Consider the following 72,089-nt stretch of genomic DNA (forward strand, 5'->3'; position numbering starts at 1 on the left):
CCCAGATTAACACGGTTAAAAAAAAAAAATGAAAACGGTGCCAAAAACTCAATTTTTGGCACTTTTTCATTTCAATCCGTTTTTTTCGGTAACAAAACAAGGGTTAACAACCAAACAAAAGTTAATATTTATTACCCTGATACTGCAGTTTACAGAAATGCCATATTTGTGGTCGTAAACTGCTGTATCAGTAAAAGGGAGGCCGCAAAAGGAAAGGACCGACATGGTTTCTGGAAGGCCGATTTTGATGGCCTTTTTTATTGACACCATGTCCCTTTTGAAGCCCCCCTGATGCCCCCCTAGAGTAAAAACTCCCTAAAAGTGACCCCATCTAAGACACTACACCCCTCAAGGTATTCAAAACTGATTATACAAACTTTATTAACCCTTTAGGTGTTCCTCAACAGTTAATGGCAAATGGAGATGAAATTTCAGAATCTAAATTTTTGGTAACCTTGCCTCACAAAAATGTAATATAGAGCAACCAAAAATCATATGTACCCTAAAAATAGTCCCCCAAATAATGCCACCTTATCCCATAGTTTCCAAAATGGGGTCACTTTTAGGGAGTTTCTACTCCAGGGGTGCATCAGGGGGGTTGAAACAGGACACGGTGTAAATAAACCGGTCCATAAAAATCAGCCCTCCAAAAACCAAACGGCGCACCTTTCCCTCTACACCCCGCTGTGTGGCCGTACAGTAGTTTACGGCCACATATTGGGTGTTTCTGTAAACGGCAGAGTCAGGGCAATAAAGATACAGTCTTGTTTGGCTGTTAACCCTTGCTTTGTTAGTGGAAAAAATGGGTTAAAATGGAAAATTAGACAAAAAAATCTAATTCTCAAATTTCATCCCCATTTGTCAATAACTCTTGCGCAACACCTAAAGGGTTAACGACGTATATAAAATCAGTTTTGAATACCTTGAGGGGTTTACATTCTTAGATGGGGTCACTTTTAGGGAGTTTCTACTCCAGGGGTGCATCAGGGGGGTTGAAACAGGACACGGTGTAAATAAACCGGTCCATAAAAATCAGCCCTCCAAAAACCAAACGGCGCACCTTTCACTCTATGCCCCGCTGTGTGGCCGTACAGTAGTTTACGGCCACATATTGGGTGTTTCTGTAAACGGCAGAGTCAGGGCAATAAAGATACAGTCTTGTTTGGCTGTTAACCCTTGCTTTGTTAGTGGAAAAAATGGGTTAAAATGGAAAATTAGACAAAAAAATCTAATTCTCTAATTTCATCCCCATTTGTCAATAACTCTTGCGCAACACCTAAAGGGTTAACGACGTATATAAAATCAGTTTTGAATACCTTGAGGGGTGTACTTTCTTAGATGGGGTCACTTTTAGGGAGTTTCTACTCCAGGGGTGCATCAGGGGGCTTCAAATGGGACATGGTGTAAATAAACCAGTCCATAAAAATCAGCCTTCCAAAAACCATACGGCGCACCTTTCACTCTACGCCCCGCTGTGTGGCCGTACAGTAGTTTACGGCCACATATTGGGTGTTTCTGTAAACGGCAGAGTCAGGGCAATAAAGATACAGTCTTGTTTGGCTGTTAACCCTTGCTTTGTTAGTGGAAAAAATGGGTTAAAATGGAAAATTAGACAAAAAAATGAAATTCTCAAATTTCTTCCCCATTTGCCAATAACTCTTGTGCAACACCTAAAGGGTTAACGACGTATGTAAAATCAGTTTTGAATACCTTGAGGGGTGTAGTTTCTTAGATGGGGTCATTTTTGGGAGGTTTCTATTATCTAAGCCTCACAATATGACTTCAAACCTGAACTGGTCCATAAAAAGTGGGATTTTGAAGATTTCTGAAAAATTTCAAAATTTGCTTCTAAACTTCTAAGCCTTGTAACATCCCCAAAAAATAAAATATCATTCCCAAAATGCTACAAACATGAAGTAGACATATGGGGAATGTAAAGTCATTACAATTTTTGGGGGTATTACTATGTATTACAGAAGTAGAGAAACTGAAACTTTGAAATTTGCTAATTTTTGCAATTTTGGGGTAAATTAGGTATTATTTTGTGCAAAAAAAATAATTTTTTTGACTTCATTTTACCACTGTCATGAAGTACAATATGTGACGAAAAAACAATCTCAGAACGGCCTGGATAAGTCAAAGCGTTTTAAAGTTATGTGCACTTAAAGTGACACTGGTCAGATTTGCAAAAAATGGCCTGGTCCTTAAGGTGAAATAAGGCTGTGTCCCTATGGGGTTAAAGTGAATGGGGCCCGCCGCAAACTTGCATTTGGTTGTGTTCGCGCGATCGCGTTTATGAACCGTCCCGGACGATGTTCGTCCATCACTAGTGGCAGCAGTGGAAGGTCGGTAGCCAAACTTGCCCGAGGTAGACCACCCACTTCGCAGGAACCTACCTGCCCTGAAAGTAGTGGTGCACAGGTTCAAGGAATCAGCAGTGGTAGCAGTTAGTCAGTGCGTAGTGTTGGGGATAAAACCACCTACTCGGCGGTGTGGCAGTTTTTTGTTAAGCCGCCAGAGAAGGTGAACATGGCCATATGTAAAATCTATGGGCAGAAGGTGAAGCGTGGCCAGGGTGCCAATGTTGGCACCACGGCCCTGCGTCCGCATATGCAGCGTCACCATAAATTGGCCTGGGAGAACCGTGGTTCCGATGTGGTGGTCCAGCCTGCCGCAGCAACCATTGAATCACCCAGTGACAAACACCCGGCTTCAGGCAGTCAAGGCTCCACCACCTCAGCCGAAACGAGCTGTCTGTCCTTCCCATCATCTGCTGGTCCTGATGCTCCTGCTCCTCCTACTCCTCGTCAGTCATTCCGTCAGCAATTAATCACCGAAGTGATTGCCAAGAGACAACAGTATGCGTGCACTCATCCAACGGAGCAAAATATAAATGTGCTCCTGTCCAATTTGCTGCAGCTGCTGCAGTCCCTCCCTTTCAAAGTGGTGGACTCTGCACCCTTCAGAGTATTGATGGCTTGTGCCGAGCTGAGGTGGAGAGTCCCAAGCCATCATTTCTTTGACAAAAAAACAGTACCAGTCCTGCACACACATGTAGAACAGAAGGTGGGCGAGTTCGTGAGCCTGTCGGTGTCTGCAAAAGTGCATGGCAGTGCTGACGTGTGGAGCTGTCACTATGGTCAGGGACAATACATGTCCTTTACGGCCCACTGAGTGTATGTGGTTCCTGCACAGCCACACCAGCAACTTGGCCAGATGACGCTGCTTCCGCCTCCATATTCTCACGCCGTTGGTCCTGTTTCAATGTCCGCCTCTGCCTCCTCATCCTCCACCGTGTCCTCAGCCTCAACTGCAGGGACAATTCACAGTGCCCCTCCAGCATACCACATGTGCAGGGCACGGCGGTGTCACCCTGCTGTTCTGCACCTCGTTTGCCTGGGTGAACTGAGTCACACAGGAGAGGAACTGCTCCATGTCCTTCATCAAGAAATCGAATACTGGCTTTCTCCGCGACAACTCAAAATCGGAAACATGGTGACCGACAACGGGAAGAACATGGTGTTGGCGCTGCGTCAAGGAGGGCTGAGCCATGTGCCCTGCATGGCACACTTGTTTAATCTGGTTGTCAAGCGGTTCCTGAAGTCTTCCACCCATCTGCAAGACATCCTAAAAATGGACAGGAAACTTTGCATGCACTTAAGCCACTCGTACACAGCAAAGCACACCCTCCTTGAGCTGCAGCGGCAGAACGGCATCCCCCAACATAGGCTGATATGTGACGTATTTGCTGATTGTTGCAACCAGGTATCTAAGTATCCTTCAAATGGTTTAATAATCTAGAATGGCTTATATGTGCAATGTGAACCTCACTGGTATGCAAATAGCAGATTGTGATTTACTGATAGATGTCACAGCAGGAACCAGTAGATATCAATGTGAGGCAGGGGTGTCGTTAGGTCAAAACATTCGGGGCTGGAGCCCCGGATGTTTTGTCCAGTGCCCTGAATGCCCCGGCCCGCGGCGCCGCCTCCTAGCTAATTTATTCACTTCACTTGCCTCTGTCATCCACAGATCCCCTCCCCACCCAGCGCCGCCTCCTAGCTAATTTATTCACTTCACTTGCCTCTGTGTAATCTTGCACAGGCACACTGGCAGAGGCATCGCCGAGCGAAGTGTGCATGCGCCGTTATCCAGCGCACCTCGTTCGACGATGCCTCTGCGAATGCGCCTGAGATTACACAGAGGCAAGTGAAGTGAATAAATTAGCTAGGAGGTGGCGCTGGGCGGGGAGGGGATCTGTGGATGACACTTAGGGGGATCTGTGAATGACATTTATGGGGATCTGTGGTGAATTACACTTATGGGGGGATCTGTGGATGGCACTTATGGGGGATCTGTGGATGACATTTATGGGGGATCTGTGGATGACACTTATGGGGGATCTGTGGATGACACTTATGGGGGATCTGTGGATGACACTGTTATGGATGATCTGTGGGGTTTCCCAGACGGCTAGGCCCTTCACAGTAGTTATTAACCCCATTCAGCAGTCCCCCCTGCTGAAAGGGGTTAATAACTACTATGAAGGCCCCCCCCCCCCGGTGGTGATGAGGGCATGGCTTCATGGGGTGGGGGCGTGACCCGATCTCTTCAGACTCTAGCAACGCCCCTGATGTTAGGTCACTAGACTGCATAGGAAACAGAAGGAAAAAAGATGCCTCCTTGTAGTTTTGTGTTCCAGTATAAAAAGGAAGGAGCATGGGAGGCATGGTAGTAAAGCAACTGTAATGGTGACTGGTATCAATATTATGGACACCCTGAGGTATCTGATAAAGAGGCATCTAAGAATTTGAGACAGCATCCTTTAGTGTTCTAGTCAATACCTCATTGGTAGATCACCTAATGCAGGCCCCCCTTAAAAAAAAAAATATTAAAAAAATCTTATACTGAAAATCAGTGGTCACTCGTTGCCTCTTTGGTCTTAGGTGTAAGACTCAGTAACCTGAGTGTCTAGTCAATTTTTAACTAAATATCAACCTATTAGCATCAGCTCTAAGGCCTGTATAGTCCCATCAGAATTGGCTTAAGAAAACACATAAGACATGCATATATTCCATTCACATGTCATCTCTGTTTTGGATCCACTCCTGTTTTTTTTGGGCATTAGCAATACTGATCGATTACTGACCAAATGCTCACCGAGTGAAGGCGGATGCTGAACAGACAGTATCAGTTTTTTGGGGGTTATTGTTCTGATGGATCAGAGGAAGAGCAAAATAATTAGTGATGTCAACACAAACTTACTGCTGACACCCTCTCCACTGTGTCGGGGGCTCTACTTGTATAAGCGTTTAATAGAACATGTTCTGTAGACATCTATGTGGAATCAGCTGATGACGGTGTAATAGGAGTGCGCTTCTTCTTGACGCTAACATCGACCTGTAAGGCTGAGTTCATAGTTATTTGGTCAGTTTTGGCCTCGTGACTGCCCAATTAAGTGAAGTGTGCAGTGATTCTAAGGGCTGTTTCACACGAGCGGATGCCGTGCGTGGCATCCGCTCCGTGAAAGAGTGCCAAGACCCGATGCAGACTGCAGAGGCACGGAGCATTAACATGACTGATAATGCTCCGTGCCTCTCTGTGATCTCTTTACTACGAAATCACAGTGAGATAAAGTTGTCACTGTGATTTCATAGTAAAGAGATCACAGAGAGGCACGGAGCATTATCAGTCATGTTAATGCTCCGTGCCTCTGTAGTCTGCGTCGGGTCTTGGCACTCTTTCACGGAGCGGATGCCACGCACGGCATCCTCTCGTGTGAAACAGCCCTAAGAGCGACGCCTGTCATCTGCATGTCATACTGACTGTATTATTTCACTAACACAGAAGACTCCCTATGCGTATTATTGCTAGACACAGTGTTCTACACTACTATTAAGGCTCTCAGCAGCCAGGAAATAGCAGTTTTTAACGCGATTCGCTGCAAATAAATTCAGATCAAACCAAATTTTTGGGAAAAATTGGGCGAACCGGCCGAATCGAATTTTTGAGAAATTCGCTCATCTCTAATTATTTACATTATTATATTTATAATATCAAGGTTCATATACAAAATCTCAATAATATAGGTACAAATAGCAACAAAAAAACACGTTTTTTATTCCAAATGTGCTGTCATACTTTCCAATATCCCCATTTGTTTTCAAATTCACTTGTAACAATATACAATATGATTTTCCATTATTTTTCCCTTTTACCACTTATTTTTATGTTTGTTTATATTTTTTATTACTAATTACAGTATGTCTTTAGTTCTATTTTCTCTATATTTTCATTGTGTATTTCGATTCATATTTTCTCTTCTATAATCCCTCTTCATATTTTTCAGGATAATTTTGTGATTGATGATAATGAATATGATGCGGAGGCCTCCCAGGGAGGGGAGATTGAGGTGCTGGAATACAGCTGGACCTCGATCTTCTGTCCCCGAAGGGTAGTGCTAGGTTATCAAATATTCTGTATTACTGAACAGTCATAAAAGCATACACTATATAAAACTAACTTGAAATGCTAGAGAACTGTCAGGAAGAGAGTATAAAATGTTGAAACATGTTACTGTAACTTTGCTGGCTCTCCCCTGGCACCCCCATCAACTCTGTCTACTGTAACTATGTCCCCGAGTGCAAAGAAAAGTGGGCCTTCTGCCCAAAGAAAGCAACCAGATTACTTGTGCAGACTAGTAATGCAAGTAAATAGTGAAATAGCTAAACAGAACTACAGGAATTAATGCAAACAAACAGCAAAATCATTTCTTTTATTGGTGAGTTATGAGTTACATGCAGCAATTATATTTTTAGGAAATATACCTATCTGCCACTAGCATCTACTAAAGAAGTACATATACAGTATTTCCAGTACCTACAACTGTCATTTTATTGTTTACTGATACTGTACCGTCTAACAGAGAACAACAAGTACAACTAGTAATCACTGTATAGACATGGTCATTTTTTTTCTTATTAAAGCACCAGAAAGATATGGTCACTATTTTACTGCAGAACATTTGAATTATGCATTTTAACATCTTAGCAAAATGTTGGGTAAAGAGTAGATGCTTTACATCTTTAAGAGTTCTTCTGTGAGATCTTCATGGTAACTGTTTTCACTTCAGTGTACTCATGTATGCCATATTCACCCCTATGAAGAAATAATATTCACATTAGATAACATATAAAGGGGAAAATTTGGATGGGATAATCAAAGGTTATAGTTTAAAGATAACACTTTTCTATCAGGCAATATGTGCTACCATTGGTGAGGAAACCACTGGTGGTGGAGAAACCTGCTGTTCAAAGGGTGCCAATGTTGCCTTATATAGGTTTCATGAGAGCCACGAGCAAAGAATCAATGTCCTGTGTAAATGTCTGACACTACTAAAAGTAATATTATATATTATTAATGATGAGGACTAGTTTTATAGCGATCTTCATAGATTCTGGGAGTTGTAGTTTCAAAACAGCTGGAGTTCTGGAGGTTGCTGACTCCTGGTCTAAGGCTACCTCCACACTAGCGGTAGCCTTTTCCGGCAGGCTGTTCTGGCGGGGGAACAGCTTGCCGGATCTGTGCTACCGCTAGTCCACCGTGCTGCCGGAAGTTCGCTCTGGTCCCATTCACTATAATGTTGTAGTTTTTGTAGTTTGTAGCTGCAGAATGTTGTAGTTTTTGTCCGGCCGCCTCTCGGCTTGTTTGTTGTGCTGCAGCCGGCCCGCCCCCATTATAGTGAATGGTGCCGGAGCCGACTTCCGGTGGCACAGTGGACTAGCAGTAGCACAGATCCGGCAGGCTGTTCCACCACCAGAACAGCCTGTTGGACAAGGCTACCGCAAGTGTGAAAGTAGCCTAACAACATATAGCTTTCCTGCCAGGAAGATAGTTGCGAAGCTCTTTAGTAAAATCTCCATATTTCTGTAAAAATATAGAGAGGTTAACTCTTTCTTAGCCAAACCTGTCAAGCTCTTTACACATACCATTGGTGGCTAGTCTACACATAAATGTTTCCAGAATCAGGGCTCATATCCAAACTGTCACTTGTATTGTCATCTTTTTCTTTGCATATATTTAGCAATGAATATGGCATCATGGTCAAAGTGCTTATGGGTATATCATACAATATTTTTTTTTAATTATTATTTAATGTTAGCTTCTATAATTAATGAACTCTGTGGAACTTACATTTCACGTCCATTTCCTGACATCTTAAACCCTCCAAATGGACACTGAGGGGACAAGGCACTGTAGCAATTTATCCTGTAAAATAAAAACACAAATGTTTATATCATATTTCTGTAATTCCCTGTAATATAATATTTCTGTAATTCACAGCTCAACATTCACCAGCTGTTGAATTCATTATAGAAAGATTGCAGTGCTGTTATTTAAAGGGGTCTCTGAGAATGCATAATATGGCTTAAAGGGGTTGTTCACTTTTTGGGGCTCTTTAGGCAGATCCCTTCTCCTGACCAGACCTGAAAAGGGAAGAGTGCTTACTTGCTCCTTGCTGGCAGATCCTAGTTTCTTCGCTGCCCTGGTGTCTCACTTGGGTCCCATGCTGCTGTTAACATCCACTTTGACGCCATTGCAGGCAGTCATTGACCTGCCCCACCCTGTTTCACATCAGTTGGTCATGTGATGCAAGGGGGGCATGTCGCCGCTGTAGCCAGTCAATGGCTGCAGCAGTGTGAAAAGCAGATGTTGTCAGCAGAAGACCTGATTGAGAAAACGGTAGGGAGTAAACGAGCCGGGACCCAGCAGCATGGAGTAGGTAAATCTGTTTCTCTTTTGATGTCTGGCTAGGAGCAGGGAACTGCTCAAAGACCCCCAAAATGGTGAGTAACCCGTTTAAGGTTTCCTTGAGTTAAAAAAAAGTTGCAATAAGTTTCTGCCTGCCTTACTACATTCATTTTAGATCCTCTGAAATTCAGTTTACAACCTACTCCTTGTGTGTTCTCTTCTCCATATCTACAGCATGTCAGCTGATGTTCTTGGAAGCCCCCTCCACACTCTGATCTGCCATGTAAAACTACCTGCTGATACCTCTGATATTGAGAGAATGGAGGGAGAGAGCATAGAAAGCTATCAGAAGGAACAGTGCACTGACGGATTTATGTTAGATGAGTTGATACCAGCATTTTTTTGGGGGTCCGAGTAAACTATTTACGAGGGTTTTAGTAGGGACTTCTGTATTAAAGCCATCTCCAGATGACTTGAATTTCTAAAAGGGATTCTTAAAACCATTTAAAGCTGGTCTTGGAGAAAACAGCAGTAGGTGGTGTGAGTGTTCAAATTGACGGTATGTACTGTACGTGTTCAAATTAAGTGTACAGTATGTGTACTATTCACCGATCCCAATGGTGGGATCACTGTTTGAGGGTGCATTCGCATGACTGTATTTCCGGTGTGCATCCATTCCGCATTTTTAGTTGATTGCATGTGGACCCATTCACTTCTACAAGGCCGGAAAAATGTGGACACCACATGGATGCTGAGCAGCAAATTATACCATGTGTTCTATTCTTGGCCATTTTGAGGACAGGAAAAGCCATTTTTTCAATGGGGCTGCGAAAAAGTGCAGAATGCACACGGACTGCATCCATATTTTGCAGATCCATGATTTGCAGACCCCAAATTGGATATGGTCGTATAAGTGCACGCTAAAGGTCTATTCTGTAGTTAATATGGAAAGGCACAGTTCTTTCCACAGGTGGTTGATCTCATATCAATAATATTCCACAGAGTTAATTTCAACCCAGATGATACAGTATAATTCAGTTTTTTTATTTCATCCATTAAGCCACTCTATAAAAATATCTAGGAATACGCTAGCCATGGTTCAGATATCTGATGCTGCCAACTTTCAAAACCACCATTAATCATCTTCTTTTCTGAAGCTGTGCCACACGGCATTATATGTCAAGAAGAGAAAACATTATCTCATTGTCCATGTTTTAAAGAATATTTCCCTCTTCTACTTTAATGTAACACTCATTTATCAAAACCGATATTTTAATAACATTTCCTTTCTCAATTGTTATCCCACTTATTTGATAAAGGCTTGGAATAGACAAATCAAAGTATTTAGAAACAGGAAAGGGTAGACTGCTACATGATCCTTCCTAGAAGAAGCAGAGAAAAAGTCTACTTGTCGAAAGATCTAGCATTTCCATCTCCATGAGTTGATACTCAACTGAAGATAAACTGCTGATATAAATATTTCACTTTGCGAATATATTGAAAAATTACAATTTCAGACTCTAAGTATGACATAAATAGTATAGAAATGTCTGAGAACATCTATGGGAACATAATTCTACGTGAAAGTACTTTATTATACAATTGTATAAAACTGGTATTTGCCAATTGTTGCAACCAGGTATCTAAGTATCCTTCAAATGGTTTAATAATCTAGAATGGCTTATATGTGCAATGTGAACCTCACTGGTATCCAAATAGCAGATTGTGATTTACTGGTAGATGTCACAGCAGGAACCAGTAGATATCAATGTAAGGCAGGGGCGTCGTTAGGTCAAAACATTCGAGGCTGGAGCCCCGGATGTTTTGTCCAGTGCCCCGAATGCCCCCGGCCCGCGGCACTGCCTCCTAGCTAATTTATTCACTTCACTTGCCTCTGTCATCCACAGATCCCCTCCCCGCCCAGCGCCGCCTCCTAGCTAATTTATTCACTTCACTTGCCTCTGTGTAATCTTGCACAGGTGCACTGGCAGAGGCATCGTCGAGCGAAGTGCGAATGCGCCTTCTTCCAGCGCACCTCGTTCGACGATGCCTCTGCCTGTGCGCCTGAGATTACACAGAGGCAAGTGAAGTGAATAAATGAGCTAGGAGGTGGCGCTGGGTGGGGAGGGGATCTGTGGATGACACTTAGAGGGATCTGTGAATGACATTTATGGGGATCTATGGTGGATGACACTTATGGGGGATCTGTGGATGACACTTATGGGGGATCTGTGGATGACACTTATGGGGGATCTGTGGATGACACTTATGGGGGGTCTGTGGATGACACTGTTATTGATGATCTGTGGGGTTGCCCAGACGGCTAGGCCCTTCACTGTAGTTATTAACCCTATTCAGCAGTCCCCCATTCACTGAAGGGGGGGACTGCTGAAAGGGGTTAATAACTACTGTGAAGCCCCCCCCCCCCCCCCCCCCGTGGCTTCATGGGGTGGGGGTGTGGCTTCTTGTGGGCTCGTGCCCCGGATCTCTTCAGACTCTAGCAATGCTTTTGATGTGAGGTCACTAGACTGCGTAGGAAACAGAAGTAAAAAGATGCCTCCATGTAGTTTTGTGTTCCAGTATAAAAAGGAAGGAGCATGGGAGGCATGGTAGTAAAGCAACTGTAATGGTGACTGGTATCAATATTATGGACACCCTGAGGTATCTGATAAAGAGGCATCCAAAAATTTAAGACAACATACTTTAGTGTTCTAGTCAATATCTCATTGGTAGATCACCTAATGCAGGTCCCCCCTTAAAAAAAAAAAAAAATCTTATACTAAAAATGAGTGGCCTCTTTGGTCTTAGGTGTAAGACTCAGTAGCCTGAGTGTCTAGTCAATTTTAACTAAATATCCACCTATTAGCATCATGTTATGTTTGGGTCCAAAATTGTGTGCCTACTAATTTCTTGATAAATGTCTGTGATACAGAGCATCAGGTCCCCTGCATATGGGAGATAAAAATGTGAAACAATGTTCTGGCAGCTTAAAGTCAAAACTAGGGAGACATTATGAGTTTATTGCATACTGTATTATTAACTACAATATATAAGGCTATGTTCAGATCTGCCTCTGAGGCTCAATAAGGAAATCACATTGGAGTTTTTGCCAAATTTGACATGGACAGTATTGCAGCAGGCAGACAGCCACTGAAGTCCATGAGGAACTAGGGATATCTCTTGAATAATGGATCCAGCAGTTTTGAAGCTTTCATTATGAACATCAGTTTGACCTGCAGTATCTTGCGAGCTCTTAAATTTGCTTCAAGTGACAGTTAATAAAAATGCTCGCTTATAGGCATTCTTAACCCAGAGGACAGTCATTAATTCTCCATAATGGGATTCAATAGGTTTTTAAGGACTAAAAAAGAACTGATGAATGACATTGAGGCTGTTATAAGTTTTTTTTTTTTTTATAGTAGAAGGGTATGATTATCTGCTACCACTGTACTAGCTAGAGATTGCAGAAATAGCTAATGCTATCAATGTTTAAACTCACGGCTATCTGTTGGCAGCTTCAATCATCTCTTATGAGTCTGGGAAAATATGTGACCTTCTAACATCCCCACCTAGCAAACAATCCAGGTTCATTCAGGTTCCCAGTTCTTGACAGTAGCCAAATAAAACTAGGGCCAACAATTTTATAAACTCTTTTGACCTAACGATATACTGTATTTCTTAACTAGAAGCAATGTGTCATGGAACAGCTGTTCTGCCAGCATTTACAGCATTTCTTATGTAACACAGTAATTTAAGCCCTAGCAATAATCATGTTCTAATAATGTTATATGTACATAGCTTTTATTTGCATGCCATATTATTCTCCACCTAAATTTAAAAATCTTTCTGCACGTTCAGGACCACAGATGGTCTACATCCTGCAGCAGGACAAACCTTTATTGCAGTTCCTAAATATGTCACAGAGAGAATGCAAAGAGATGAAGAAATGTAAAAAAAAAAAAACATGTAAGAAGGTGATAATTTTTAGTTAGGGGAATAGCCCCAGGATAAACCAGCTCAGGAACAAGAAGTCTTATCTACTGAAAATCCTCTTGTTTATGAGTTTTGGGACCATAAGACAAATAAAGGGACACTGTTATCAATATGTTTTTCTTACATATTAACAGCCCATATGTAATTTTTTATTTTTTTTAAATAAAAATAAGAGGATGGTTTTCTGGGTATAATTCTCTTAATATATTCTGCTTCCTGTCCTCCTGACACTTGAACTTCCTGTTTTGCTTGAACCTTTAGCACGGAAAACAGTCTTACTTGACTTGATTTACTGTGGCCAGAGAGGGGATGGGGATGAATAACTCAATTAGAGCATCACACATATCACTGATAAGTATAGTACTCTGTGGACATCTTTAGGCTTATCAGGAGAACAATAGAACTGGCATACTGTTATCTCAATTCTACATTATACTATTATACTAGCAGATAACATATTCCTTTCTCAGAAACTGCAAATTAAAGAATGAATTACCTATCTGTATGTCTGATTTTTTGTTTGCTTAGTGCTGACTGCTACAGATGAACAATATTTTATTTTTATTATTTTTGATGGTACATATTTTTTTCTTTGACTATTGAGTTTATAAAATACCACTACATGACCCTTTAAGAAAAATCACTGCTATATTTATATCATAAACGGATGTACAGTTCAATAATAAGAAAAAAATCTGAATGTCCAACAATAACAGTACATGTCCAGCCTAATGTTAGCAAAGTGGATAACAGCATAAGAATCAGTATACCACATTCAGAGCTAAGGCCTAACAACTTAATATCCCTTCTGCCATGTTATCACACAAGAAAAGGTGCACACAGCCATTATTATTTTTTTGTGCACCCTGAGCCAGCTCCAGAGTTCCCATATTCCCATTTTTATTTTTTGTACACAGCCTTTCTATTGTGTTTATACCCATGCCATCTACAGTGTATGCCATTCAGGATCTTCTGCTATCGCTCTATGCGAAGGAATTGAATGCAAAGGATTAAAGACTAAATAAAAAATCTTAGTATTTAAACATCAAGGTCAGATCTGATTTTTGGCAGCATCCAACTTACCAAGCCTCGTGACTCATTGAAAATATTTGACCTGCTAATAAATCATCAAACAATTTAGGTTCATCCAGGTTCTCACTTCTTAATGGCAAATAAACTACAGATAAGAAACTTGGACACACCGCCACAATTTTTCTTTTAAAACTCTAAATTGTAGGCACTGCTCCATTTTACAGTCATCTAGTGTGTCTCTTTTAAAACTGTATTTAGATACAAATCATGCTACGATGAATAGTTACTTGGTATATACAGAGTATCTCCTTCTTAGATATCTGCCAGGACGTAAAGTAATTAATGATATTATTATATAAGCACAGACATAAGATAACTGTTATCTGTCCCAACCATGACAGGCGTGGGAAGCTTCTGCAGCTCCCAGGCGGTCATGGTAACCAATCAGAGCTCTACGATTTCACTGCGGGGGCTCCGGTTGGAGGGCAGAGGGAGCCTCATCCCTCTGCCTAACCTCATAGATGCCTCAATCACTTTTGAACTTGGCATCTGAGGGGTTAAATTACGGGGATCAGCATGATCGCTAATCCCCGTCATTGCAGCCAGTTGCCTGCTGTATTACACAGCCAGCACCCGCTGCGTATGAAGCGGGATCACAGCAGCATCCCGCTCCATACAATTCCCGATGCATAATTCCATACATGTATGGGGTTAAAAAAGACATATATTTATTAAGTTCAACCACTTAAATTACTTTAACTCTAAGCAGTCAACACATGGTATTCTGCCCAGAGGGGTGTATGCCCAGAAACGCAGAACTACAACACAACAGTGCTAAAAATTGAGCCACCATTGTAACCATTAAGCCACTGTGCATCATGTTCTTTGGCCTAAAGGCCCCTTTACATGGATTAAGTCAGCAGCGACTGTCGTTTCCTCTGTATGGGGACAAGCGATTACTGAGTGTTTGCTCATTCATCGAGTGATTGGTGGCACCTTCCTACAGGGCAATTATCAGGAGCAACTGCCCCAGTCATTGGCCCTTGTACACCTAGAAGCTGATGTTAGAGAATTCTTCTTCCTCATCTTTCGATTCCTCTCAGTACATAGGCTGGTTAAGGATGTAATAAGGCCCTGTGTGCAGACCTCTACATCACTTCGGCAGATCCACCGCCGCTTCTAAATGTAAGACAGCTTCCCCGCATTTGCCACACCCATTTTTTAGACCTGGCATGAGCGGGGAGAAGTTGCAAATTGAGGCGCAAAGGACCTTTAAGCCGCAATTTATGCCAGAAATATACCTTATTTAGGTGTATTTCTGTTTAAAAAATGACCCCCCTATGTCTTTAATAATTTTCTTGTAAGGCAAATATTATAGACTAGCAAAAGGACCCAGCTTCCCACGGATATATTTCATCTATTTCATTTAATGTTTGTGTGTGTCATTAAACGATATCGACAGTATCCCCCCATAACAGTGACCTTTACAGCATCCCGCCCCTTTAACAGTGAACTCCACAGTCCCCCACCCCTTAACACTGCCCCCCCCACTTTAAAATGGGACCTACACAGCAGCCCATCCCCTTAACGTTGACCTTTACAGCAGCCCACCCCTTTAACAGTGATATTCAAACCACCCCACTCCCTTAACAGTGACCCCCACAGTACACAACTCCCTTAACAGTGACCTCACAGTACCCTGCTGCCTTAACAGTGATCTCCACAGCAGTTGCCCCTTTAATAGTGGCCCCTACCCCCCTTAACAGTGACCTCCACAATGTCAACCCCTTTAACAGTGACATCCACAGCGGCCTGCCTCATTAACAGTAACATCCACAGTGAACGCCTCTTTAACAGTGACCTCCACAGTTTCCGCCCCTTTAACAGTGACCTCCACAACGCCCTGCCCCTTTAACGCTAGGGCTACACAATGACATGTTGAGCACACACCTAAAATACATCTATCCATCTTGATAGATGAGCAGAGCCGGTACAATGGAGGAATTTCCTGCAGGAAACGTTTCCACAGTAGGAAATCTATTGTTTTCCCATGGATTAACCTTAACCACCCTTTTTAAAACAAGTAGAAAAGTATTTCATAGTAAACCTTTCAAAAGACTAAATATTATCAAGTCTAAAAAATGTTCCAAAAGTTTTATAAAGCTGGGGTATTTTGTGAAAGCTCTCTTACACAGTTTTATTTATTTGCACAAAAAACTTTTTTTTTTATTCTGACTTTTTCCAGCACTAATGAGTATTAATACTATATGACTTGTATAAACAGACAATGCATCAGTGAAATCACGACAATTAAAAAGCAGTACAGTATTTCAATAGCAGTGTGAATAGTGCCTAATGGGTCATTCCTATGCTTTAAAAAAAAACTGAACCTAGAAATCAATGCTAAAAGTAAACAAGAAATATAATTTTCCTCACTGTTTGTCCATCTTTAGCAGTTCCTACATGATCCTGTCATTATTATGAACCCTATTAGGCCAGGCATATTGCCTGGTAGGGTTGATCATGCTGATTAAAACAGTCTTTTTGTGCCTGCGCCAGTGACTTCAGTCCAATCACAAGTGGAGATGCCGGAGGCTTCACACACAGTGGAGGAGCGCAGTTACTAGCAAGATGGAAAGGGAAGTATTCTCTCTCGCTCTCCTCTGCAAATGCTTCACTACCTCCATTGATTACGTACATACAGTACATTATCAAAATCATGCATTCCTAGGGGAATGTATTATTTTGATAAAACCCACTGACACAATGACTCCATTTAATGATGGACCACCAATGGTTATTAGAGAGTCACCAAGCAGGCACAGTAAGTCAGAGCTACTAGCCCTGTCAATCAAAGGGGAGGGGGGAGTGTAATAAGTACTAGGGGCATAGCTGTAGCGGTGCTAGAAGCACTACAGCTCGGCCCTTGGTGCTCTAACTGCCTGATTTACATAAAGATCTCAGGAATGCTGCAACCTACAAAGATAAATAAGGTATCATTTTAATCAGCATGCTTAACCCTATCAGGGAATATACCTGGCTTAATGCGGTTGATCATACTGACAGAGGCTCTTTAAACTCTGCAGAGAATATAAAGGTTAATCTACTGATCTGCTCTGTCTTAAGCTGGAGACCAGCTGAGAGACAAGGATTAGCTAATGGGTGAGGCTTAACAATATTATTATTCTACTGCAGACACAGCGCGAGGAGGCACCTGCTCCTGTCACTTCTCTCATAGTCTGTCATACAACTGTGAGGAGGAGAAGGGTGGTTATAGTTGACCCTCTGGGAATATCTTTCTAAATTTTTACAATGATATGAGACAAAATAGGAAAAGAAGGAGATGAAGGAAGGAAGGGTGGGGAAATGTATTTTTTTGTTCAAATTCTGTGTTTAGTGTACCTTTAACATTGGGGCACTCACTGCCATCTTTAGCCCATGCCTGTTGTGTAGCATTTGGCTGAGAAGATCCACCTACAAGGAATTTGCTGGAATAATGTGGATACACTTCCAAAATTGCTCTCTTATGCATATGCTAGTATATGTACATTACGGGGACATTTACTAATCTTTTGTGGAGTAAACAGGTCACAAATTTAGTTGCACGCTATTTGTGCAGTAAAATTTGCGACTTTTTCCTGCTCGTGCCACTTTTCTGAAGTGGCAAGAAAAGGGGGCTTGGCATAGGCAGGGAAGCAGGCGGGTCAACAGGCCTGGCTCATTTATCAATTTCCATGCTGGTTTTTGGCATGGAAAATGGCTTACATCTACACCAGCAAGAGTGCTGCTGTAGGGAACATTCTCAAGTCCCGTTGCTGGACGAAGAGCCAAACTTACGAAGAGGCCTGCGTCTCCACATAAATTTGGAGCTTCTTCTGGCAGCGCAGAGGGATTTGAGACCGGCGTGAAAAATGCTAGTCTTAACAAATGTTCCCCTAAGGATTTTAGTGTTCTACTTTTAGCAGACATTCATAATTCCACCTTGATCGCTTACATGTACACAGTTCCTGCTTACCAGACAGATCCTGCTTGAAGAGCAGCAGAAAACATCATTGCTTTGTCAAGGTCTTTGGTGAAAACTCCAGCAGCCAGTCCATATGTAGTGTTGTTTGCCCTCTTAATTACTTCATCGATAGTTTTGAACTTCATAATTTGCTGTACAGGCCCAAATATCTATAGACATAAAATATAGACATATTTTATATATCAGCAAGAAGCAAGAAAACCCATATAAAAACCTTTGGAGGATATCAGGGAAAGCATTCTAAATAAGCAAGCCATTTAAATAGGGATGTTGATATAGTGTATATCTTCATATGTTAGTTTCATGTCCCTGGCCACCACAGTTATTACAAATCCATATCTGTTGTTTCAATGTCCTTCACTGACAATTTGGCCATTTGGGGTGAAGATGCAACAGATGATAATTAGACTCCATTCATATGTGATTCCTCCCTATCCTTTCCCTGCACTTATAAATAATTTTTCAGTCTTTTTTTTTTCCACAATTAGTTTTTTCCAATTGTTGTCCCTAGCTCCTTCACACGTCTGTCCCTGGACTCTGAACGCTGGAAAATGGCTACCGTATTTATAGGGCTGTGACATCACAGGGCTGGCTGGCTGCTGATTGGCTGCATGCAGGCATGTCAATCTGGGTGATCCCGCCTTCCCAGAGTTCCTTGCCCCATGTCCTCAGTCCTCACACGTGTAGCCGCCATTTTAGGAAAATTGAGATTCGTTACCACGAAGCGCAAGGACATTCACATCCGTTGCTTCGTCAGCTTCGATTCGCTCATCTCTATTCATATTTATCCCTTTTTCTGGGACCTTTATACTTTTTTATATGCTAATTTAATTTAGCTTTTGATTATAACTGATTGCATCTTGAATTTATCTTATGATACTCACTAATCAGCAAATGCCATTACTTTGCTGCACATAAAATGTTGTACTATCTGGTGGCCATTGAAATTAAAAGGGGTTAAGCCATGACTGATACAGAACATCTCTTTCTAACAAATAGCCCTGTACCTCACATGAATCCAGAGATCTGCCCATTCTTTGCTCTAATTATTCTTCTAGATTAGGGTGTGTGTCCTTTCTACTGCAGCTTTCTCCCTATCACAGCTCAGGGTGTGCATCGTTTCAGGGGGTATGCTTTCGCCCTGTAATTTTCACATCCTCTAATGGTAGATATAGCCAGTGGATGTTGAAGGATGAAGCTGAGCATGTGCAACCACCTCGGTAGGTGAACACACACATTACTATACAGAATAAATACCAAAGGTGCCATTATAATGAAGTAAATGGAATATCAATAATAAAACAAAAAGAAATTTTAGAAGCAAAACAAAAAAAAAAGTGACACTGCCTTTGAATAAAGTAATGGATTGATGAGAAAGGATGACAACATTCACTTAATTAAGTGCTAAACATACTGTCACGGTCCCTCCCATGCCAGATCTGAAAAGATCTGAGAGACTGGCGGCACGTGGTGGTATCTGACAGTCTCTTTGTTTTCTCCTTGCAGTGTTGTTGTTTGGTAATGACCACACCTCTTGTCAGGTGCAGCTTGTGGTCATTACTGAAGCTCTATTTAGTTCTGACTCGCACTGCTTACCATGCAGTTGATATTTCCTGCTGGAGTTGGTTGAGCTGGTGTGTTGTTCCTTTGGATCACCTGCTCCTCCATTCTTCTTTAAGCTAAGTGCATTTTGTTGTTGGCTTGTGTTGGTTGTTTTGTGGGCCTCAGGGAAATCCTGGTTCCTTCATCTGGGAAGGAACCAGTAGTCTCATTCCCTGCCACTACTACTAGGGATTTCCAGGGTCTCCAGGGCTAAGGTTCTGGTGTATGAGTATTTCCACCTTCAGGGTCTACTCATATTGGCAGGAGTCAGGAAGAGGTCTAGGGATTCCTAGGAGGTCACCATCCCTCTCCCTTTCCTTTGCGGCCTAGACTCCGGTCTAGTTCCTTTTGTGTGTTATCTGGTGTTTTCCCCTCCCCATTACCTGTGACACATACCTCTTCTTTGGCAATGCGCATCTCATCTTTAACATTTGAGAAAACCGTAGGCTGGATGAAGAAGCCTTTATTGCCCCATGGGCCACCTCCACATTCCAGTTTTGCTCCTTCTTTCTTTCCACTTTCAATTAAATCAAGAATTCGGTCATATTGCTCCTTGTCAATCTGAAGTACAAAATTATGAAGATTGTATGTTATTTTTACAAACCTGTTCAATGTAACAAAATTGTAGAATCGGATCATGTAATTACTTATATACACAAGCATTTGAAAGTTGTTTTAAATAATTTAAAGTAATGGAACTGCCAAAAAATTCTATTAACATTGGAATTTGTGGTCATGACAATACCTATGGCGATGACAATAATTCCAGTTAAGCACAAGAGTTAACAGACCATGTAATTCTTTTTCACCACAATCTCAGGTTTCCTTTCTCCAGTTTTTTGTTAACTTGTTTATCCTGTAACTTGAGCCAACCTCTATAATGCAGAATCTAGACCCAAGATAATGAGATTGACTATAAAAGCTTTACGCTTGACTGCAATACAAGTGAAATGACTTCCTTGAAGAAATTGGTAGATGTTCAGCCTTTCTTCTGGCATTCATGCCTTGTGCAGTTAGATCCTCACAGGTTTTATCTGGATGTGTGTAATTTAACTGTATCTACACATTGCAATTATAGTGGATTCGGAAAGTCTTCGCATCCTCACTTTTTCCCATTTTGTTAAGTGCTAAAATAAAAAAGTCATGTTTTCCCACATTAATCTCCACTCCATTCCCCTTAACTCCTTAAGGACACAGCTATATTTCACTTTAAGGACCAGGCCATTTTTTGCAAATCTGACCATTGTCACTTTAAGTGGTGATAACTTTAAAACGCTTTGACTTATCCAGGCCATTCTGAGATAGTTTTTTCGTCACATATTGTACTTCATGACACTGGTAAAATGGAGTAAAAAAAAATCATTTTTATTTATAAAAAAAAAAAAAATTGGAAAAAATTAGCAAATTTCCAAGTTTCAATTTCTCTACTTCTATAATACATAGTAATACCTACTATATCATTTTGGGAATGACATTTTATTTTTGGGGGACATTACAAGGCTTAGAAGTTTAGAAGCAAATCTTGAAATTTTTCAGAAATTTTCAAAAACCCACTTTTTAGGGACGAGTTCAGGTCTGAAGTCACTTTGTGAGGCTTACATAATAGAAATCACCCAAAAATGACCCTATTCTAGAAACTACACCCCTCAAGGAATTCAAAACTGATTTTACAAACGTCGTTAACCCTTTAGGTGTTCCACAAGAACTAATGGAAAATAGAGATACCGTAAACCGCTGTACGGGCACACGGCAGGGCGCAGAAGGAAAGTAATGCCATACGGTTTTTGGAAGTCAGATTTTGCTGGACTGGTTTTTTGACACCATGTCCCATTTGAAGCCCCCTGATGCACCCCTAGAGTAGAAACTCCAAAAAAGTGACCCCATTTAAAAAAAATTGATAGGGTAGCAGTTTTGTTGGTACTAGTTTAGGGTACATATGATGGTTGCTCTATATTACACTTTTTGTGAGGCAAGGTAACAAGAAATAGCTGTTTTGGAACCGTTTTTATTTTTTGTTATTTACAACATTCATCTTATTTTTTGCGGGATGAGATGAAGGTTAGATTGGTACTATTTTGGTGGGCATACGCTTTTTTAATCGCTTGCTGTTGTACTTTTTGTGATGTAAGGTGACAAAAAAATTGTTTATTTACCACAGTTTTTATTTTTTACGGTGTTCATCTGAGGGGTTAGGTCATGTGATATGTTTATAGAGCCGGTTGATATGGACGCAGCGATACCTAATACCTTTTTTCCCCCCTAATTTTTCCCAATTTGTTTTTCTTTATTTGGGGAAAATTACGTTTTTGTTTATTTTTACTTGAAACTTTTATTTTTTGAGAGGGAAAACTTTATTTTTTCAACTTTTTTTTCACTTAATTTTTTGTCCCTCTTTGGGACTTCAACTTTTGGGGGTCTCATCCTTTACAATGCGTTCCAATACTTCTGTATTGGAATGCATTGGCTGTATGAGTAATACAGTGTGTATTACTCATACAGCTTTCGGCCTGTGAGATACTGATGATGAGAATACCCCTTTAATGGATTATATTTATTGTTTTTTGTAGCCAACAACATTTATCTTACAAAACAATGTCTGTAAAATGCCCAGCAATCAAGTTCATTTTATGACATAACTCTATATATCCCTATGCATCTGGGAACAAAAGTGAGGCATCTTTTCTGAGTTATCAATTCAAGGGGGATTTTAGGCTTTAGATCCTTTTCCACTGAAAATGATAGTCTCATTAGACACCTACTAGAAAGACTAGAAGGTGGGCCGTCGAAAAGGCATTTACAGTATATTGCACACTGTGCTGCTTGTTAAAATCCCATCAACAACAGACTCAAGGTTCTTCTGCATGAGATCTTTCAGCTAAGATAAAGGCTTATGTTTGTTTTGTAAAAAAGATGTACACATCAGAATTCAATTTGCTAGCAGTTCAAGCGGTATGTTTAATCATGTGTCTAGGCCAAGAACTGAAAACAACACCTTGGAGTCTTGCCAAGGACTAGACTAGTTATTTTCTTGCACATTTTGATCCCTAAAGCATAGAAAGCCTGGGAACCTGGCATAGTCACATAGCACCAATACATCAGCTCTTACTTCTATGTATAATTATAACACCCTTTGGTATCTTTACGCACAGCACTCTTTTATTAAGGTACACAAGTGTATAATTCTACTAGTCTTACTGGGAAACTAAATGTGGGATATTTGACAGCTGAAAAAAAGCTACTAGAAATAAGCCTGACATCCCCTAATAACAATAAGGCTAGGTTCACCTCTATGAGGCTATTTTCTCCGTTCTGGTATAGGAACAGAAAAAATAAATACATAAATAATGTGAGTCCTGGATCTGGTAGATGCCTTCTTCTGAATCTACAACTATGGAAGCGAATGTGGGTCTTCTGTACCACTGAACAGATTTGTCTTAGGGCTACTCCTAAGGACATTTTTTGACTCCCCTGGTCATCACCCTTTAACCCTTAAGGACACAAGACGTACATGTACGTCATATCTGGCCGGGACTTAAAAACCAGTGACGTACATGTACGTTAGGGATCGACTGATATTGATTTTTTAGGGCCGATACCGATAATTTGTGAACTTTCAGGCCGATAGCCAATAATTTATACCGATATTCTGGGAATTTTTATTTTTGAAAAAAAATAAAAAATAATTCCCACAAATCTGCTGAAAATTAATGTTTATTGTTAATGTGTAGTTTTTTTGTTGTAAATCTTTCTTTTTCATTTATACTTAATATTTTGGTGTTTTATTTTTGTAACTTTTTTTTTTTTTACTAACTTTTAGCCCCCTTAGGGACTAGAACCCTTGTCCTATTCACCCTGATAGAGATCTATCAGGGTGAATAGGAGCTCACACTGTCCCTGCTGCTCTGTGCTTTGTGCACACAGCAGCATGGAGCTTACCATGGCAGCCAGGGCTTCAATAGCGTCCTGGCTGCCATGGTAACCGATCGGAGCCCCAGCATTACACTGCTGGGGCTCCGATCGGAGGAGGAGGGGAGAGGGGATCCTGTGGAGGGGCGCACTGCGCCGCCAATGCTTAATACTGGGGGGGAGGGGGGGCGCACTGCGCCACCAATGTCTAATACTGGGGTTGGGGGGGGGGGGCGCACTGCGCCACCAATGAAGATTAAAGGGGTTGTCCAAGTTATATTTATTGATGACCTATCCCCAGGATAGGTCATCAATATCAGATCGGAGGGGGTCCGACACCCGGCACCCCCTCTGATCAGCTGTTTGAAGAAGAGACTCGCACGGTGTCAGCGCTGCCTCCTCTTCACTGTTTACCTTGTAGCCGTTGCATCTGCAGTGGTGAGCAGGTGTAATTACACCCAAGCCTTCCTATTGAAATGAATGGGAAGGGTTGGGTGTAATTACACCTGCTCACCACTGCAGATGCAACGGCTACAAGGTAAACAGTGAAGAGGAGGCAGCGCTGACACCGTGCGAGTCTCCTCTTCAAACAGCTGATCGGAGGGGGTGCCGGGTGTCGGACCCCCTCCGATCTGATATTGATGACCTATCCTGGGGATAGGTCATCAATAAATATAACTTGGACAACCCCATTCTCATTCATTCATATACAGGAGGCGGGAGCTGGCTGCAGAATCACATAGCCGGCTCCCGACCTCTATGAGCATTAGCTGCGATCCGCGGCACCTGAGGGGTTAACTATCGCAGATCGCAGCTACAGCTCATAGAGGTCGGGAGCCGGCTATGTCATTCTGCAGCTCCCGCCTCCTGTATATGAATAAATGAGAGATTAAGCTTCATTGGTGGTGCAGTGGCCATAGCTCCTCCCCTCCTCTTGTCCCCTGTCCTTTCATTGGCGGCAGCAGCAGCAGCAGCATAGGGGGAGGAGACACTGCTTCCTTCTCCCCTGTGCTGCTAAGGGGAACACGGAGAGCGCTGTCAGCAGCGCGATCTGTGTTCCCCATAAGCTATCGGAATATTGGCAAAATAAATGCCGATACCGATAGCGTTCAAAATCCTGAATATCGGCCGATAATATCGGTAAATCCGATAATCGGTCGATCCCTAATGTACGTCATGCCGATCGAGCGGGTGCAGGAGCTGCACCAGCCCGATTCGCGCAGGGGTTTGGCAGGGTGCGGGTGGCCATCGGGTCCCTGCGCTGCTGTGACGGGGACACAATGGCAGGGAAGGAAGCCCGATGCCTTCCTTAGGCATCGTGGCTTCCTTCCATGACAGCCTGTGAGATCCAGCCCTCTGAATACAAGGTTTGGATCATACTGGTTGGTATTACATTCATGATATACTCCCTTATGGTTTTGGCATTAGCTGTTTGGCACTAGGCACTTTATATGTATGTCATATGTGGCAGTTTGTTTTATTCCCACTAGTTGTTTGCATCTCCAATGAGGTTTACTATATACTATTTTTTTTCCTTGATTACACATCTTGATGCTTCTTACCATGTGGGTATTGCAATTATGCCATCACTATACTTTTGGAGCCTGTATTTTTAACATATAATGTACCAGTGTGATTCATTTCTTTCTTGTATATTTATGCAGCCATTTTAAAGTATTTATTTTATGTAGTGATCAATAAAATATACATTTTATATCAATTAGTGCTGTGCATAGTTTTGCTGTGTTGGAATTTTTGAAGATATGCATGGCACTTACTAACGTATGAGTGGAGCCATCGTTGTTTGTTGAGAAAACTAGCTATCTAGAACCCATTGCTCAGGCACACTCCCATAAGGGAAGCTGCCTTAAATACCGTGGGTTGACCAACAATAGGCTGGGAAAGATTGAGGGGCCTGTTAGTCCTTGAAGAGATGGAGAGAGCACACCCATCCTACAGGCAGTGAGAAGCAGAACAGGTGAAAAACAGGCCTCATCATGTGTGGAGAGAGAGGGCAGCTCTGCTTTGGTGGCTGGGACCACCAGGAACCAGCAAGAAGCCAGAGAAGCAGCAAGGAAGACAACAGGCGAGTGCTCCAGCAGGAATACCCATAAGGAGAAGTAATGCAGCAGGCACAAATTGCAGGTATAACATCCTAGTTTTAGCTTTTACAAACTGCATCAAAAACTTTATCAAAACCTGAACTTGTGCTGGCAGATTCAAGGTCAGTCAGATAAATTCCCTAGCTCAGACTAACTACAACATAACAAATATCAATGTCTATATGATTGTGAATCATCATATCTCAAGAACTAGCTTTTTATATAAATTCATCCTTCATGACCATTATGTAACTATTAAGTTAAGAAAACTAAAATATACCTGTGGCCCTTGCTCTGTTGCAGGTGAGAGGGTATCTCCTAGAACCCGTTTTTTAGCTCTCTCAACACTTTTGCGCACAAATTCATCATAGATTTGTTCTTCCACAAATAATCGAGATGCAGCTATACAACATTGCCCTTGGTGATAGAACAGAGCTTGGTGGGCTGTCTCTAATGCCAGGTCCACTGGAATAAAAAGTATATTGCACAGATTATTTGAGAAATAGAGGAAGCAATTCGTTTTTTCAAGTTTAGTATGCATGGCTATCAATGTCTATAAATCAGAAATCTCCTTTATTGTCCATCAATGAAGAAAAACAGACTTTGAACAGACTGTCACTTTGAACATGGTGTCTGAGCATATTATAGAGCAGGAGGAGCTGAGCAGATTGATATATACAGGTCCTTCTAAAAAAATTTGCATATTGTGATAAAGTTCATTATTTTCTGTAATATACTGATAAACATTAGACTTTCATATATTTTAGATTCATTACACACCACCTGAAGTAGTTCAAGCCTTTTATTGTTTTAATATTGATGATTTTGGCATACAGCTCATGAGCTGTATGCCAAAATCATCAATATTAAAACAATAAAAGGCTTGAACTACTTCAGTTGTGTGTAATGAATCTAAAATATATGAAAGTCTAAAGTTTATCAGTACATTACAGAAAATAATGAACTTTATCACAATATGCTAATTTTTTTAGAAGGACCTGTAGTTTAGTAGGGAAAAGATTCAGCAAAACTTTAATTTCATTTATTCAATTAAATTCCTGCTCATTCTGGTCTTTGACCAAGTTAAGGAGTGACTGACAGCCTTTCCTATGACTGTGGATACAAAGATAGCTGTCAATCACTGAAAGGACTGCCTCCTTGACTGCAAAGCCCAGAATGAACAGGAATTTAACGCCTTCAGGACCAGGTGATTTTCTATTTTTTATTTTTTTATTTTTACTTCCAGCCTTCCCAAAGGTGTAATTTTTTACTTTACAATTCATAATGCCATAGGGCTTGTCTTTTGAAGGACAAGTTGTACTTTCTAACAGCACCATTTATAGTTGCATACAATGTAGTGGGAAGCTGGAAAAAAATCTAAATGGTGTGGAATTATAAAAAAAGAAAACCACAATTCCACCACAGTTTTATGGGTTTTGTTTTTACAGCATTTCCTATGTGGTTACTTTCAGTACAATTTCAACGACACCACACATGTACAGTTTTTTTTGCATTTTAATACTGAGAAAAATAAAAACTTTAGAATGTTTTCAACTTTTTTTCATTTCACCATTTGCTGTATGTGATAAATATTTTTATATTTTAATAGTACAGGCGTTTTGGCATGCGGCAATGTCCGTGATGTTTAATTTTTTTTAATGTATTTTGTTTTAATTTTGGGTAAAAGGGGTGATTTTAATTTTTACTTTTTTTTTTAGAGATTTTTTTTTTAAGTTGTGAATAATAGCATAGGAGCAGTCTTAACCCTTTCAGGACCAAGCTATTTTTCACCTAAAGGACCAAGACAAATTTTGAAAATCTGATGTGTCACTTTATCTGGTAATAACTTTGGAATGTTTTTACTTATCCAAGCCATTCTGAGACTGTTTTCTTGTGACATATTGTACTTCATGAAAGTGGTACATTTGATACGATATCTTGCACCTTTATTTATAAAAAGGTCCAAAATTTAAACATATGGATTTTGGAGGGCAGATTTCACTGGGATAATTTTAAGTTGTCATGTAGCATTTAAATACCCCCTGATGCATTCCTACAGTAGTAACCTGAGACGGTAGATAATGTAATAATTCTATGGAACCGCTCATTACGGATGCGGCAATATCTAAGAGGTCTATTTTTATTTCATATTTTTATTTATTTTTCTATAAATAAAAAAATTGCTGAATTAAGGGAAAGGGGCACTTTTAGAAAAAAACTTTTGTTCGTTTTTTTATTTTTGTCCCAGTACAGTGACTTGAAAATTTCAGGATCTGATCCCTGTTTCAATGTAGTCTGGGGGCTGGTTCTCATAGGCTTCCGTACATGGCAGACACCGAGGCCTTTGCGAGGCTAGGGCCTGCCATGACAACCATTGGCCCACTGTCACTGCAGCGCGAGGGGCCAATGGAGAGGAAGTCTCCTCCCTCTGCGGATACAGCAGGGGCCCTGCTGTCAGTCACAGCCGAGCCCCTGCATTGATCAGGCACGCACAGCTCCCGTGCCCACCCGATCATCATGATGTACTACTACATCAATTTGCAAGAAATCACTTCCCGCTGTGACACACTAGTTTGCCATGTGGCGCCAAGGGGTTAACTTACTGATAATGACAGTGCTTATAATAACAATCTAAAATAAACAGTAAAACTAACATAGTGAGTGATACTAACAATCTGCATCAGCAAAAATAATGAGTGGACTTTTTCCTCCAAGCTCCAGTGAAACTCTCTTAAGGTTGGTCTTTCCAGCAGCTTGCTTTATTAACTTTCCGACCTAAAAAATAGATACATTAAGTAACATTTTCTCTTTAAAATTGAATGGAAAATTCTAAAGCTATGTACATAGTCTGGTAATGATGCTCAGAAGGCCATCTATATTTTAATATTTTGTTTTTAGAATGCAAACTAGTTATTTAGAATGTAAACTGCTGAGACCAGACAATTGAGGTAGCTGCACAATTTTGCTGTATAATTGGACAGCCATTGGTTCCTCCTGGTGGGCATGACATGCAGTTAATCGCACCATCCGGTCTCACAACTACCAGTCTATTAAATTGCCAGTTTTTTTTTTTTTTTTCTGCTCCAAAAGAGTTGCTGGGGATTCACTTTAAATTACTTAGGCATACTAGCACTAGATGCACTTCCACTATATCTGAAGGCTAATATTCATTTTTTACTAATTTATGGAGGCCCATCCACTAGAAACCAGTCACTTTATTATCCCACAAATCCAACTGCAACAATCTTAGTTACCCATACTTAGGTAAAACTTTACACAACTTTCAAAATTCTGCATCCAGTCAGCTTCCATGCTTTCAGTCAGCACTAAATACTATCAGGTTCTATTTTCTACTACATTAAAGGTCCATGCACATAGCTTTGCTGCACACATGCAGCACACAGAGTACTCCAAGGATATGGAAACCGTTGCGCTGTTTCTTATTGTTCCTTTGCTTCTTAACTGCAAACTTAAGCAACTTTCTAAATGGTCTTCATTAATTACATTCCTACCACTTTACAGTACTACTGCAGTGTATTTAGGTCCTTCTGGTGCTGCAGAATCTGACATAAATCCATCAGAGCACTGTTCCTTCTTGTGAATGCTCTCTCTGCTCTCCCCCTCCCTTCTCACGGTTGGAGATAGCATGGTGGAGAGGAAAGGGTTGAAAATGGCAAAATCAGAGTGTGGAGAGAAAGAAAGCATCTAAAGAATACAGTTAACTAAGGCTGTACATAAGGGAGGAAAGCATACACAAGGCAGTTTTAGGGGGAAAGCAACATCCATGACACAAATATCCAGCATGTATTACTCATAAAGAGAGGTTTGCATGAAAAAAGTCTGAAACTAGGAGCAGGATACAAGCCAGAGGGCCTGAAAACGAATGAAAGAATAACTACAGACTGGAACTTAGTTCAACAATGTAAACACTAAAATATGTAAAAATCACTTTTTTATAGAAAATGTGTCCATAGCCTTTAAGGATCCGTATTATGGACACACTGTAGAATAATTCTTCTAAAGGAGAATATATCCATAATACAGCATGCAATGGCTTATCCAGTCACAGAAAATCCACAATACAACCATGTGTATAAGGCACTGGAGTAATAAACTGTTCCACTAATCCCTTAATATAATAAATTGTAACCTGCTTTACCTGTCTGTTGTATGCAGTGGCCCTATCCCAGGGGTAGTCAACCTCCGGCTCCCAGCTGTTGTGAAACTACAACTCCCAGTATGCATACTTGCTCTGCTCTTCTAAGAACTCTCATAGAAATGAATGGAGCATGCTGGGAATTGTAGTTTCACAACAGCTGGGAGCCGGAGGTTGACCACCCCTGCCCTATCCTATTAGTTCCCTGTGACTGAGACTCTATTGTTTCTTTTGCTCATCCACCTTAGCGTATACTGCATAACATCTGCTTATACTGCAACTGTATTATTTTTTTCTACAAGGACGCACCAGATTCAGCAGATGTGGGAAACACATTTCTATGTAAGAAATGACATGCTGCTTTTGGTCATTCTTGAATATTATCAGTAATGCCATCACTAATAATGATTTAATATACCACATAATAGTATTTTCAGCACTGCCAGCATAGCATTAACTATAAATCTAATTGTAAACTAGACGCTTTCCAGTATGATTTTCTTTAGATGAAAGCAACGGAATGAGAAAATGAGAGCAATACCTCAGTTGAGCCAGTGAATGCAACTTTATCAATGTCCATGTGATGTGATATGGCTGCTCCAGCTGTGGGTCCAAATCCAGGAACAATGTTCACCACTCCTGGTGGAAAGCCTGCCTAGAAAATAAAAAGTAAATGAAGAGACATATTTATTTCACATTTACATTGTGTGGCTGTAATCACATAAGCACGATAACAAAAAATGGAATGGATTGGTCACCTTCTGGCTACTGTGTGTGTGTGTGTAAGATGACTATATGGCACTTACTAATATAGCCTTTGTTGATATTCTGTGCCGTTTGCTAAATTTCTTCAGCCATACTACCTAGTTAGACAAATCTTCTGTACTGTCCACCTAGCGGTCCTGTCCATAAGATGGCCACTGATGGAGGGTCATGTGACCAGACACACCACTCAGCCTCTTCAATTCTAATACACCACACCTGCACTAACTTCCAAACAGTGAAATGCAAATGGATACAGCACTTTTAACTTAATATTCTTGGATACAGCACTTTGTGAACAGTAAGCTTCCATAGCAATGGCCTTTTTGTCGTTTACCCTCTCTGTGGAAGGTGTCAACGACTGTCTTCTGGACAACTGTCAAGTCAGCAGTCTTCCCCAAGATTGTGTAGCCCACCATTTAAAGGCTTAGGAAACCTCTGCAGGTATTTTGTGTTGATAAGCTGGTTAAAGTATGACACCATAAGTCTGGCCCCATTCACACATGCACAATTTAGTTCCGCAAAATACATTTCTATGTGCGGCCCGGCCCACGGAAATGCAGATCCGCAGTTCAGGGTCTGCATTTCCGTTCCCAATTGTGGACAAGAATAGGCATAGTATATAATAGTGCCGGCAATGTGCGGTCCGCAAAATGCGGAACGCACATTGCCGCTGTCCGTGTTTTGCGGATCCACAAAACACGTTACGGACGTGTGAATGGAGCCTCTACAATATTGAACTTTTGGAGATACTGACTTTTGGATTTTCATTAGCCATAAGCCATAATCATCAACACTGTAAGAAATAAACTTTTGAAATAGATCACTCTGTGTGTAATGAATCTTTCTAATGTATGATATATATATATATATATTTGTGGTCATGGCTACTGCCAAGAGGTATCCGAAGAACCCTAGGGAGAAAACAACTGGAACAACCTAACCCAGCTAGGCGTGTCTTAGCTGACCTGACTAAATGGCTTGTTGTGTGCCCTAAGCCATGATCGTGGGTAGGCCTATAAGTGGGCATACCCTGTGGAAATGAGAAGATAAGGGAGGGAGGGTGGGGCACCTGAAAACGCACACCTGTGAGTGAGGGTGTGGCTCGTATATGAAGAGCCTCCGCCCCTCCCACAAATGCAGGCTGACTCATCAGCCTTACCAACTTGTGGTCATGGCTACGGCCAAGAGGTATCCGGAAAACCCTAGGGAGAAAACGGGAACAACCTAACCCAGCTAGGCGTGTCTTAGCTGACCTCACTAAATGGCTTGTTGTGTGCCCTAAGCCATGATCGTGGGTAGGCCTATAAGTGGGCATACCCTGTGGAAATGAGAAGATAAGGGAGGGAGGGTGGGGCACCTGAAAATGCACACCTGTGAGTGAGGGTGTGGCTCGTATATGAAGAGCCTCCGCCCCTCCCACAAATGCAGGCTGACTAATCAGCCTTACCAACATATATATATAAATTAACTTTTCGTTGATATTCTAATTTATTGAGATGCACCTGTATACTGACACTTAGAATTTTTCTAATTCAGAGCAGTGCCAAATCCACAGGGTAAAACCTAAAATGTAGTCTTTGATATAGGTTCATTTAGAAGAAGCTAGTATAGACACATTAGTGTAGTGTAGTCTAGTCTTGCCAGAATACTAGAATACACAATCAGCCAGTACAAATAACACATTACTACATACCTCTTTTATTAGTGATCCCATGTACAGAGCAGTCAGTGGTGTTTGTTCGGCAGGTTTGATGACAACCGTGTTACCACAGCAGAGTGCAGGTGCAATTTTCCAAGAAAACATTACAAGTGGAAAATTCCACTATGAAACAAAAAGGTAGATTATATCATAATTTAAACAGTTAAAATGTTTTTGTAACATTTTTATGTCAAGGTCAAATAATGTACTAGTTTACTAAACCTGCCTAACCTCATGTCTTATGGCTGAGAGGTGGCTGAGAGATCGACACACCATTCAGGGTATGCTCATTAACTTTTTTAATCACCAAGTCTTTTTATCCTCATATTTGCCTCCATTGTAGCATTTTTAGGGCTTATTATTCTGAGGTGTCTTGGTGTTTACCATCTTGTATTCTTTTCCTTGCTTGTCGGTGTGCTGACCTCTCGGACCCCCCTTGGGTCCTGTTCCTCATCTTTGTGTTCCACCTTTGTTCTGCCTTTTACCATCATGTATGTAATTGTTATGTGTTATCAATAAAGCTTATCGATTTTCACTTTGTGAAGATTATGGTTCCATTTTTTGGCAACATTTATGGCTCCTTGTGGGTCGGTATTTTTTCGTTATTTATCTCTTTCCGGTAATAATTAGGGGCCTACTCGTGATCAAACCAAATCTAGTGGTTTAGTGTCCAGTGGTTTAGTGCAGATGACCAGTGGTCTCTTGACTCAGGACCGCATTTGTTATTATGCACCCAAAAACGGATGTCTCTGGCGTCAGAATTGAAGGAGCAGAACAGTAATTATGATTATTTTTTTTGTCTCTTTCACTCTAGCAGCTGATGCTATCAGCCTACCACCACTGGCATCAAATTCTTAGGCTTAGGCTACACCCAAAAAAAATTTTGTGCTTTTGATTGACCTCTGTTGGCACAAGATTTCATGCTACTGAATTTACTGCTTAAGACTACAGCTGTAGCTCAATAGTTAAAATCAAGAAGTAGTGCTACAAAAAGTCTAGGTGTAATCCCATCCTAAGAAAACCACCCATGACCTAGAGATTCAAAGCAGGGATGAGGTAGAAAATAGCCCACCGCTGAGAGGTTTGTACTAAAAAAAGGCAGCATGCAGTAATACAGACATGTCTAAAAATGTACCCATACAGCACACACGAAGGGCAGTAGCACTTGGCAACAGTATTATGTGTAAAAAGCCAACGTGTATAACACTGAATAGCAACCAGTGGATCCAGTTTCCGACAAACTCTTATAAGACATAAAAAACAGACTTGCTTTTTAGCTTCTGCCTATTGTGATGCTTCTCCTTCTGTGGCAGACTACTTGCACAGCCCATTACCTACACATCTCCTCTCCCCCATTAGAGGTAAAGGCCCAGTATGTGTGTCTGCCTGAATGTGAAATAGATATGGAAAAAATGTTGCAGGTACTGTATATAGTACTTGTGACAGTTGTGTATATCTGTGTAGTGAGTAAACCTTTCCATAGGTAGAGCGTGGGTGTATGTGTATAACAAGAGTATCTGCATGTACGCAATGTATGGGGGAGAATTTATCAAATTATTTGCACCCTTATGTTTGTGTATATTTGCAACTTTTATTACTTCTCACCAAACGTGGTATGTGGTAAGAAAGGTGGGTGCGGTTAACTGGACACGGGTGCGGTCTCTATCAGTCTAACACATTTATTGAGTTTAGGCCAGAAAAAAGTGCAAATGTGGATGGAGCAAATCTACACAACATCTACAGATCTCACAGCAGGTGTATATTTCATTTTCTAAATTCTAAGGGGTTCTATAGCTTTTTCTTACTGATGATCTATCTTCTGTATAGATCATCAGCATCTGATCGGTGGGGGTCCAACACCCGGGACCCCTGTCGATCAGCTGTTTGAGAAGGCAGCTATTGCACCCTTGCTTAGAAATGTCTCTGAATATAGTCCACAAACCCTATGTACAGTCTGTTCCTGCATTCTTCTGGTACTACCTTACATTTGCCTCCTCTTGCACGGTTTCTAAAAGATGGGACATGGGGTGAGATTAGGGGTGTAGCGGTCTCTTCGAACTCCTCCATACACATACACAGTTTGTTTGGGCCAAGTGTGTAATTGTTGTCAGCGGAGAGAGAGGAGAGATCCACTGACAGACACTTCTGGCAGTGGCTTATCTCCTCGAAGAACAAAAGTATCGGGCAAAAAAATTCAGTTAGGAACTCTGCTTACACATGAGATTGTTGGCTGAACCTGCTGTTTTAGGTAGGTTCCTCTAACAAAAAAGAACGTGGATAGGGGCCTTAACACAAGACTGAAGAGCCAACTCAGTTTATCTCAAACCAGCCAAAATAAGCAATTTCAAAATCTGCATTTGGCACATGAAAGCTGGAATGTCTTTGAAAACCTTCTGTATGCATTTGACCAGTGGTGTACCATCAATATAGGCAGACCACGCACTGGCTATGGGGCCCCTGAGGTTAGGGGGCCCTTTCTGACCTGAATACACGCTGCATTACCAGTAACAGTAGAGAGATAAATACTGGCCCCAGTCCTGTGTCCTCCTCCTAAAATACATACGGTCGTGTGCAGGAGCCCAATTCTATGTTTTGCTATGGGGCCCCATGATTTCTATGTACGCCCCTCATTTGACCATTATTAAATACGGCTGTTGCTTGTATAACTCACTTACAGGGATTATTTGACCACATACTCCAACAGGTTCATGTCTTGTGAAAGTAAAGTAATCTCCATCTATAAGTAAAAGAAGTTATGGTTTGTTATTGAAAACAATTCAATTCTTCATTCTGGAAGACATGACACAGCGTTAACACAGCATACCCATAGGTATTGTACGGCCACAGTTTTTGTCTGCCCAGCCTGCACAGTAGCGCAGGGACTTAAGAGCTCCTGGTATGTCTGCAAAGTAGGATGAGGTGAAAGTCTTTCCTGCATCAATTGACTCCAATGTCTGAAAAAGGTCCAATTCTTCAAGTTATTTTAAGCGGAACTTCTAAATGTGCCATATTAGAAAAGAATAAAATGTTTGTGTTGTCACATGAAAATCACTTACGCTTAGAATCAAGATGTCCCGTTCGATGAGGGCTGCTAACTTATTCAACAGTTTACCCCTCTCTGAAGCATCCATTCTGCGCCATGGTGATCCGTACTGGAATGCTTCTCTTGCCGCTTTCACAGCTTTATTTACATCTTCCTAGGAGCAAAGGAGCATTAGTTTAAGCAATAGAAATCTTAACTGTCTGACTAAACCCGGGACCCAGGGTCCTCAACTTAAAGGATAACTGTCATATTTTATTTTATTTGCTAGTTTATTAGAGCTAGGCAAAAGATCTGTAATAACCTTATAATAACAGCTTTCATTAATGTCTCCTGTCCCTATCCATTGCTCCCTTAAAAGACCGTTGCTATGGCTCATCTGTCTCCGGCTAGAAAGACAGAGGGGCGGTCCTTCACACTGCATGCCTGCATTAGGCTTCAGAGTGAGGAGGCGTGTCTCTCAGTATTCCAATCTGATTGGCTGGCAGGAAGCTGCTGGCTACAGCAAGTTTGTATGTGACCTGGGGGAATGCAGTTTTGGCCTCAGAGAACTGGCAGAGGAGCCATCTTGAGAAGATCCTCATAATGTAGGATTCAAAACAGCTGTAACTAAGGGTACTTTCACACTTGCGTCAGTGTGATCCGGCAAGAAGTTCCGTCGTCGGAACTGCCTGCAGGATCTGCCGATCTGCATGTGACTAAAAGCATTTGTGAGACGGATCCAGATGCGAATCCGTCGCACAAATGCATTGCAAGAACGGATCCGTCTCTCCGCTTGTCATGCGGATAGACGGATCTGTCTTGTATTTTTTTTCACAGTTTTCCTGAAAGTACCCTAAGGGAAAAACTCAAGGAAAACAGCGGTAAGTGAAGAAACTAAAGATTGCTTTATGCATAATGCTGCTGCAGCAGTAACATATTCTAAAATAGATTTTTTAAAAATGAAAATATGACAGTTATCCTTTAAGCCTCTGGGTTGGAGGGTGATTTCTTTCAGAGAATACTGACTCTAAAAGGGTAAAGTCCAACACTGATTGATTGTTTGTATCTGCAGAGTGACTATTTTCTTATTAGGGTCCATTCACACGTCTGTAAGTGTTTTGCGGATCCGCAAAACACATTCACCTGCAATGTGCGATCCGCAATTTGCGGACCACACATCACAGACACTTTAATAGAAAATGCCTTTTCTGGTGGACATGTTCTAATTTTTTACAGGAACGGAATTGCGGATCCCGATAAATTTGATCCCAAAAAAACGTATGCATTTCCCAAAAATGAGGATTCGGATCCCGGAAATGCGGACTCGCATCCATTCCAGCCCCATTAAAAGTGAATGGGTCTGCAAATTGTGGAACGAATGCGGACCCAAATTACGGACGTGTGAATGAACCCTTAAAGGGGTTGACTAATAAAGATATTTTATGACATATGGATGTCAGAGAGGAAGGTTTCAAGCTTGGGAACCCCTATATACATCACAATAGAGAGTTGCCCTGTGAAAATAGCTCCTGCTCTGAAGAACTCTAACCATTAATCTGAATGGTCACCATGTAATACTGCATCTCCCCTGCACCAGCTGGGTATAGCTGGTGTAAAAACATAGAGCTGTACTGGCAATTGTTTTTCTGTATCAAAAAATTGCATAATACATATACGTAATATATATAGTACTGTTGGAGACATATCACTGCTGAGGCAGTCATTGGTTTAGTATCTGTTAACATGATCATGTCCATACCCAACTCAACCCAGGGTGGTGGGGATCAGGTAAGTGTATGTATTTTTCATTAGGTGATCCATGCTAGGGGCCATTACAAAATAGATGGAAACTCCCTTTAAAGGGAATCTGTCACTGCGACTATTATCTGCAGTAATACGCGAGTGGTAGTGCAGATAATGGGTCTAGATCGCCACTTTTTATTTTCCTACTGCCTCCATGTTCAGCCTTTAAAAGCTACTCTGAAATACATAGTCAGGACTGTTGTGCACATGCACATCTGTCCTCTCAGTTACAATGGCGCATGCACAGCAGTCCTGACTATGCATTTCAGTAAAGCTTTGAGTGCTGATAAAGGGGGAACGTGGGGGCAGTAAGAAAAAAATAATATATAGCAATCGGGACTCTGTATGTGCAGTACTACTCACATTTTAGGCTAGGTCTACACGACGACATTTGTCGCGCGACATTTTGTTGCACCAATGTCACGCGACAATTTTTATAATAGCAGTCTATGGTGTCGCACTGCAACATGCAACATGTTGAGATGGATTTTTCTGCGACTGTTGCGTCGCAGTATGTCGCATGTTGCGGTGCGACACCATAGACTGCCATTATAAAAATTGTCGCGCGACATTGGTGCAACAAAATGTCGCGCATTGTTGCGCCCTATCTGTCGCGCGACTAAATGTTGTTGTGTAGACCTAGCCTTACTGCAGATAAAAGTCCAGCATCATGGTGACAGATTTCGTTTGAGATCATTGTAATGGCAAAAAACAATGTTCTAATTCACCTAGAAAAAAGTAGAATCGACAGTATATGTTCCTTACCTTATCTCCTTCTTCTATATCACATATCTTTTCTCCTGTGGCTGGGTTGAAGACACCAAATTTCTTGCCACTGACTGAGTTATGCCATTCGTTGTTAATAAAGATCTGCGTGGGAAAAAAGCAATCCCGATTAATATACTGTGATATGGTATCAGCGCTGTAACCTGTCTGCCAAGAATTGCAAAACAGTATATGTATCTCTGTAATTCTGTATATGGCAAAGTTTTGTCCAGTTAGGGTTTAGCACAGGGATCAGTAACCCCCGGCACTCCAGCTGTTCAGATACTACAGCTCCCAGAATATTTCATTTACTTGTACATGTATGTGAGTTAGAAGAACAGCAGAGCATGTTTGCATGCTGGGAGTGGTAGTTTCACTGCATCTGGAGTGCCGAAGGTTGATGATCCCTGGTCTAGCATGTGAGTGAATGCTTAAAGCTTGTCACAATTTGTCGAAATTGACGTGGTTAGCCATCTAATGTCCACAAGGATGGCTCAATTGTCCCATAATATGTGTGATCGGTACATACCTAGATGACAGTTATGTTTTTTAAACTTAAAGGGTTTTTCCAATACTTTTTAAATGATGACCTATCCTCTGGATAGGTCATATGACTTCAGGAAGGCCTTTCTGTAAGCAAGTTTCCTGATGTAAAGCTAGTCAAACACATTAAATAGACGTTGTCTGATGGCTTAGTCCATATTAGCCGTTTTAGTTATTCAAAGTGTCAAGTTGACACTGGGTGAAGGACAAATGATCTGTAATGCCTGTAGGTAGGGACAGTGAGCCCTTGACCTAAAACCCAGCCAGCTTTCCCTACCTACTTGCAGTACAAGACCTAGGTAGCAAGACCGCAACTAGGTCGACAGTCCCTATACTACTAAGGTGCAGAAACAGACAAACACTAAGAGACAAAACAACACAAAAGCAGGGTCATGCATAACAGGCTATGCAGTACCAAAAGAAACAGAGAGTGGTCAGATGACAAGCCAAGATCAGAACCAGACGAACAATGCAGTACCAAACTAAGTCCATGACTCGACACTTCATTAGTCAGAAACTCTAGTCCAGGGATGGCCAACCTGTGGCTCTCCAGCTGTTGTAAAACTACAACTCCCACCATGCCCTTCTGTAGGCCGATAGCTGTAGGCAGTCTGGGCATGCTGAGAGTTGTAGTTTTTCAACAGCTGGAGAGCCTCAGGTTGGCCATCCCTGCTCTAGTCCATAGGAGTAGAGCAACTGAGGAGAAACAGTATATTGCATCCTGTCGCGTCACCAGGGGGCACCACAGAGCAGTGCCGAAGATTGCGCCGCTGGAGCCCGGACAGATGAGATAGTGACATGATCTCCCTGGGAATGCTCTTTCATAAAATGATCTCTTGTCCATGATCTATGTGTTTTTTTTAATGAAAGCTCTTTTTGTCTATCAAACGATCTTCTGTCTTTCCAAACAATGACGATCTGTCATCAGCTGTCATCATTTATTGTTGCATTTTACCCAATGAGAGGTTGCTTTCATTGAAATAATCGATTTTAGACTAATATGTATGGCTTCCTTAACAGGATCTACCAGATCTCCTCTTTGGCCCCTGCACAGAGACATATGACGACCATCAGATTCCACCTTTCATTTTGACAGCTTCATTGGAAAATGAAAGGTGGAATCTGATTGGTTGCTATGGGCAACTAAGCCAGTTCTACTTTACACCAGTTTGGTAAATGACCCCTAGGTGTACGGTCAGCTTAGCATAAACCTTCCAAAATTAGGGCTCAAAGAGATTTTTGTAAACATATTTTATTGAATATGAATTGTGAAATATAGACATAATTAAATCTGAGCATAAACTCCTGTCACCGTGAGGTGATAATTCCATGTAATTGCACTCCTCTGTAGTGAAAATGTAATCAGACAGGGTCTTAAATACTCAAACAACCCTAGGAACTTTTTTTGGTAGTGATTATTGTAAAAAGGCACTTCTTGGCTGTGATACTGAAGGAGCCTTGCCAGAAGTCACATATTACCCTCAGATGTGAGTAGGCAGGGTTTACTTTGCCTCATTATGCAGCCGCCATGCTGTGACCCTCTGTATATGGTCACATATTGAGTCTTCCATGCATGGCAAGTTACTTATTTATTTCAAAGGAAATTGCTTGAAAAACCACAGGAAGCGTTGCCTTGATTAGTGAGAATTGCCGGGTCACAGACTTAAGTTACATTTCCTTTTATTATTTCCAGTGCATTTAGAAATAATGTGGATGACACAGTGAAGTGAGTTGTACAGTAGGTCTGCCGGGATATCAAGCACACACTGTGCTCATTTCATCCCACACTCAGCTCCAGGACCTCCAGACTGACCTGCCTTGGTCATGCAGATGAAGGACGGTCACGTTGTCTTAGGCCTCATGCACACGACCGCATGTATTTTGCGGTCCGCAGAAAATACGGGTGACGTCCGTGTGCATTCCGTATTTTGCGGAACAGAACAGCCCTCTAATAGAACAGTCCTATTCCTTGTCCGTAATGCGGACAATAATAGGACATGTTCTATTTTTGTTGCAGAACGGAAATACGGAAATGGAATGCGCACGGAGTAACTTCCGTTTTTTTTGCGGACCCATTCAAATGAATGGTTCTGTATACGGTCCGCAAAAATAAAAATAAAAATAAATGAACGGACACGGAAAGAAAATACGTTTGTGTGCAAGAGGCCTTAGACAGAGGCATCGCTGTTTGCTACTGTGTGAATGACAGTATTGTCTAGACCAGGGGTAGGCAACCTCCGGCTCCCAGCTGCTGTTGTGAAACTACAACTCCCAGTATGCATACTTGCTCTGCTTTTCTAAGAACTCTCATATAAATGAATGGAGCATGCTGGGAATTGTAGTTTCACAACAGCTGGGAGACGGAGGTTGCCTACCCCTGGTCTAGACGATGAGGTCTGCTGATGTGTAATATTAAATGCGTATTACTAAATTGTATCTTACAAGATGTGCCACAACCACAACAACCTGCGTCTTGTACCCTCAGAAGAAGACTGAGTTGTGTGCTCAAATCTCAGGCCTGGTTCACACCTGAGCGTTTTACATCGCGTTCCTACGTGCTGTAAAACGCTCAACAGGCGAAAACCCATGTTTCCCTATGGGTATGGATCTCACCTGCGCGTTTTACAACGCGTACGAATGCGCTGTAAAATGCCCTACGCCCAAAGAAGTACAGGAGCTTCTTTGGGGCGCATTGTCGCGCCCATAGACTCGTGCCTCTGTGGTCAATTGCAAGAACGTGCGTTTCCCATTTCCAAAAACGCGCCCGGAAAACGTCCGACAAAAAATGTGCGTAAAATGCACGTATCAAATACGCTCAAGTGTGAACCAGGCGTCAAAGAGAACCCATATCCTCTCCTGACATGTCTTTAGTAGTAACTACATGCATTCCCCATGTAAATACCAATTCCGGAGCATCTATTCATATTGCTTTATGTTGCACCATTCCTTTACTATTCTTCTAGAAGGTATGAATAAATTACCAGAAGTCTGCAATGAAGGTCCAGCTGGGTGTTACCAGTCGGGAGGGTGTCCCCACACAGTCTGACATTATCCAATCAGTGCTACAGAGACCCCAACTGGTAACACCCATCTGGACCTTCATTGCAGGCTGCTAGTAATTCATTCATAAACTTCTAGAAGGAATAATAAATGAATGGTAGGCTTGAGCGAATTGACCTTTGGATCACAGATCCGAAGTCAATTTGGTCAAAAACTTTGAAATCTTGTTTCCGTACAGCATTAAAATGTATTGGCTCCGTGGAGGAAAACTTTCTCTCGCCCAAAGTTGTGCGAGACATCAGGAAATGACTTATCTTATTACTATCTGAGGATTTGAAAACATTTTGAAATAGCAAACCGAAGTCGGGTTTGATACTGGCTGGTACCTTAAAATGTTTTTAAATAAGATAGGAATACCCAAGTCATTCACCGAAGTCTCATGCAACTTCGGGCGAGGTTTCCTCCATAGAGCCAATACATTTTAATGCTGTAAGGAAACAGCATTTCAAGCGAAGTTTGTGAACGAATCGACTTCGGCTCAATGGTCTGAAGCTCGATTCGCTCAAGCCTAATCCTAAGAATAGATGCTCCAGACCCGTTATTACCTGGGGAATTCATGTAGTTACTAAAACAGACCTGTCAGGAGCGGTGACGGGTCCTCTCCTCAGGTCAGGTTTCTTTACTCTTCGGCAAAGTGACATTATAATTAATGTTCAGCAAAGTTTTGAAAAATTTGATCCGCCAGCTTTGCCGAACTTCAAGAAATTCGATTCTTTATGAATGACTTTGTCACAAATCGTTTTTTCATTGTATGGAGCAAGCGCAATCACGGTGAGTGGCGATCACGCCACCCCTGCCATTTAACCCCTCAGATGCCGCGTTCAACTCTGACCACGGCATCTGAGACTCACATTCAGATGACAACTCTGGGGTTAGAAAAAATAAAAATTATACTGACCTCATCCACTTGATCGCGAAGAGGCCATCCTCTCCGTCTTGATTGACCTCACTGTGCGCGACCAGCGTGATCGTTCTGTGATGTCATCACGCTCGCCACTGGTCCTTTGGTGGGTTTTCTTCAATCACAATGGACCGGACGTCCACTCCGTGATCTAGTGGATGAGGTGAGTATCATTTTTATTTTATTTTAGGCCATCGTTTTAGGAAAAATGGTGTCGTTACCACGAAGCGCGAGGAAATTCGGCTTTGCGGTGAATCAAATTTTTCCAAAACTTCAGATTTGTATCCTTCGATTGGCTTGTGAATCCATATAATTATCTGTCAGTTATATATCACTGAACAAGTACTGTAGTTAGTAGACTACATTGTAGAATAGATCAAGATTATATCTGTGCCTAAATGATTCACTTTTCAGATGAATAGTGTATTTAATAAGGAAGGTGCCATTTGTAGGACCGCTGTGTGATCCCCTAAGATAGTAGATAAAGGACATGATGCTTTCTCATGGCCCTCACTAGTAATTGTGATCATGGGATATATCAATAGAGTCCCTTACATGAAGAGATATCAATAATAGAAGCATTGCTATTTCCTTGCCGTGAGTGGCCGTGAGCCTCCTTGCCTGTGGCTTCTCTGAATTGGTACAGACTGAACCTATGGCATATTCTTAAAGTGCACTGGGGTGCAATGAGGCAAATGAATTAAGAGGTGGACGCCTCTTAATAAATTTGGTGCATCTTAGGCTGCCCTTAAAGGGGTTGTGTCACAGTTCAGCAAATAGCATTTCTCATGTAGATAAAGTTAATACAGGACACTTACTAATGTATTGTTATTGTCCATATTGTCTCCTTTGCTGGCTGGATTAAATTTTCCATCACATTATAGGCTGCTTGTTTCCATGGTTACAACCACCCTGCAATCCATCAGTGGCGGCCGTGCTTGCACACTATAGAAAAAAGCCTGTGTACGCTCCCACGGTCCCGGTCACCAGAGAGACCAGCACTTTTTCCAATAGTGTGCAAGCACGGCCACTACTCATGGATTGAAGGGTGGTCGTAACCATGGAAACGACCACGTATAATGTGATGGAAAATGAATCCAGCCGGCAAAGGAGGCAATATGGACAATCACAGTACATTAGTAAGTGCCTTGTATTAACTTTCTCTACATGATAAATGCCACTTGCTGAACTGACACAACCCCTTTAAAGGGAATCTGTCTCCTGGTTCAGCATATTCAGCTGTCACCGTTGGCATGTACAATAACCTACCCTATTTCCTGCAGTGGTCTTCTTTCTTCTCTTCATGGTTTAATTTTGATAAAAAAGTGCTTTTTGTAATATGCAAATGAACCTCGAAGGTGCCCAGAGGGGCGGTATTCTCTTGAGCCCAGTAACGCCCCCTGTAGTGCCCAGTCCACCTTAATTGCGAGCCCAAGCACGCCTACTCATTATTAAATATCGTCCCACAGCCGAGGTCAACGGCGCTACTCCCCTCCGCTACGTCAACTAATACATTCAAGCTACACCCTTGGCTTCTTTCTTTCGGCCGCTGGAAATCTCGCGCAGGTGCAGTACCGCCGACTGCCTGCGCCTGTGCGATCAAATAGCTCCTGAGGGCAACAGCTTCAAAAGTGTCACTAGGCATGCGTTCTATTTTAACAAAAGAAAGAAGACCACTGCAGGAAATAAGGTCGTTTATTGTACATGCCAACGGTGACAGCTGAATATGCTCAAACCAGGTGACAGATTCCCTTTAAGCCATAAAATTAAAGAGTTGTTCAGTGCTATGATATGTATGACCTATCCTCTGAATAGGTGATCAATATTAGATCAGCAGGGGTCTGAGTAGCTGTTTGAAGGGGTCGCAACGCCTGTGCAAGCACTACGTCCTCTGCACTGTTTAAGTGCATGCCATCTACAGTAGGCTCTAGCGGGGGTGCAGAGTAACTACACCTGCTCATCCCATTCACCTGAATGCTAGACGGGGTAGAGCTAAACAGTGCAGCAACCCCTTCAACCAGCTGATCAGAGGCCGTGTCGGGAGCCAGTCTGATATTGATGATCTATGCTAAAAACAAAAAGTGTATTTAAATGGAGAAGATTTTTATCTTCCTGCCCATTTTGTCCATGGCATTGCAGGAGAGTGGAGGAAAGGTGAATTCTGAGCTATACTTCTAGAGGACGCTTGATACCCGTCCAAGGCTGCCACACCTAGACTCTGCAAATCAGCACCTTTGCCCTGCACCATTCACCATAGCTAGAAATGAAATCCTTTGATTTCTCGAAAACACGGTCTCTAATTAGGAGTATGTTTTATATGGATTTAACAAGTATTAGGCTAGATCTACACGACAACATTTGTCGCGCAACATTTTGTTGCACTAATGTCGCGCAACAATTTTTATAATGGCAGTCTATGGTGTCGCACTGCAACATGCGACATGCTGCGACTGCGATGCAACAGTCGCAGCAATCCGTTGAAGTCGCAGCATGTTGCAGTGCGACACCATAGACTGCCATTATAAAAATTGTTGCGCGACATTAGTGCAACAAAATGTTGCGCGACAAATGTCGTCGTGTAGACCTAGCTTTAGGGTACTTTCACACTAGCGTTATTCTTTTCCGGTATAGAGTTCCGTCCTAGGGGCTCAATACCGGAAAAGAACTGCTCAGGCATATCCCCATGCATTCTGAATGGAGAGCAATCCGTTCAGGATGCATCAGGACGTCTTCAGTTCAGTCTTTTTGACTGTTCAGGACGGAGATAATAACACAGCATGCTGCGGTTTTATCTCCGTTCAAGATTCCAGAACACTTGCCAGATCCGAAATGTTTTCACATTGAAATGCTTTAATGCCGGATCTGGCCCCGAGTGTTCCGGCAAAACAGATCCGTCCTTCCGATCTGCTCATGCTCAGACTGCAAAAAATGTGAAAAATAAATAAATGCCGGATCTGTTTTTCCGGATGACACTAGAGAGACGGCTCCGGAATTTCAATGCATTTGTCATACGGATTAGTATCCTGATCAGTCTTACAAATGCCATCAGCTTGCATACGTTTTGAAGGCTCCGGCAGGCAGTTCCGGCGACGGAATCCTCTGCCGCAGGTGTGCAAGTACCCTTAGGCCTAGTTCACACGAACGTATGGCTTTTTCAGTGTTTTGCGGTCCGTTTTTCACGGATCCGCTTTTCCGTTTTTTGTTTCCGTTTCCTTTCCGTTCCGTTTTTCCGTATGCCATGTACAGTATACAGTAATTACATAGAAAAAATTGGGCTGGCCATAACATTTTCAATAGATGGTTCAGAAAAAACGGAACGGAAACGGAAGACATACGGATGCATTTCCGTATGTGTTCAGTTTTTTTTGCGGACCCCATGACTTGAATGGAGCCACGACCCGTGATTTACGGCCAAATATAGGACAAGCTCTATCTTTCAACGGAACGGAAAAACGGAAATACGGAAACGGAATGCATACGGAACACATTCCGTTTTTTTTGCGGAACCATTCAAATGAATGGTTCCGTATACGGAGCACAAAAAAACGGCCCTTACACCCGCAAAAAAAAAAACGTTCGTGTGAACTAGGCCTTAGACAAAAAATGTTTAGGGTGTGGCACACGGTCATGTCCCCTGATACAGTTTTGGAAGCCAAAATCGGAAGTGGATCAAAAAGTGGTGAACCTAATGTCAGAAACCCAGCGCTTGAAATCTCGCACAGATGCATATCTCCAATCTGTTTCCACCTGCGCCATCTGTTCCCTTCTGTGGGCATTGGCGTCATCATGGATAGTGCTGAAAGGGTTTATGATGTCAGTGCCACAGAAGGGAACAGATGGCGCAGGAGCAAATAAATGGATGATATGATATGCACCTTCATGAGATTTCAAGACGTGGGAGGAGCAGGTCTAGATTATAATGGGAGTGGATGGGCTCCAAGAGTACTACGCCTTGGACCCTTTTCAGCTAGAACCAGCCCTGTACCTCACATGGATCCAGAGATCTCCACGTTCACTGCTCCAAGTGTTCTGCTAGATTATCTTCAGCCTGGCAGCTCAGGGGGCATGTCCTTTCTGCTGCAGCTCAGGGGGCATGTCCTTTCTGCTGCAGCTCTCTCCCTGTAACCGTCACAGCTTCTAACAGAACATACGGCAGTTTAAACATGAGCATGTTCAACAAGCTCATGGAGACGGACCAAAAAATAAGGGAAAGAATAAACAGCAGGTGGCGCTATACAGATACATTTTATTGAATGGCTCACTGGCTATACTACATTTTTAATACCATGCAATTACAAAAGTATTCAGATCCAGGTGCTGGTTTGAAAAATTCTGAATATTTTTCATGGCACAACCCATTTAAGGCTACTTTCACACTTGCGTTCGGGGTTCCGCTTGTGAGTTCCGTTTGAAGGCTCTCACAAGCGGCCCGAACGGATCCGTACAGCCCTAATGCATTCTGAGTGGATGCGGAGGCATGTCCGCCTGGCCATGCGGAGGCAAACGGATCCGTCCAGACTTACAATGTAAGTCAATGGGGACGGATCCGTTTGAATTTGACACTATATGGCTAAATTTTCAAACGGATCCGTCCCCCATTGACTTTCAATGTAAAGTCTGGACGGATCCGTCTGAGCAACTTTCACACTTAGAATTTTTTCTAAAATATAATGCAGACGGATCCGTTCTGAACGGATCCCATCGTCTGCATTATAGGAGCGGATCCGTCTGTGCAGACACCAGACGGATCCGCTCTGAACGCAAGTGTGAAAGTAGCCTTAGTAAGGCTACTTTCACATTAGCGTCATGGATCTACAAAAACGCTTCCGTTACAATAATACAACCGTATGCGTCCGTCATGAACGGATCCGGTTGTATTATGTCTTCTATAGCCATGACGTTCCGTTTGGTTGTGCTCCTATCGCGATGTGGTGCGGAGCAAGACGGATCCGTCCTGACACACAATGTAAGTCAATGGGGACGGATCAGTTTTCTCTGACACAATAGAAAACGGATCTGTCCCCTATTCACTCTCAATGGTGTTCAAGACGGATCCGTTTTTTATTGCGTCAGAGAAAACGGATCCGTCCCCATTGACTTACATTGTGTGTCAGGACGGATCCGTCTTGCTCCGCACCACATCGCGATAGGAGCACAACCAAACGGAACGGAATGCATTCTGGTGACTCCGTTTCGTTCAGTTCAGTTTTGTCCTATTGACAATGAATGGGGACAAAGCTGAAGCCTTTTCTTCCGTTATTGAAATCCTGTGACTGATTTCAATGGCTGAATTGAAAACGCTAATGTGAAAGTAGCCTAGCTTTTTTTTTTATCTTTGCACATCCAGGACTTACCATCAGCACCATTTAATAGGATATCTGGTGGTTAGTGGTTCCCAGGTCAAATTATCCTCTGCTAGACCTTTGGGGCCCTTTTTCATACTTTGTCCGAGGATCCTCTGGTACTCCGGTGGGTCAGTCCAACCTGCGCGCTCTGCAGTAACAGCAGAAGCGTATCTAAGGCTTCGTTCACATCACCGTTCAGCCTTTCCGTTCTCCTGCTCTGTTTAGGGGCAGGAGAACGGAAAGGACGGATAAGCACATAACTGACGCCAAACTGAGTCAAACGGAGCCCTTAGGACCCCATAGACTATAATGGGGTCCATTATGTTTCCGCTCAGAAGATGATTTTTAAGCGGAGACAAAAGTCCTGCATGCACAACTTTCTCTTTGCTCTTCTGAGCGGAAACATAACGGACCCCATTATAGTCTATGGGGTCCTCAGGTTCTGTTTGACTTAGTTTGGCGTCAGTTATGTGCTTATCCGTCCTTTCCGTTCTCCTGCCCCTAAATGGAGCAGGAGAACGGAAAGGCTGAGCGGTGATGTGAATGTAGCCTTACCTGCAGAGCTTACCGTCTGAACAAGACTTCACTTTTTTTAGAACAGTTATTTAATACCGTCAAACATCAAATCTGAAGATTATACTATTAGGGCACGTGTATGGACTAGACGGAGACTTTGTCATTAACCCTCCACATCTGCGGAGTATTCCTTTAAGAGCGATTGTGCAATCTGGGCTGTAGAAGAAATTGAATAAATATGGAGCTTAACCAGCAGCATAGCACACATGTACTTGGCCAGCCTCATACGTGTTTACTGAGCCATGCAACGCGGCATTACATTCTGCAAGAATGTCCGCCATTCCCAGGCCTGCACTTCCAAACTATCTTTCAGAGTCTAAAGTACACAAGGGCAATAGTCAGATAAGATATTCGGGCGTGTGTGAGCTAGCATGGCTTACTGAGGCAGGGGGACATACTTGTCACATATACCTCGCCTCATATTCCAGGATCTCCTATTTGCAGATGAGCTCAGATTGTCGCTTTACTCGCAAAACAACAGCTATTGCGTGAGTTATGTCAGATGACAAAGTTAGCTCTGCTACATCTCTGTCCCTGTACAGTCAGATAGAAGATCTTTATAAGGCATCTTGGCCGCTTTACAAGGAGCGTGTCCCAGAGTGAACCTGGGGGTGGCTGGCCAATGTTTTGTAAAGTGGGATTCCCAGTTTTGCTTATGTTGAGAAAAGGTCACTTACATAAGCACCCTTGCCTTCGGGGGCTGCAGTTAACCCCTGCACCCCTGCCCAGGAATAGACTCTGTATAGAATAGTATGGGTAGTCAGGGCTGGCTGCACTTACCTTGGTGTACTTGACCTCCAGGTTGGTGAGAGGAGTAGGCATGCTGGGGCTCTTCCCTTCAGATGACATGTCGGGCGCAGTGACTGGAACACAGGTGGAGAGAGCAGAGTCAGGCGGGAGGCTGTATCCTCACTGGCCACTGGGCTGGCGTCTCTGCCTTTTACTTCACATGGGTTACACCGACATTTGCATATACAGCTGGGATTGGACCAAGCAATGTATAGCCGGAAAGAAGACACTCAGCAGCCCCGCCCCCGACAGGCTGCACTGGGACAGCTCACTCTGGGAGGCTGTGCTCTCTGTCTGTCTATATATCTGTCTGTCTGTATGTCTATATATATATATCTGTCTGTCTATTATCTGTCTATATATCTGTCTGTCTGTCTATATATCTGTCTGTCTATCAAACTCCTGTCTATCTGTCTATCTATATATGTATCTGTCTGTCTATATATGTATCTGTCTGTCTATATATCTGTATGTCTATATATGTATCTGTCTGTCTATATATCTCTCTATCCAACTCCTATCTATCTGTCTGTCTATATATCTGTCTGTCTATATATCTGTATGTCTATCCAACTCATCTATCTGTCTGTCTATATATCTGTCTGTCTGTATGTCTATATATATATATCTGTCTGTCTATTATCTGTCTATATATCTGTCTGTCTGTCTATATATCTGTCTGTCTATCAAACTCCTGTCTATCTGTATGTCTATATATGTATCTGTCTGTCTATATATCTGTATGTCTATATATGTATCTGTCTGTCTATATATCTCTCTATCCAACTCCTATCTATCTGTCTGTCTATATATCTGTCTGTCTATATATCTGTATGTCTATCCAACTCATCTATCTGTCTGTCTATATATCTGTCTATCTATATATCTGTATGTCTATCCAACTCATCTATCTGTATGTCTATATATCTGTCTGTCTATATATCTGTCTGTCTATATATCTATCCAACTCCTATATATCTGTCTGTCTATATATCTGTCTGTCTATATATCTGTCTGTCTATATATCTGTCTATATATCTGTCTGTCTATCAAACTCCTGTCTATCTGTATGTCTATATATGTATCTGTCTGTCTATATATCTGTATGTCTATATATGTATCTGTCTGTCTATATATCTGTATGTCTATATATGTATCTGTCTGTCTATATATCTGTATGTCTATATATGTATCTGTCTGTCTATATATCTCTCTATCCAACTCCTATCTATCTGTCTGTCTATATATCTGTCTGTCTATATATCTGTATGTCTATCCAACTCATCTATCTGTCTGTCTATATATCTGTCTGTCTATATATCTGTCTGTCTATCCAACTCATCTATCTGTATGTCTATATATCTGTCTGTCTATATATCTGTCTGTCTATATATCTATCCAACTCCTATATATCTGTCTGTCTATATATCTGTCTGTCTATATATCTGTCTGTCTATCCAACTCCTATCTATCTGTATGTCTATATATCTGTCTGTCTATATATCTGTCTGTCTATATATCTATCCAACTCCTATATATCTGTCTGTCTATATATCTGTCTGTCTATATATCTGTCTGTCTATCCAACTCCTATCTATCTGTATGTCTATATATCTGTCTGTCTATATATCTGTCTGTATGTCTATATATCTATCCAACTCCTATATATCTGTCTGTCTATATATCTGTATGTCTATATATGTATCTGTCTGTCTATATATCTCTCTATCCAACTCCTATCTATCTGTCTGTCTATATATCTGTCTGTCTATATATCTGTATGTCTATATATGTATCTGTCTGTCTATATATCTCTCTATCCAACTCCTATCTATCTGTCTGTCTATATATCTGTCTGTATGTCTATATATCTATCCAACTCCTATATATCTGTCTGTCTATATATCTGTATGTCTATCCAACTCCTATCTATCTGTCTGTCTATATATCTGTCTATCTATATATCTGTATGTCTATCCAACTCATCTATCTGTCTGTCTATATATCTGTCTATCTATATATCTGTATGTCTATCCAACTCATCTATCTGTATGTCTATATATCTGTCTATCTATATATCTGTATGTCTATCCAACTCATCTATCTGTATGTCTATATATCTGTCTGTCTATATATCTGTCTGTCTATATATCTATCCAACTCCTATATATCTGTCTGTCTATATATCTGTCTGTCTATATATCTGTCTGTCTATCCAACTCCTATCTATCTGTATGTCTATATATCTGTCTGTCTATATATCTGTCTGTATGTCTATATATCTATCCAACTCCTATATATCTGTCTGTCTATATATCTGTATGTCTATATATGTATCTGTCTGTCTATATATCTCTCTATCCAACTCCTATCTATCTGTCTGTCTATATATCTGTCTGTCTATATATCTGTATGTCTATATATGTATCTGTCTGTCTATATATCTCTCTATCCAACTCCTATCTATCTGTCTGTCTATATATCTGTCTGTATGTCTATATATCTATCCAACTCCTATATATCTGTCTGTCTATATATCTGTATGTCTATCCAACTCCTATCTATCTGTCTGTCTATATATCTGTCTATCTATATATCTGTATGTCTATCCAACTCATCTATCTGTCTGTCTATATATCTGTCTATCTATATATCTGTATGTCTATCCAACTCATCTATCTGTATGTCTATATATCTGTCTATCTATATATCTGTATGTCTATCCAACTCATCTATCTGTATGTCTATATATCTGTCTGTCTATATATCTGTCTGTCTATATATCTATCCAACTCCTATATATCTGTCTGTCTATATATCTGTCTGTCTATCCAACTCCTATCTATCTGTATGTCTATATATCTGTCTGTCTATATATCTGTCTGTATGTCTATATATCTATCCAACTCCTATATATCTGTCTGTCTATATATCTGTATGTCTATATATGTATCTGTCTGTCTATATATCTCTCTATCCAACTCCTATCTATCTGTCTGTCTATATATCTGTCTGTCTATATATCTGTATGTCTATATATGTATCTGTCTGTCTATATATCTCTCTATCCAACTCCTATCTATCTGTCTGTCTATATATCTGTCTGTATGTCTATATATCTATCCAACTCCTATATATCTGTCTGTCTATATATCTGTATGTCTATCCAACTCCTATCTATCTGTCTGTCTATATATCTGTCTATCTATATATCTGTATGTCTATCCAACTCATCTATCTGTCTGTCTATATATCTGTCTGTCTATATATCTGTCTGTCTATATATCTATCCAACTCCTATATATCTGTCTGTCTATATATCTGTCTGTCTATATATCTGTCTGTCTATCCAACTCCTATCTATCTGTATGTCTATATATCTGTCTGTCTATATATCTGTCTGTATGTCTATATATCTATCCAACTCCTATATATCTGTCTGTCTATATATCTGTATGTCTATCCAACTCCTATCTATCTGTCTGTCTATATATCTGTCTGCCTATATATCTGTATGTCTATCCAACTCCTATCTATCTGTCTGTCTATATATCTGTCTGTCTATCCAACTCCTATCTATCTGTCTATATATCTGTCTGTCTATATATCTGTCTGTCTATCCAACTCCTATCTATCTGTATGTCTATATATCTGTCTGTCTATATATCTGTCTGTATGTCTATATATCTATCCAACTCTTATATATCTGTCTGTCTATATATCTGTCTGTCTATATATCTGTATGTCTATCCAATTCCTATCTGTCTGTCTATATATCTGTCTGTCTATATATCTGTCTGTATGTCTATATATCTATCCAACTCTTATATATCTGTCTGTCTATATATCTGTCTGTCTATATATCTGTATGTCTATCCAACTCCTATCTATCTGTCTGTCTATATATCTGTCTGTCTATATATCTGTCTGTCTGTCTGTCTGTCTGTCTATATATCTGTATGTCTATCCAACTCCTATCTATCTGTCTGTCTATATATCTGTCTGTCTATATATCTGTCTGTCTGTCTATATATCTGTATGTCTATCCAACTCCTATCTATCTGTCTGTCTATATATCTGTCTGTCTATATATCTGTCTGTATGTCTATATATCTATCCAACTCCTATATATCTGTCTGTCTATATATCTGTCTGTCTATATATCTGTATGTCTATCCAACTCCTATCTATCTGTCTGTCTATCTATCTGTCTGTCTATATATCTGTCTGTCTATATATCTGTCTGTATGTCTATATATCTATCCAACTCCTATATATCTGTCTGTCTATATATCTGTATGTCTATATATCTGTATGTCTATCCAACTCCTATATATCTGTCTGTATATATATCTGTCTGTCTATATATCTGTATGTCTATCCAACTCCTATCTATCTGTCTGTCTATATATCTGTCTGTCTGTATGTCTATATATATATATCTGTCTGTCTATTATCTGTCTATATATCTGTCTGTCTGTCTATATATCTGTCTGTCTATCAAACTCCTGTCTATCTGTATGTCTATATATGTATCTGTCTGTCTATATATCTGTATGTCTATATATGTATCTGTCTGTCTATATATCTGTATGTCTATATATGTATCTGTCTGTCTATATATCTCTCTATCCAACTCCTATCTATCTGTCTGTCTATATATCTGTATGTCTATCCAACTCATCTATCTGTCTGTCTATATATCTGTCTGTCTATATATCTGTATGTCTATCCAACTCATCTATCTGTATGTCTATATATCTGTCTGTCTATATATCTGTCTGTCTATATATCTATCCAACGCCTATCTATCTGTCTGTCTATATATCTTTCTGGCTATATATCTATCCAACTCCTATCTATCTGTCTGTCTATATATCTGTCTGTCTATATATCTGTCTGTCTATCCAACTCCTATCTATCTGTATGTCTATATATCTGTCTGTCTATATATCTGTCTGTATGTCTATATATCTATCCAACTCCTATATATCTGTCTGTCTATATATCTGTATGTCTATCCAACTCCTATCTATCTGTCTGTCTATATATCTGTCTATCTATATATCTGTATGTCTATCTGTCTGTCTATATATCTGTCTGTCTATCCAACTCCTATATATCTGTCTGTCTATATATCTGTCTGTCTATATATCTGTCTGTCTATCCAACTCATCTATCTGTATGTCTATATATCTGTCTGTCTATATATCTGTCTGTCTATATAGCTGTCTGTCTATATATGTCTGTATGTCTATATATCTATCCAACTCCTATCTATCTGTCTGTCTATATATCTGTCTGTCTATATATCTGTCTGTCTATATATCTGTCTGTCTATATATCTGTCTGTCTATCCAACTCCTATCTATCTGTATGTCTATATATCTGTCTGTCTATATATCTGTCTGTATGTCTATATATCTATCCAACTCTTATATATCTGTCTGTCTATATATCTGTATGTCTATCCAATTCCTATCTGTCTGTCTATATATCTGTCTGCCTATATATCTGTATGTCTATCCAACTCCTATCTATCTGTCTGTCTATATATCTGTCTGTCTATATATCTGTCTGTCTGTCTGTCTATATATCTGTATGTCTATCCAACTCCTATCTATCTGTCTGTCTATATATCTGTCTGTCTGTCTATATATCTGTATGTCTATCCAACTCCTATCTATCTGTCTGTCTATATATCTGTCTGTCTATATATCTGTCTGTCTGTCTGTCTATATATCTGTATGTCTATCCAACTCCTATCTATCTGTCTGTCTATATATCTGTCTGTCTATCCAACTCCTATCTATCTGTCTGTCTATCTATCTGTCTGTCTATCTATCTGTCTGTCTATATATCTGTCTGTCTATATATCTGTCTGTATGTCTATATATCTGTCTGTCTATATATCTGTCTGTCTATATATCTGTATGTCTATCCAACTCCTATCTGTCTGTCTATATATCTGTCTGTCTATATATCTGTATGTCTATCCAACTCCTATCTATCTGTCTGTCTATATATCTGTCTGTCTATATATCTGTCTGTCTATATATCTGTCTGTCTATCCAACTCCTATCTATCTGTCTGTCTATATATCTGTCTGTCTATATATCTGTATGTCTATATATCTGTCTGTCTATCCAACTCCTATCTATCTGTCTGTATATATATCTGTCTGTCTATATATCTGTATCTCTATCCAACTCCTATCTATCTGTATGTCTATATATCTGTCTGTCTATCCAACTCCTATCTATCTGTCTGTCTATATATCTGTCTGTCTGTCTATATATCTGTATGTCTATATATCTGTCTGTCTATATATCTGTCTGTCTATCCAACTCCTATCTATCTGTATGTATATATATCTGTCTGTCTATATATCTGTATGTCTATCCAACTCCTATCTATCTGTCTGTCTATATATCTGTATGTCTATCCAACTCCTATCTATCTGTCTGTCTATATATCTATCTGTCTGTCTATATATATGTCTATCCAACTCCTATCTATCTGTATGTCTATCTATCTGTCTGTTGGTCCATCTCTTATCAATCTATCTGTCTGCCTGTCTATCCAACTCCTAGCTATCTATCTTTCTATCTATCATCTGTCTGTCTATCTGTCTGTCTATCTATCTGTCGGTCCATCGCTTATCCATCTATCTGTCTGCCTGTCTATCCAACTCTTATCTATCTATCTATCTATCTATCATCTGTCTATCTATATATCTATCTGTTTGTCTATCCAACTCCTATCTATCTGTATGTCTATCTATCTCCTATCCATCTATCTATCTGCCTGTCTATCTATCTATCTCATATCTATCTATCTATCTATCTGCCTATCTATCTATCTATCTCATATCTATCTATCTATCTATTTCATATTTATCTATCTATCTCATATCTATCTATCATCTGTCTGTCTATATATCTATCTGTCTGTCTATCCAACTCCTATCTATCTATCTATCTATCTATCTATCTATCTATCTATCTATCTATCTATCATGTCTGTCTATATTTCTATCTGTCTGTCTATGCATCTCCTATCTATCTATATGTCTATCTGTCTGTCTGTCTGTTATCTATCTATCTAAAGTGAAAAAAGTAAGGCAGCACTCCGGTCTTCTGGTGAATAGGTGAACCCTTTATTACACCCAACAGCAATGCAGCATTTCAGCTCTCTCAATGGAGCCTTTGTCAAACCATAATGAATGATAAAGATATACCCTAGCTAAGGGGCTTTTTATTTAATTATGTATATTCCAAAATTGCATGTTTCATTGTCCATTCTTACCTACCTTTCTCACAACTTTTAAAATGTTATTTTTTTTTTTACCATTATCACAGCTACCTACATTTTTTTCTCAAACTATTATTCCTAAGTAACCTAACATCTATTTATCTCATATCTATTTATCTATCTATACATCTATTTACCTACTTTTGGTAAAAATCTGTGTGGTTTGAGTACCCCAGGAAGTATAATTTTTGTACTGAGACGTCATTTATTTTAGTGAGGGCACTAAGAGAAAGGCTCTATATACATCTACCAATTTACTAATACCTATGTCTTTTCTGCTCATCCTGTTGGCCGCCTGTCACGAAATAGCAGGTGTGTGAACCCACTGTACCACATGTCCTACCTCCTCCAAGAATATTTATATAGAGACCACGGCACTTAATATATTTCAAGGTTAATTCATTTTTTTATTGTCCATCCCAAATAGGATCTTTTATAGTTGCAAATGGCCAACGTTTCGGTCCACAACGTTTCGGTGCACTACTTTTTTGCTGTGCAGAGGCACAGCCAGAAACACCACGGAAGCACTCCGTAGTGCTTCCGTGGGGTTCCGATACGTGCTTCCGCACCGCATCTCCAGATTTGCGGACCCATTCGGCTGGTGACCTGTGTATGCGGTGCGCAGCACAGTCGCAGAACCCTTATGCCTTAGTCTCGGAGGCTGTCAGTTTAGTTCTTATTTGTTCTCGGAGAACGCAGCAGCGCACATGACACCACCACTGTAGGGAGGTGCTAGCAGAAAACAGCCCGCAGGCAGACCTTCATTTCTCAACCACCCCACATAATTAAACTATAATAGTATGTTTGTGAAAAATACCAGTCCAGCACATAAGCACTAAATAGCCGTCCCCTGTTGAAACCTGCATTATTTCCAGTAATGAAATATAATGGGACTAAATAGACATCTCAATCTATGACGAACATGCCATCTAAACCCAGAGTTATTAAACGTTTCCAGAAATCATCTCAATAGAAAGTATTAACTTATTTTTTCTTGCAGAAACTATGTTTACTCACAAAAACAATGCAGGAGATGAGGCAGAGATATGAGAGCACAGGCTGCAAACATTTACTAAAACCCATCAGCAACCCACACTTCAAATTACAGGATGTGGAGTCCATGCTGTGGGCAGACTGCCTGCATGTGCAAACCGCCTCATGCCATGTGAGGATCACTAACAGCTTCTGGAAACGGACAGTAACACAGGATCTAATGACGAGAGGTGTCAGGGTTAGAACTTTTTTTTAAAGTTTATTAGGCTACAAAAGAGAATTTAGCTTTTTTTAATGAAAATATTGTATAAGATTTTCTAGGATTTTTAAAACATTATAAGTCATGAAAAGGTTGTTAACTGTTATTGTCCAAGTTGACAATATGATGCAGAAGGAAAATTATTCTGCTTACACCATTCTGTCATGACTTTATGATGACCTTGTATTGTAGACAGAAAATAGATAGATAATAGCTCGATTGATAGATATGAGATTAATAGATAGATAGATAGATAATAGATAAATATGAGATTGATAGATATGATATAGATAGATAGATATAGATAAAATAGATAGTAGATAGATTGATAGATATGAGATTGATAGATAGATAGCTAGATAGATATGAGATTAATAGATTGAATAGATAGATAGATAATACAGCAGATAGATAGATTGATATATATTAGATTGATAGATATATGATAGATAGACAGATAGATTGATAGATATAAGATAGATAATAGATAGATAGAGACCAGGACAGCGACGAGTAAGCAGCACTGAAGATGAGGAGATTGATAGAGTGATAGATATAAGATAGATAGATAGATAGATAATAGATAGATAGAGACCTGGACAGCGACGAGTAAGCAGCACTGAAGATGAGGAGATTGATAGAGTGATAGATATAAGATAGATAGATAGATAGATAATAGATAGATAGAGACCAGGACAGCGACGAGTAAGCAGCACTGAAGATGAGGAGATTGATAGAGTGATAGATATAAGATAGATAGATAGATAGATAATAGATAGATAGAGACCAGGACAGCGACGAGTAAGCAGCACTGAAGATGAGGAGATTGATAGAGTGATAGATATAAGATAGATAGATAATAGATAGATAGAGACCAGGACAGCGACGAGTAAGCAGCACTGAAGATGAGGAGATTGATAGAGTGATAGATATAAGATAGATAGATAGATAATAGATAGATAGAGACCAGGACAGCGACGAGTAAGCAGCACTGAAGATGAGGAGATTGATAGAGTGATAGATATAAGATAGATAGATAGATAATAGATAGATAGAGACCAGGACAGCGACGAGTAAGCAGCACTGAAGATGAGGAGATTGATAGAGTGATAGATATAAGATAGATAGATAGATAGATAATAGATAGATAGAGACCAGGACAGCGACGAGTAAGCAGCACTAAAGAGGAGGAGATTGATAGAGTGATAGATATAAGATAGATAGATAATAGATAGATAGAGACCAGGACAGCGACGAGTAAGCAGCACTAAAGATGAGGAGATTGATAGAGTGATAGATATAAGATAGATAGATAATAGATAGATAGAGACCAGGACAGCGACGAGTAAGCAGCACTGATGATGAGCTCCTGAGTTAACACAAGTTTATACCTTGTAATGAGCTGATTGGAGGACACAAGCGAGAAATTTACGACTAGGATAAAAAGACTAAACACAGAGGATTTTTTAGATACAACAACAAAAAAACAACAAAAAAAGGACAAAGGCTGGAAACACACAGAACTGCAGAGAGGACAAGCAGCAGAGCACAGCCACACCTGAGAGGAGTCCGAGTACAGCGCACCGCAAGGCAAGGGCTTCCTGCCAGCATACTGCAAGATTTGAACAGACTGTATAGAATACTACCTATATATCTAATATATACCTAAAAGTATAAAGTATATATCTAAAAGGATAGAGGATAAAGTATTATTAAACTGGAACAAGGGAATAACACATCATGCAGGACAACTGTGGAATGCAGGGCACAGCCAGCAGGGGGTCGGAGGTCTCAGAGATAACGTTCCCAAGCACAGCCAGATCCAAGGAAGCAAAAAAGGCCCTAATCATGCAAAGCCCAGAGGAGCTGTTCGCAGACTTTGATAGCCAGAGGGTGAAAACAAATGTATTATTCTACACAGAGTGCCATCGAGCCTGGTCCGACACCATGTGTGATCATTACAAGAACATCACAAAATGTGGGATTAACAGTGGGAAGCAGATCAAGGTAAAAGATAGTGATGGTGAAACCTCCCTCACCATCAACGTCTACAATAATTGCACCATCATGGTACAAGGAACTTTGCCCAAATTAGAAGAATTCCAGAAGCTCTTCCCCCACATAAAACAACAAGTAAAGACCATCAGAGACATAAATAATCCAGCTGATGCCTCAGCTCCATCACAGATGGTCTCCAGGGACAAGTCTGCACCGGGCCCCACTCTGGAGACACTTAGAGACTGCCTCTCAGTATTGGAAATAGACCTTATTCAATTAAAGGAAGAGTTTCCAAAAAGTAATAAATGGCAGCGACCAGCTAAGAGAAAAGATGGCCAGGATGAAGTCTGAGCACAGTGCAGCCTTGTGTGACATCCAGATATCCCTTAACACACTCAAGCAAGAGAATGCCCAGCTCAGAGAGGAGGTGACCCAACTGAAAAGATTCAATCAACCCCAAAAGCTGGAGGAGGCCCCACAAAATAGAGGCATCATCACTAGCAGCCATAACAAAATGGAGGACACAAAACCAAGGAGGGGGCTGAGGGGGTCAGCACATGAGGGACACTGCGAACAGCATGAACAGAGCAGACATCCACACTCACCTGTCAGTAAGGTGCATAAGCTCCCAGACAAAACCAAGGAATAAGGAAAAAGCACAAGTGACATGTGGAGAAACATAAAAGTAGTAAACACCCGCCGTGTGCTGGCTCCTCAGCCGCCACCTCCCAATGCCGTTTCGCCAGACACGCTGGCTTCTTCACTTGTGCTTTTTCCTTATTCCTTGGTTTTGTCCGGGAGCTTATGCACCTTACTGACAGGTGAGTGTGGATGCCTGCTCTGTTCATGCTGTTCGCAGTGTCCCTCATGTGCTAACCCCTCAGCCTCCTCCTTGGTTTTGTGTCCTCCATTTTGTTATGGCTGCTGTCTTAAATAATTATATATGTACTGTATTGTAATATTTTACATTTAATAAAGGTTGTATTTACCACTTTCTTATCGAAGTGTGGCGTTGCTAATTTGTTTGTGAATTAGTGTTGAGAGAATCAAAGTATCCAAAGTGGACTTCGATCCGAATTTCAGCAAAAATTAAATTCACCGTGAAGGTGAATTTTCTCATGCTTCATGGTAAAGCGGTAAAAAAAATTAATACTCACCTTATCAGGTTGAGCACAAACAGGCTGCGGCGGCCATCTTGATAGAAGATCCTGTGCAAAATATTGTGTGCGGCGGCCATCGTAATGACGTCATCACGCACCGCGGTGTATGGAGACTTATTTCCAGGCAATGCCTCATGGGAAAAAGTATGCAAACTAGCTCTTATAGCCATAACAGACATAACAGGACATACCAAATTTTCACTGAAAAAAAGGAACCCAGAGCACAAATGTAACAGGGAAAAAAGTCCTATCGGCATACATGTGCCACAGTCATTGCCCTGAACCTACCCTAATAATGGGGTAAGTTGGCCACCACTAAAGTCATTGTATCATAGACTTAATGATGAGCACAACTGGACCATTTTAGGAACTTAGTAAACTTTGGCCCATTGGGTGCTGGATTACTAAAAAAGAGTTACTACAGGAGTTAGATGAGAAAGTTTACAATTCAGTATATGTTTCCATCAGAGGGCATTATCACAGAAACAGCACTAGACATACAGAGGAGCATAGGTAAAGATAGATATACCTCTTTAAGGCGACCACCCAATATATTAAAACTGGGTCTCCTATAGGGGATGGTCTTCTCACATGGTCAGTATTCACAATACAAATCTATCTGGATAGGGTGTTGTTCTCAACAGGTAATCTTTTGGAGAGGTTTCACTGTAGGCAGTATTAGTATCTACTTATCTACTTCAAGACAACTATTCACATGTGACACATATTTCAATAGGCATATGTCAGCAGGATCAACCCTATTAAACTAGCCATAATGCTTGGAAGGACTGGCTCTACTGATTAAAACATACTTTTCTTTGACTGATCTGTTGCTGCATTTAGGAGAAATAAGTGCTTCTAAAATATGCAAATGAGGGCTTAAGTGCACCGAGGGCCTAGCCACTCATAGCACCCTAGCTCTTCCACTGTGCTTTCCTGGACACACACCCTTACACCCCGTCAACCAAAGGGAGGGGGTGTCCAGTGAAGCAGAGCAAAGGAGATAATGTGAACTGAGTGGCTAAGGCTCGTCTCCTAAATGCAGCACTGGATCAGGGATGAAAGTTATTGTTTTAGTCATTAAAGGGGTTGTCTCATCTCAGACAATAGGGGTATATCGCTAGTATACAGTCAAGTCCATAAATATTGGGACATCAACACAGTTCTAACATTTTTGGCTCTATACACCCCCACAATAGATTTGAAATCAAACAAACAAGATGTGCTTTACCTGCGGACTGTCAGCTTTAATTTGAGGGAATTAACATCCAAATCAGGTGAACGGTGTAGGAATTACAACGGTTTGCATATGTGCCTCCCACTTGTTAAGGGACCAAAAGTAATGGTACAATAATAATCTTAAATCAAACTTTCACTTTTTAATACTTGGTTGCAAATCCTTTGCAGTCAATTACAGCCTGAAGTCTGGAACGCATAGACATCACCAGAAGCTGGATTTCATCCCTGGTGATGCTCTGCCAGGCCTCTACTGCAAATGTCTTTAGTTCCTGCTTGTTCTTGGCGCATTTTCCCTTCAGTTTTGTCTTCAGCAAGTGAAATGCATGCTCAATCGGATTCAGGTCAGGTGATTGACTTGGCCATTGCATAACATTCCACTTCTTTCCCTTCAAAAACTCTTTGGTTGCTTTTGCAGTATGCTTTGGGTCATTGTCCATCTGCACTGTGAAGCGCCGTCCAATGAGTTACGAAGCATTCGGCTGAATATGAGCAGATAATATTGCCCGAAACACTTCACAATTCATCCTGCTGCTTTTTCAGCAGTCACATCATCAATAAATACAAGAGAACCAGTTCCATTGGCAGCCATACATGCCTACACCATGACACTACCACCACCTGCTTCACTGATGAGGTGGTATGCTTAGGATCATGAGCAGTTCCTTTCCTTCTCCATACTCTTATCTTCCCATCACTCTGGTACAAGTTGATCTTGGTATCATCTGTCCATCGGATGTTGTGCCAGAACTGTGAAGGCTTTTTTAGATGTCGCTTGGCAAACTCTAATCTGGCCTTCCTGTTTTTGAGGCTCACCAATAGTTTACATCTTGTGGTAAACCCTCTGTATTCACTCTGGTGAAGTCGTCTCTTGATTGTTGACTTTGACATACATCCTGGAGAGTGTTCTTGATCTGGCCAACTGTTGTGAAGGTTGTTCTCTTCACCAGGAAAGAATTCTTCGGTCATCCACCACAGTTTTTTTTTTGTGGTCTTCCGGGTCTTTTGGTGTTGCTGTTCCTCTGTTTTAAAACTGTTCCAAAGAGTTGTTTTGGCCACGCCTAATGTTTTTGCTATCTCTCGGATGGGTTTGTTTTGTTTTTTCAGCCTAATGATGGCTTGCTTTACTGATAGTGACAGCTCTTTGGATCTCATCTTGAGAGTTGACAGCAACAGATTCCAAATGCAAATAGCACACTTGAAATGAATTCTGGACCTTTTATCTGCTCATTGTAATTGGGATAATGAGGAAATAACACACACCTGGCCATGGAACAGCTGAGAAGCCAATTGTCCCATTACTTTTGGTTCCTTAATAAGTGGGAGGCACATATGCAAACTGTTGTAATTCCTGCACCATTCACCTGATTTGGATGAAAATACCCTCACATTAAAGCTGACAGTCCGCAGTTAAAGCACATCTAGTTTGTTTCATTTCAAATCCATTGTGGTGGTGAATAGAGACAAAAATGTTACAATTGTGTCGGTGTCCCTATATTTATGGACCTGACTGTATGTTCCCATTGTTTGATAGGTACAGGTTCCACTAATGGAGCGCTGAAAGTGGTGGAGGGCACACTGCGCATGCACAGCCACCCTCCATTTTTTTCTATGGGGCCACCAAAAATAGCCGAGCCAGCGCTGGGCCCATAGAAGTGAATGGGAGCATTGGCCGGTCATGCGCGGTGCTCTCCCATTTAATTCTACGGGGAGAGCGCTTGGTGGTGGTTGGACCAGAGTTCTCCAGCCCCACTTTGCAGGGCTCTGTTTAGGAGATAGGTGCGGATGGTCCCAACTGTGGGAAAAGCCTACAAATCAGTCACAAGTGTCTACAAGAAATATAGTTGACCTCACTTCTTGTTGCTCTGCAGGGTTCCCTATATGTTCCTTAAACAGTCTTCCTGAAATCCTGCACTTACAGTAGCATAGATCTTAATCTCCTCTTCCATTTTCCCGAAGGGATGACTAAAAGGCGGTGCTTAATCAATGGGGCATGGCCTTACAACATATGTGTTTTCTAGAATATTGTCGTGGGGAGGCTCCTGCCAGATGTCTCATAAAGTTGTGAGGAATAGAGGGGACATACTGTGGCTGATGAATGAATTTCTGTAAATTATATTCTGATCTAATTTGATTAAGTCAACCATCCAAATTGGGTTGGACCTGAATCAGTTCATCCTGAATCAGAAGTGCCTCAATTGGCCTGTGGATGTCTCTCGCTCTCTCCAAAAATTCTCCTAAATCAGATCACCTAAAATTCTGATTCAATAGAATATAAGTTTCTTTTTTCAAATATTCAGGTCTAATTCTGATTCTATAGAATTGCTTTGCTCATTTCTACTAATGACACCTAAAGAGAATTGTAGGGCTGAGGTATGATGGATATTGATGACAGATGAAGGCCAGGTAGAGGTTGGCGACTGATTGCACCATCTAATATGAGACATGAGGATGCAATTTTCTTGGAAAAAATGTGCAGTTACTATTTTTTGATCGTTATATCACTGGATTAAGTGGCTCTCCTGCTTGCCGGTATGGATTTGGTGCTCTTATCATAATGATGTTCCCTGTCATACAATATAATACACTCTAAAAGTAGATAGGCACTCACCATCTGGTTCCACTACTTCAAACTAATAGTTTTATTTTAAAACCTTAAAAAACATAAAAACAATGATAGGAAAAATTCTCACAAAACGTATTTCATTCTATATACAAATCTATCCCTTGTAGTTTGAGTCCTCCGGGAGAAAAATAGATGGATAATATTGCGACCCAATATGGTTGCAATCCCCCAATTACAGTAATGTGGAAGTTACACCACAGTACTGTAGGACTCAATGAAGTAATAAAATGGATAAGACCTGGGTACGGCAAGTGACTGCTGCAGCCAATCACTGTCCTACGTCTACAGATGAAGAAAGTGATAGGCTGCAGCAGTGAGGAGGCAAATCCATGTATGTCACTGTGCATTTTTCAAACAGCGGTGGAAGTACCAGCCTAGTGCTGCAGAGAGCAGTGCTAGGGAAACGGGTGAGCTTTTTATTTTAAGACATTGTAGGGGTTGTCTGAGATTAACAATTGTCTCGGTCAACCCTTTTTAGACACCTGGATGTTCTATGGAACTGCAGTATGGCTTAAAAGGGGTTATCCAATCGTATAAAAAGCCACAGAATATTCCGTGCCCCACACTGAATATCAGCAGTCAATGGCATGCGGTGACGGGGGGGGGGGGGGGGGGGGGGGGGGGGAGGGGGGGGGGCGGTTGGCTGGTGGGGAGCAGAGTAAGTATATTCAGTGTGAGGGGCCTGGCATATTGGGGGGCTTTTTATACTCTCATATAACCCCTATAATCTAAATGATTTGGTTGTTCTAATATATTTAACGTTTTAATTATCTGAAATATAGTCATGATGACATGTTGTAATTTACAATTGCTTCACAAACAAGGAAAAGGTAAAAGCTATATTGCCAAACAGCCCAAACCGTGATCCTGCCCTTGAAATTTATTTATTTTGATATCTAGCCCAAATTCCAAGTTTTTTTTTCAAGTTTGAACAAATTGAATAGCAAGGGAGAAATGTGTTGTTTTAAGAATATGAGCGTATATACCCAGCGTTGCCCAGGTGTATGTCTGTCTATATAAATATTTTCTAATGTTATTTCTTTTCTAGAATTGTTGTCTTTGGTCCAATTAGAGAGGAAAAGAAAACATCCACCATTTTTTAAATAATTTATTAGGTTTTTTTTCTTTAAATACGCCCATAAAATTTGTATATTGCTGGCCAAACCTGCTGTTCCCGGTGGGGTTGTTCTAACAGCTTAATGTGTTTGGGGAGCTCCCAACTCTCCCCCATCATCATCCAGGAAGGATTGGGAGAAATTAATATTTTCTAATAAAAATTTTTTTTTCCTTCTGGGAAGGAAGGAATAAAAGATAGATATTAGGAAAGCTGAAAGCTTCTTTTATTTAAAAACAAAACAAAGATTAAGGGTACCTGCACATGGTGCAAATATGTATACAGAATAACCACATGAAAACACAATAACACCGTACATAAATCTATACTATTTATCATGTTCTTTTGTGGTTTTTATGTGGTTTTTGGTGCAGATTTTCTGTGTATTTTTTACAACCCTATTGAATTCTATAGGGAAACTACAATACATCTGCCACAGATCCGCACAAGCAGTTGACACTGTTGATTTTAAACGCACAGGTCTACTTCTGAATGTACAAAATATGCACTGTGTTTATGTTCAGTGGCCAGGTTTGAGGTGGCCCCAAAGGTACGCTGGGTCCCCCAGACACAGTTGGGGTATCACCATGTGTTGCTGCTCTCCAATGGTGCTGGTAAGGCGTGGTGCAACCCAATGGGAAATAAGTCTGTAAAGTCAGGGTCTGCTGTAAACCAGTGTGCTTTTTTACTGGAGGAACTCAAGTGCAAAACAATACAGACGAGGCACAGAGCTGGCTTCTATGGTGTCCTTCTGCAGGCACAGATTACAGCAGAGTAAGCGGGCATGGCAGCACGAGTCGCAGCGAGAGGCCTCAGCTCCCGGTGTCATCTAGTGGTCATGTCTTGACCAGCAACCCAGCAGTTCTTGAATGGTTGACCCGGTCATCCACTTCATCCCAAGTGACATCAGAGACCCCCAGCAAAGAGTCGGTGGGTTAGTCAGACACAACTCTTAACTGGCATGGCCAGGGAGCAGGCCCTGTGCCCTCACCTGTGCCTCTGTCCTTTATTGTTTCCTCAGCCAGAAAAGTATTATATGCTGTAGGCTCAGCTCCACTATACAGCGAGGACGAGTTACTAGAGTACTAGAGGACAGTCAGCAGCTAGTGGCCAGCCAAGATGTGGAGGAGACATCCATCACTTCCTCTGGTAGGCAAGCAAGTAGTGATGAGGAGAGTGGCATGGGTGTGGTATTGCGAGCGGTGAGGCTCCTGACCCAGAGACAGTTGAGGAGGACATCAATGACATGCAGACAGTACTTGATGATGATGATGCAGCTGATCACACTTGGGAGCCAGGTGAATTAGGGGCTTTATCATCATCGGGAGAAGAGTATGGCAGCTTGCCCGTGAGGCAGCGGCGGAGCCAGCAATTCGCTAGCATGGCCGGTTCTCAGTAGGGTGGCAGCAGTGGGAGGTTGGGAGCCAAATGTGCCCGGGGTAGACCACCCGCTTCGCAGGAGCCTACCTGCCTGGAAAGTAATGGTGCAGGGGTTCACAGATGCAGTGGCGGTAACACACAGTCAGTGCGGAGTGTTGGGGGTAAAAATCACCTACTCTGTGGTGTGGCAGTTTTTTGTTAAGCCGCCGGAGGTGAACATGACCATATGTAAAATCTGTGGGCAGAAGGTGAAGCGTGGCCAGGGTGCCAATGTTGGCTCCGATGTGGTGGTCCAGCCTGCCGCAGCAACCTCTGCATCACCCAGTGGCACGCACCCAGTTTCAGGCAGTCAAGGCTCCACCACCTCAGCCGAAGGCAGCTGTCTGTCCTTCCCATCATCTGCTGGTCCTGATGCTCCTTCTCCTCCTCCTACTCCTCGTCAGTCATTCCGTCAGCAATCGATCACCGAAGCGATTGCCAAGAGACAACACTATGATTGCACTCATCCAACGGCGCAAGTGCATGGCAGCGCCAACGTGTGATGCTGTAACTACGGTTAATACATGTCCTTTACGGCCCACTGGGTAAATGTGATTCCTGCACAGCCAAACCAGGAACTTGGGCAGGTGATGCCGCTTCCTTCTCCACGATCTCAGTCACACAGGAGAGAAATTGCTCTGTGTCCTTTATCAAGAAATCAAATCCTGGCTTTCTCTGCGACAACTCAAAATCGGAACCATGTTGACCGACAATGGGAAGAACATGGGGCCAGATTTATCATTACTCTGACAGCTCACTCCACTTTCACATATAGCTAAAGTCAGTTTTAGCCAAGTCAGATTTATGATCGGCTCTTTAAGGCTGGGTTCACACCTGAGCGTTTTACAGCGCGTTCCTATGCGCTGTAAAACGCTCAACAAGGAGAAACCAATGATTCCCTATGGGAATGGTTCTCACCTGGGCGTTTTACAGCGCGTACGATCGTGCTGTAAAACGCCCGACGCATAATCAAGTACTTGAGCTTCTTTGGGGCGTTTTGACTCGCGTTTGTGGCCATAGGACACTGCAGTCAATCACACAAACGCGCGTCAAACGCGTGTTTACTATTACAAAAAACGCGCATAAAAACGCGCGCGTAAAACGCGCGTTTGAGAAACGCTCAGGTGTGAAAGCAGCCTAAGACTGTAATAAATGTGGTTTGATGGTAGCAGTTTATCTGTCAGTAAGCAGCTTTACAAAAGTCGCACGTCTTTACGAAAAAGTTGCATGTTCTATTAAAAAGTCTCATAAGATAGGCATGGTCCTCACTGGAGTGAAATTGTGCATTTTTTTGTGACTTTTTTGCAACTTTTTAAATAGTCCCAATAGTAAATCTGTCTAGAGATTCATTTACATAAGAAAACATGCCCACTTTCAGAAAACTGGCGAGCATAGTGCAAATTTGTGACTTTTTCACTCCATTATTCTGACTTGAGCTAATGATAAATCTGGCCCATGGTGTCTGCACTGCGTAAAGGAGGGCTGAGCCATGCGCCCTGCATGGCACACGTGTTAATTCTGGTTGTCAAGCGGTTCCTGAGGTCTTCCACCCATCTGCAAGACAGCCTAAAAATGGACAGGAAACTTTGCATGCGCTTCATTCGTGCACCGCAAAGCACACCCTCCTTGAGCTGCAGCGGCAGAACGGCATCCCTCAACATAGGCTGATATGCAACGTTTCCACCCGTTGGAATTCCACCCTCCATATGTTGGACTGACTATACGAACAGAGAAAGTCCATAAATGATTTCTTGATGATCCAAGCGGACAGGAGTACTTCCCTGTGTAACTTTGATGTCAGCCAGTGGCAGATCATGCGTGACACCTGCCGTTGGCTCAGGCCCTTTGAGGAGGCCACGTTTGCCAGGACCACGGGATGAACAACGTCATTCCACTGCTTCATGTCCTGAAACAGATCCTGTTAAATCTGGCTGGTCAGGGGACTGGAGACATGGCGCCTAGATCTCACAGCCACATGATCCCTGTGGGGGCGGAACTGGAGGAGGACATTGGAGCACAAGCAATGCGTAGTGAAATGGGTGATTTTTACACACAGGCAGGGCCGGCGCCACCCATAAGCAGAGTAGGCCACCGCGTAGAGCGCACTCTGCCTGGGGGCGCCGGCGCTCTGGAGTCCGAAATCCCGAGTACTATTAGCCGCCGCCGCCGCCGTGCCACGCCCCCCTACTTGTGACTTGATCATCCATCCAATTTCCTACTAGCCGCCGCCCGCGCCACGCCCCCTACCTGTGATCCATGCTGACATCATCTGACTCTGCTGCGCCTCCTCTGCATTAATGATCTGCGCCGGCTTCTTGACTCCTCCTCCTGTTTGGGTGTTCCTTCCTAGTTGGAGTAGTTGCCGCCGCCGCCGGCCGGATCTTCATACTGGATGTGCTGCTGGCCTGCTGCCCTGCCCCTGTTAAGTCGATTCAGCGCGAGATCCCGCGAGACCGGAGGAGGTCACGGGTCTCGCGGGATCTCGCTCCAATACACACGATCCCATCGTCACATCCGGCGGGACGTCACAACCGGAAGTGACGACTGAAGGCATACAAATATTACGGGGGTAGGGAAAGATCACTAGACAAAGAAGACACCTCACAGGAACAGGATCATCAACGTCAGCGAGTGACACAAGTATGTAGGGGGGGGGGGGTTTGGCGGCAATTTCAAATTAGATAATGGAGTCTGGCTGTGCGCTGTCTGTGGGGGCGCAGTATTACTGTATGTGGGGGCAGTATTACATAATGGAGTCTGACTGCACTGTATGTGGGGGCAATATTACTGTATGTGGGGGCATTGGGGCGCAGTATTACTGTATGTGGGGGCAAATTACATAATGGAGGGCACTGTATGTGGGGCAGTATTACTGTATGTGGGGGCAAATTACATAATGGAGGGCACTGTATGTGGGGCAGTATTACTGTATGTGGGGGCAAATTACATAATGGAGGGCACTGTATGTGGGGCAGTATTACTGTATGTGGGGGCAAATTACATGATGGAGGGCACTGTATGTGGGGCAGTATTACTGTATGTGGGGGCAAATTACATAATGGAGGGCACTGTATGTGGGGGCACTGGGGGCAAATTACATAATGGAGGGCACTGTATGTGGGGGCAGTATTACTGTATGTGGGGGCAAATTACATAATGGAGGGCACTGTATGTGGGGGCACTGGGGGCAAATTACATAATGGAGGGCACTGTATGTGGGGGCAGTATTACTGTATGTGGGGGCACTAAGGGGGCAAATTACATAATAGGAGGCACTGTATGTGGGGGCAATATTACTTAGTGGGGGCACTGGGAGGCAAACACAAATACATAATGGAGGACAGTGTGGGGGGTCTGACTGGGCTGATCTGAGGTCTGATCGGGGGCTCTGTGGGGCGGGCTAATATGAGGTTTGACTGGGGGGTGAGTTGGCTGATATGAGGTCTCTTACTCACTCACTGAGGCCAGGAGCATCCATTTTAGGGTCCAGTGGGCAGTGGCAGACTAGCAGTGGCTCCAGTCCCACGCCCCTCTGTTCCCAACTTCCTGCCGGACCTGCAGCACTGATAACTTTTTGACGTCACATAAGCGCGCAGTGTGATCCGGCGTGACTGTCCGGCCTAAAACCGGACGTCTGGCCACCCTAAGAGCAGAAGTGGCAGAGATAGTGAGGCCAGCAGCAGCCATTTCATTCAGATTAGAGACAAAGCTGTAGTGGCTGTAATCTGACTAAGGGTCCATTCACACGTCCGTTGTTTCTTTCCTGATCTGTTCCGTCTTTTGCAGAACAGATCTGGACCCATTCGTTTTCAATGGGTCCTGAAAAAAAATCAGACATTGTGCTGTTTTTTCAGGACCTATTGAAAACGAATGGGTCCAGATCTGTTCTGCAAAAAACGGAACAGATCAGGAAAGAAACAACGGACGTGTGAATGGACCCTTAGTCAGATTACAGCCACTACAGCTTTGTCTCTAATCTGAATGAAATGGCTGCTGCTGGCCTCACTATCTCTGCCACTTCTGCTCTTAGGGTGGCCAGACGTCCGGTTTTAGGCCGGACAGTCACGCCGGATCACACTGCGCGCTTATGTGACGTCACAAAGTTATCAGTGCTGCAGGTCCGGCAGTAAGTTGGGAACAGAGGGGCGTGGGACTGGAGCCACTGCTAGTCTGCCACTGCCCACTTGCCCAGTAGACTGACTCTATACTACAGTCACTCACCCCACCTCCTTCTCTCTCTCTCTCTACCAGCCTGAGCCAGGCCCAGGAGCAGCACTTATTCAGGCAGCCAGAGCCCACACTGAGCCCAGCCAGTCCAGCATTCAGCAGGTCGGTTCAGCAGCTTTCAGCCAGAGCAAGATCAGGTAAGAGTTACTATCCGGCAGAGTTAACAACCTTGTATATTCTGTATATTATTATATGTGAGCTGGCGTAAGTTATACATCTTCTGGTATATTAAGATATATTAAGATGAATGACTTATACCAGATGTACATATAATAATATACCAGAGATACCCAGGTTATATCAGCGTGGTCCACTATATCACTATATACAGGAAGATGTTATACTGTATATCATCCTCTTGTATATTGTGATATGGACCATATCACAACATGTGCTTCAGGGTGCACACTCAGAGTGTCAATCAAGCAGGAGAGGCTAAGAGGAGAGCGGAGGAAGCGTGACTACATGCGCCGCATCTGGGGCGACTTACTCGGCGGCAATATACCAACAATAGCTGAACCAAGCAAATATACACTGCACGGTGAACAACCGGTCCGTAAACCTCCTATAAAAACTAAAAACAAACCCGCGGATGATGACCATGTAAATCTGTATTGAACAAATATGCTACCATACATAATATAATAAAACCCATGCAGAGGAGTGTGGATAAAAAAAAGCCTCCAACCCAGTAAATATAACAATAGTGATGATTCCATAAAGTCTCCGCTGCATGTGTGATACACCAAGGGATAACCAATTTTTGAAAAAAGGTTAAAAAACGAATGTGTTGGCTGGTCTTATTTGCAAATACATAGATGCGCCCAAAGGCATATACAAAATAGAGCCTATACAGAGTCAAGAGAACAGCCAGCATAGAAGTAAAGTATCGCTATAAATCCTGGTACA

The 72,089-nt window shown here is 41.7% G+C and overlaps 1 protein-coding gene across 1 annotated transcript; it reads right to left on the reverse strand.

Moving 5' to 3' along the window:
• Window positions 1–6,756: 6,756 nt before the first annotated feature.
• ALDH1A1 (aldehyde dehydrogenase 1 family member A1) lies at window positions 6,757–48,983 on the reverse strand. Its single transcript, XM_044272975.1, has 13 exons — window positions 48,826–48,983; window positions 37,621–37,725; window positions 35,087–35,227; window positions 34,855–34,984; window positions 34,706–34,767; window positions 32,025–32,153; window positions 30,108–30,221; window positions 28,083–28,185; window positions 25,691–25,875; window positions 19,799–19,963; window positions 17,792–17,949; window positions 8,194–8,268; window positions 6,757–7,158 (listed from the first exon to the last, which is right to left on the reverse strand). Exons 1-13 carry the CDS (start codon window positions 48,892–48,894, stop codon window positions 7,086–7,088), a joined length of 1,509 nt encoding a protein of 502 aa, XP_044128910.1. The 5' UTR covers window positions 48,895–48,983; the 3' UTR covers window positions 6,757–7,085.
• Window positions 48,984–72,089: the final 23,106 nt, after the last annotated feature.

This window comes from Bufo gargarizans, chromosome 1 (assembly GCF_014858855.1).
Source record: "Bufo gargarizans isolate SCDJY-AF-19 chromosome 1, ASM1485885v1, whole genome shotgun sequence".
Classification (NCBI taxonomy): Eukaryota; Metazoa; Chordata; class Amphibia; order Anura; family Bufonidae; genus Bufo; species Bufo gargarizans.

What these genes read in the sequence shown, in the direction of transcription:
- ALDH1A1 (XM_044272975.1), bottom strand. Translation starts at nt 48,894, where the DNA reads ATGTCATCTGAAGGGAAGAGCCCCAGCATGCCTACTCCTCTCACCAAC. An exon ending in TATGTGGTCAAATAATCCCT is followed by an intron (nt 32,154 to 34,705) that starts GTAAGTGAGTTA and finishes TTTGTTTCATAG; the next exon opens with TGGAATTTTCCACTTGTAAT. An exon ending in TGGGATCACTAATAAAAGAG is followed by an intron (nt 30,222 to 32,024) that starts GTATGTAGTAAT and finishes TTTATTTTCTAG; the next exon opens with GCAGGCTTTCCACCAGGAGT.